The sequence below is a fragment of the Danio aesculapii genome, chromosome 5 (genome assembly GCF_903798145.1).
Source record: "Danio aesculapii chromosome 5, fDanAes4.1, whole genome shotgun sequence".
Classification (NCBI taxonomy): Eukaryota; Metazoa; Chordata; class Actinopteri; order Cypriniformes; family Danionidae; genus Danio; species Danio aesculapii.
In genome coordinates, this window is record NC_079439.1 from 69,245,981 (window position 1) to 69,318,069 (window position 72,089).

The window sequence follows — 72,089 nt, forward strand, 5'->3', positions numbered from 1 at the left end:
ATTAATTTATTTATTTATTAATTCATTCTCTTTTCGGCTTAGTCCCTTTATTAATCTAGGGTCGCCACAGCAGAATGAACCGCCAACTTAACCAGCATATGTTATATGCAGCGGATGCCCTTCCAGCTGCAACCCATCACTGGGAAAGTTTGACTACATTAACCCATGAGTTCTAAATTTGAATATAATATGAAATACTGTGAGAAATGCCCTTCCTCTGTTAAACATTTTTTGAAAAAGACTTGCAACATCATAGGACGGCTAATATTTTTTAACTATATACAGTCACACTCTGTATTAAAGCAATCATTATAAGTGTTTTCTACGAGCGAATTCATCACATCACTTCAATCGCCAGTATTTATTGTTGGTTTAAACGTATACACAGTTATTTCTGCCAGACGAATGTAAGATGTCTTACTAAGGCTGCTGAGCTGGCGTATGATGGCCGAGAGGGTGTTGTTGGTCACACACTCCAGCTCATTGCTGATGCTCTCAGGTAAAGCTCCTCTGCTCAGGTGTTTGGGCTCGATGCTCCTCTTCACCAGTGGCATGACTTTATCCACAGACACGACCTTCAGCTCCTGCTAATGCAGAGAAACAGTCACAGCAAACACCATCCATCACATACCAGAGACATCACAGGTCCATGTGAATAAATTATGAATATGACAGAGTTGATTAATTATGCATTTTAGTACAGGTTAATAACTTAAGTCTTTAAGGTCCGCGTGAACTGGATATTGATGAACTTCCAGCTAAACCGGAATATTGAGTAGGGGGCGGGGCTTTCATTTTACGCATCTTTCCCTCATAGCAAACAAACAGTAAGAGGGGCGTGGCTAAGAATGTTGTGACTGAATCATCAAACTGACATCAAAAGAGGACGACCACTCCAAACACTGAAGCAAATGCTCAGACTTTCATTCATTCAATCATTTGTCAGAGGTCGCCACAGCGGAATGAACCACCAACTATTGCAGTATTTGTTTTTACGCAGTGGATGCCCTTCCAACCGCAACCCAGTACCAAGAAAACACCCATACACACTCATTCACAAGGGACAATTCAGTTTATTCAACTGATGTGTTTGTACTGCTGGGGAAACGGGAGCAAACCCACGCCAACATGAGGAGAACATGCAAACTTCACACTGAAATGCCAACTGGCCCAACCGGGACTCGAACCAGCGACCTTCTTGCTGTGAGGCTAACCACTGAGCTACCGTGCCGCCCTGCTCAGATTTTGGATGACAATTGTTTTTCAGTGGATTAACTTGCACAGATTAATTGTTCACCTAAAAAACAAAAAAAGTGCGCTAGCAAAATAAGATTTCATAAAAAATGTATTTATATAGCACCTTTCACAGAACAAAGAGTCGCAAAGTGCTTTACAGTGAAAAGAAATACAGATCAAAACAAGGTAAAATCCATGAAATGTACAAAAAATGTAATTACCAGCCAACCATATTGTTAAATATGTTCAACAGAGCCCAAAATCTTCAATTTTAAGGCTCGTACACACTGGGACGCTTTTCGTTTGCGTTTTTATAGACGTTTTTCCGCATTGAAACCCAAGCGATTTTCACTGGCATCGAGTAGAAGAATATGCAAAATCACTCCTTGACGTTAGATGGCGCTACACAACTATAAGCTTCTGACACCTGCTTGTAGCACAGAAGCCTTCTTCATCAGCATGCCTTCTTCATCTCAGAAGGCTTTTTCAGTTTATTCATGACAATCTGCATTAGTATAATGCTATTATTATTAGCAGTATTATTTATTATATGCAGATATATATTCGTTTTAATAGAAACAAGTTTAGATTAGTCCACCTGTCTGGTTTTACCCATATGGGACAACAGGACGCGTGTTTGGATATAACTCAGTGTTTTGAACACACTCGTTATTATTGTTCATTTATTCGTTTGCTGTAAATTAGAACTGACTATAGAAATAGTTTTGAAACAAATCTTTGCGCTCAACAAACGAAATGAAACATGTAGGCTGATGGATGTCTTCAGTGGAGCGAGTTTTCACAGTTTCCCTACTCCATGAAAGTAAAGTAAAGAGTAAAAGCAAAGAGCTTAGCATGATCAAGAGGTGATACTCACTAGAACGTTCCATTGCAACATCAGTGCCCAGGAACAGCCCCGTGATTCCGCCATTTTGGAGTGAAAGCGGTCGGCTGTCCATTGGATCTTATTGCTGTTGCGATTGCAAGCAGCTGCTTTGTTTTTTATTTATTTATTTAAAAAGCGCATTAAAGCTGAAATACAACCTGAAAGACGACAATACAACACTTACAATCACAATCATCAGCACTTTTAATAGTTTAATTTACAGACTTATAATATGCTGTTGCTCTATTGGAATTTTCACTCCAAAATGGCCACCGCGCCACCTAGTGTCTGTTTCCTAAATCATACTAGACTGTCTCCTCTTAGTGATTCAATGCTCTTTGGTAAAAAGTTAAAAGAAAGTAAAGAGGCCGATTGGAGGAGGCTCGTTCTTTATCCTCTCGCTGCAGAACTGTTTTCTCACTAGTGAAGCGTTCAGTTTTTCCTCTTACAAAGTCCGCCATGTTAATAGCAAATGCACGCAACGCAACTGACTCTTAAAGGGAATGGGAGACGAGACTCTGATTGGTTTAATGAATGTTATGCTAAAAACACACACAAAACTTAATAAGAGAATAAGCACAACCCTGTTAGACCATGCGCCGGGGCGCAAAACGAATTTTTCCATCCTTTAAAGAGCAAAAGTGGATTTGGACACGCCATTGTTGCTTTTGTGCTATGCACTTTAGACCAGGGGTAATCCACTATATTTGTCAGAGGGCCACGGTATTACCAGACAGTCTCCTTGGGGGCCGGACCCCCAAAAAGAAAATCAAATAAAAATCTAATTTTGGCTTAACATTTTGTTAAGTTTCAAACTAGTATCAAGCATGTTGTTGAGACTTAGAAATAAAAAACAAATGTTAAGTAAGGGCATGAGGAAAAGTTATGCATTCGTTCGTGTTTTTTTAACCCTTTTTGAAACAAATGCTTAACACCGCATAGTCTGTCTGAGTCTGTCCTCATTTCGGAGTGTAGCCTAAATATAGTCATAAATGCTGTTTATTCGGACAAGAGACTCAGTTGTTGTTATTTTTAGTTGCTTTAATAGTGTGGACCACTATTTTTATTTTGATTCTCACAATTTTGGAATCCAGTCGCGGGCCGGATTGAACGGCTCTGTGGGCCGGATTCGGCCCGTGGGCCGCCAGTTGATGATCAGTGCTTTAGACTTTGTGCATAGACCATTCAAATAGAGCCTATTGTGTTTTGTTGTGAAATTACAGGGAAAAAAATCTTGTGTTTTTTGATCACAGCATCCACTGGATGTGCAAAGTCCTGTGTCCAACATTTTTGTACACTATATTTTCCTCATCAAAATCGTCTATGCTTACTTGATCTATTGAGTTGTATCTAACCTAATTAGTAACACATCATCATTCATTCATGACTTGTAAAAAGAAAGTACACTGTGATTAAAGGTTAAAGAGTATCTATGAAGATGGACTTTAAAAATACTAAATAGTGAAACGTGAATGTAGTAAACTTTTGGGACACTTAATTGCTTATTAACGGCAAATAACTTAAGATGTGGGCATCATGGTGGCACAGTGGGTAGCACGATCACCTCACAGCAAGAAGGTCGCTGGTTCGAGCCTTGCCGGGGTCAGTTGGCATTTTTGTGTGGAGTTTGCATGTTCTCCCCGTGTTCACGTGGGTTGCTCCGGTTTCCCCCACAGTTCAAAGACATGCAGGTGAACTGAATAAACTAAATTGTCCGTGATGTATGAGTGTGTGAATGAGTGTGTTTGGATATTTCCCAGACATGGGTTGCACCTGGAAGGGCATCCGCTGCTTAAAACATATGCTGGATAAGTTGGCGGTTCATTCAGCTGTGGCGTCCCCAGATTAATAAAGGGACTAAGTTGAAAAGAAAACGAATGAACTTAAAATGCATTTTAGTTTCACTTTACATTTGTCTCAATTAATTTCAGGGTGCTTTTTTACCCATTTAAGTAAGACCTTAAAACAGTTAAAAGTAGAGATTTAGACATTTGTAAAGATATTATATGCAAATATAATGTATTGGAAACAGCATCAAGTACTTTAAATGTGTTCTATAACTTGTATTTAGATGCCCACACGTCTAATTAATCGTTAGATATTTAAATTGTACTCTAAAATGCAACAAATGTGTTTTGTTGGTACACTAGTATGTAAAGTTTTGAAGTACACTACAAATAACTACTCAATACAGTTAAGCATACTTATTTTCCTTATGGGATGTCTTACCCCATTAATAAGTATTAAACAAATTTCCATCTCACAGGAAACCATTAAATCCTCCACATGTTAGACTCATTCTGTGGCCTACTATCCAGAAAGGAGTAAGGTAACTGTATGTCACCAGAAGATTATACAGGGGGAGGTTGCTGCTCCCAGCCTCCCTGGATTAAAGGATTGCACACACACACACATGCACTGCGCTCTGGATTACACCCGCTCTCTCAGTCACATTAACTCTCATGACACATTTGAAAGAAATTGCTGCTAGATGCAAAGGATTTGGCACATTCAGATTCACGAGGTTACACTTCAACAGATGAACTAAGAATGTGTGTAAAATTCCAGCTACATTTTCAGCTAAAACCATTAAAACAGCATGTCTAGACTCGTCTTCCTGCAAAACATATCTATATTGAGACTTATGATTGAAGGTTTCTATTACTAGGCATGCTTAATTTTATATTTAACGCAGATTTTAAGTCTCATTCCATGTCGAATAATGGTTAAATTTAGGTTTCATGTTTCAGAAGAAGGCAATTGGTCAGCATCTCTCTGTTAGCTACCAATCATGCAGGCAGGGTTGTGGAAATGTCCATTAACTCAAATGGAAATCAATGGATCACTACTCAATGCTCCATTTTAGTAGCATAGACCATCACGCTGTACTCTGGCAATGTCTGCACAAATGGAAAACATATTATTATACTGCAAAATTGATAGCTGAAAGTTATTGAAGACCATACAATAGACTAGATCATATAGAAATACGACAAAAAAGTATATAGTCAAGGTATAATGGAGTTATGTTGCACTTTATGCATGTCATAACCAGAGGCAAGCTAAATAATCTCATTATTATTATGATTATTTGGAAAAGCTGCCATGGTTGTACTAGAATTAAATTATAATCCAATAAATCAGGCCTATACATAACTTACTTTAAAGGAAAATACCATTACTGTTCAATAATATCGACTCTCTGTGAGAACCAGTGACGATAAAGCACTCTAAAACGAATAAAAACGGTTTCAAGGCATAACAATTGACTATAAATATACTTAATAAATATTAATTTGACCATAAATGTCGCGCTGTTACTGAACACTACAGGAGTGGCGCTGTTCTTTCGATGCAGAAAACTGCATGAGAGTTTATTATAAGACCTTTAATCTAATAAATATGCCTTAAATACACCACATCTACAGTCTTCTGTAACTATACGGTTAATTATATTGTAATAATGAAGTTCTGAAAGTTTTAACTACGTGTTTTAAATCGTTTCTCTTACCTGAGGTGACTTGACTGCAGATACACGTAAACGGAGCGTCTGCCTCCTCTGCCGTCAAACAGTTGTATTGGGGCGGGATTAATGCGTTGATTGACAGTTCTGTAGACCAATCGGATTCCAGGATTTGGAAAAATCTTCTGAGATTAAAATTGAGAGCCAATAAAATTACAGCACATGTGTGGATGAGGAGAAGCCAGTCTATGGGAGAAGCGCCTGCTGACAGTTTCAGGAAAGGCACCGAAATGTTTATTAATTACTTATTATAAAACTTTTCTATTATGGGGATACATCTTAAACTTCATAATCTTTATTAATTGTGCATTTTAACCAATTACTTTAGTCAGTAAGAACAAATAAAAACAGTAGATACTCGATGTATTGGAATGCCATGTTAACAATACTCTATAATTGTCTGTCTGTCTGTCTCTCTCCATCCACCTCTCCATCCATCCACCTCTCCATCCATCCATCCATCCATCTATCTATCTATCTATCTATCTATCTATCTATCTATCTATCTATCTATCTATCTATCTATCTATCTATCTATCTATCTATCTATCTATCTATCTATCTATCTATCTATCTATCTATCTATCTATCTATCTATCTATCTATCTATCTATCTATCTATCTATCCCCTCTAGTAAAATTTGTATTATTCAATTACTTCCCAAATTATGTTTAGCGGTTAGTTTTAATTAGTAATGTTTAATAAACTAAATAATTCATAAGAGTGCTAATAATACTGATACTAGCATTTTTAAGCCAAATTTAGAAAAACTATGAGAGGAATCATTGTGAAAGATTTTTTTTACTCTAAAATTAACTTAAATAACTAAATAATAATAATAATTTAATTTATATTTAAATAATTAAATTAATAGATAAATAAAGTTCACAGGGGAGTGAATAATGTTTTTAAAACAACCTTTTAAAACAAGGAACTCATCAAACAGTAGGACTGGAATCACAATTGTCTATTATTGATAATATATTCATGTATATTAATAGAGTATGAAAACATTTTAAGGACATTTAAAAAAAATATTAAATGCTGCATGGGTTACTTTATTAAATTATAATCTTAACCCAGTTCTTTGTCCACATTTGACCAACATTTGGTTTGAAACATCCCAGCATTTTAGAAAAAAACATGACATTTGTCAAGAACAGCTTTTCCCAAAACTCAAAATAATAATAATAATAATATGAATTGTTTATGATGAAATAATATGTGAGCTTGCTGAAATTTGTGAGTTTGCAGAACTTGTAGTGAGCGCATTTTATTTTATTTCCTCCAAATGCACATAATATTACTAATTTGAGTTTGGAGCACATGTATGCAGTAATTTTTATAGTGCTGATCCAGGATCTGTATGTTGCTCCGTATTAATATCTTTTGCACACACAGGATCTCTGAAGGCCAGATCAATACGTCAATGTCACTCTCATGTAGGGCAGAACTAATTGTTGACATGTTAACATCCAGGGTATTTGTAGAAAACAAGACAATTCGATATAATAATCCTTTGTTTTTAACATGTACCGCAGAATAAAAACTGAAGCGTCTGCTGCATTTTTATTTCGTGATTGAGATCTAATTGGGATTGAAAACTTTACTGTTATTAGCTTAGATTATTTTATATTCAGAAAAACAAAATGTTTCTTTGTGATTTTGGCTTACTTAATTTTTTTACCAAATCAAATCAGACAGTGCTAGTAAATAACTTAATTATAAATCAGAATTAAATTATTTAATTTAGTAATTGATTTATTTATGATACAATTGCTTGATATGACAAATAAAGGGGCGTACTATTTTTATATGTCTTTGTTGTCTTCATATGGGGTCTTGGGTTATTGACAATTTGACATGATCCAGGATCGTTTCGTTCTTCAAAACTGATCTGAGAGTCATAGCAACAGGTCTGGTAGCTCAAACCTGCTAGGGAGCAGGCTCATTTCATATAAACAGGATTAGCCTATAGATTATATACACTTGGGAAAAAAGTAGAATAGTTAAATAGTTAATAATTAATCATATTTAATATTATATAATTAATAATATTTATATTTACATACATATAAGTTTAAAAAATATATATAAAAATAACTTAGTAAATAAAAGTACAAAAACGGGGTGGTTCCCCCCAAGGGGATCAAACAGAACATTTATTAATATGGATTTTTTTAGATACAAATGTGCACTATTTAAAGGTACCGATCCAGCTTTACTACAATTTCTGTAAGATAATAGACATGCACAATATTCAACTGTTTTTTGTTTGTTTTTTCTAAAGAAATGATAATTTATGCAGTCATGCACGTTTTGACAGCTAATATGACGGATTTGATGTTTTGCAAAAGCTGCAGACACTTTTATCAATATCAAAATGCTTTTTTTGATGCAAAACTAATTTAAATTCCTTATGCCGATTAAGAAAGTAAAATAGGCCTAGGCTATAGTAAAGAAAAATCTGAGCTAAAATGTAAAAATAAATAAATTGATAAATACTCTTGACACGTGAAAGTGTAAAGCCTGCAGCCCACAACAGAAGTGGAAAGTTATATCATATTTACCAAACCGTTTCCTATGAATTTTATATAATTTTGCTTACATGGATATTTGAAAATAATCAGATGATGTCATTACGCTGCTGTGCCATCAGCCAATCGTTGCATTGCTGATCATGATTTCGAGGATCGATAGATCAGTCTTTCACAACACATGCACAGATCTCAGATCAGTTCATCCAGACATTTTAATCTGATTTGCGAACTTGTTTGAAGAACCAAATTAGCCAGAGATCAGTTATCAAGATTAAAAGATCCAGGATCTGCCAAATCATCTTAGATCATTTAAGTGAGGTACGAAGAACGGACCCCTGGTTGACATTACTACAATAATAACATTGTGGTTTAAAAATATATATATATATATATATATATATATATATATATATATATATATATATATATATATATATATATATATATATATATATATATATATATATATATATATATATATATATATATATATATATATATATATATATATATATATATATATATATATATATATATATATATATATATATGTACTCTGCCTTGTGTTTTAGGTATTCATTCAATTTCTTTTCAGATTAGTCCCTTTATTAATCTGGGGTCACCACAGCGGAATGAACAACCAACTTATCCAGCATATGTTTTACACAGCGGATGCCCTTCCAGCTGCAACCCATCACTGGGAAACACCCATACACACTCAATCATACACTATGGCCAATTTGGCTTACCCAATTCACCTACAGCACATGTGTTTTGGACTTGTGGTTGAAACCGGAGAACCTGGAGGAAACCCACGCCAACAAGGGAAGAACATGAAAATTCCACACAGAAATGCCAACTGACCCATTCGAAACTCGAACCAGCATCGCCCTGTTTTAGATATCATAACGTTAAAAAGGTGGTATTTACTGTAATTAAATTCTGCAAGACATGTTTTTTAAGCTAAATATTTGACAAATAAATAAATACATATTATAATATCATAATTAGAGTGTTCGTTAGGATGTCTAATTATTTATAAACTATTCCTATGATGTCTCTTCAAGGCCAAAATTGGAAAAATTGATTTTCTACACTAATGTTTTTTTTACATTAAAAAAAAAATTGTGCCTGAACAATGTCCCAACACAAATTGATTAGGTCAAAGTAACAACTTTAAGTGGACTGAACATAAAACAATTAAGTTGTCTGAAAAAAAAAACTCAAGAATTGATGTTTAAGTCCTATTTAAACGTTTGAAATACATTTTTGAGTACAGATTTGTGTTGAGTGAAACTTGACGAAAATCTAAATGGCTGATGAATTGATTTATTTGGGTCAACTGTGACATGGAGCACCATTTTGGCTCGGCTCCAGGCACAAACCACTTTTAAATGAAGTATTGACTATTAAAACACTGATGGAGCCACATTGACATGGAGCAGTGACCTTTATATGTCAGAAACAGCTGAAGAACACGTGTATAAATACATGAAATTAAATCTGCATCCTTTTTAAACCTTTCAACGACACAGAAAACAGTTGACTCAGAATATAGGAAAACTGCTTTTATGGCACAAAAATAAAACAATAACGCAGTCCTAATAAATAGCCAGTTAGATCATTAAAATTCAACGATTAAAGAAAGACGCAGATCCTGAATGTGACCCTGGATCACAAACAACACAGGCTAATTCTGAAAACGTAGCCCTATATACATTTCTGGAGAGCGCGAATTATGTAGCCAGAGATATGTATGGCTGCCTTTCATATTTAAAACGAATGTCACGGGCTGGTATTACGCCGTTTCTTTTCGTGCTTACCAGCTGACCGCTTACCTCCGTATGGACGGCTTTTTTGCGGTTACCAGTTTGTCCAGTGGCTCGTCGCGTACGTCAAGTATTTGAGACGCAGAGCTGAGTTGAGCATGACAACGGGGTTTAAGTCCAGCGAAGAACGGTTCCAGAAAGCAGGTATGACAAAAACAAAAGCCAAAAAATAAAACAAACAAACAAGTAAATAACAGGATGAAAATCTGATAAAATCTGAAAACGTGGTAAAAATCAGACGAGGGCTTTTCTTTTTCTGGATTTCTTTTGAAAACACTATTGGTTGGTTTTGGGAAGCGGGATGGGTGCATTGGTTGGTCAATCAGTCAGTCAGTAGACAGCGACCTCTGGTGGATTTACATGAGAACAGCAGACGCGAATGGCACTCGTGAGAGAAATTTAAGATCTGAAAAAGCATACACAGCGGCCTCTAGTGGATTCTCGAAAACAAAAACTGCAAAAAAAAAAAAAAAAAAACTTACCTCCTGGTATGTATTTGGCGCTCTCCAGAAATGTATACAGGGGAATGTAATCAGAATGAGCCTGGGTTGACCACAAAACTAAATGTTTTGAAAAAATTAAAATGTTAAGCTTTCCATATGGTTTGTTAGTATAATCAATAGACAATAGAGTACACGTGAAGAGTAACTCCTATAGTTTTAAATGGGCAAAAGTGTAACAGTCTCTATGGTGAACGAAGTCCCGCCTTCTAGTCCAATCAGTGATCGGTATGGACACTGTAGGATTCTTCAGGGAGGAGCTTGGACTAGACGTGGGTTTCTGCAAATTTTGTGTGATTCGAATGTTTAGAAATTTAACTAAAGAGACAGTCGTTGTTTAAATTTATTGGTAAATAGTCCCCATTCAAATAGAATACCAAGCATACTGCCTAAGAGGTGTTTCAAAGATGGCCGCTGAGTGAAATGACTTGCCTTAAAGGGAATTGATATAGTGCAATATTTAGCCAAAATACATCTATTTGAAAATCTGTTAATAAAAACAACAATTAAACAAATCTAAATACTAAGAAAATGACCTATAAAGTTGTTTAAATGAAGCTCTTAGCAATACATATTTTTAATTACAAATTGAGGTTTGATGTATTTATTGTGTGAAATTTTCAAAAATCTTCACTAAACATGATCTTTACTTTATCCTAATGATTTTAAAAGAAAAATCCATCATTTACCTGGACAGTACCTTGTATAAAGAGTCCACAGTGGTTTATTAATGGTACATATTAATACCCAACTGTACCTAAAACAAACCTATGGTACTAATTATGGTACTAATATCAATATAGGCTCATTTATGTACCCCTTTATACATTTCTGGAGATAATGCAGACAGATGTACGTATGGCGGCATTTCATCTTTAAAACGAACGCTACGAGGCGGTTTGATGCCGTTCCTTTTCGCGCTTAGAAGCTGACCGCTTACTTCCATATGGACGGCTTTTCTGCTGTTACCAGTTTGCTCGTAGTATACGTTGGCGGATTTGACATGCAGAGTGGAGTTGACCATGATGATGAGGTTTGGTTCTGGGGAAGAACGGTTCCAGAAAGCAGGTAAGACAAAAACAAAACGCTGGTCAGTCTGTGCTTTTTAAAACACTATTGGTTGGGCTTAGGGAATGGCACTCGCGAGAGAAATTTGAGATCTCAAAAAGCGTGAACAGCAACCCCTGCTGGATTCGCAAAAAACCAAAACTGCAAATAAACGTAGCTCCTGGGACGTATTTGGCGCTCTCTAGAAATCTATATGGGGGTACGTAATCAGAATGAACCTGTGTTGACTAATATGGACCCTTCAGGTACAAATATCTTTCAAAAGGGAACTGTCCCAGTGACAGCTTCTGAACATCTATTTCTGAGATGCACTGTATTTTTGCACATTCCCGCTATTATATTCCTGGGGGTTTCGTAATCCAGGGTCACTAATTATATACTATTCTAAACAGGAATAAAAGCTATTGACCTTATTCTTCGATGCGGAAGTGCGCTCGTTTTTGCGATTGTTTTAGAACTTCCGACTCAACTGCCTATGGGAGAAATGACTAGGAATAATAAACGGCAGAAAACGGTCAAACTACTGGCTCTACACGCAAGTGTTTTCATGACTATACAGACAAAGTAGAATAATATAATAAGAAAATATCAGTTTGCAACATCAAGCTGTTTTTAACGTCTAAAAATGAATGGACATGAATGAGACCGGAAGTCTCGAGCCAAAAAGATTCCAATGGCTGCGCCCACTCATACGTGAAGAATAAGGTGAATAGGTCCCAGTCTTACACCACAGAAAACCAAAAATCAAATCGTAATTCTTTACAGTGTTATTTCATTACTTCTTATATTAAAAATGACCAATCATTCTGAATGCTTAGGCTAATTTGAACTTTAAACTGAACCTAAAATCCTCAATGATAAAACAGACAGAGAATTTTCATTTAACTGTTAAAAGAGACTTAGAGGAAAAGACTGAGGTTTTTACATCCACAAATGAAAATGAGTAGGCACAGGTTTATTTAGTATGGACAACACAGATTCTTATTCATTCAAGATGAAGGGTGTACTCTAACAGGACAGTAAATGGTTATAAACATTGTCATAAATCCTACACAGCGTCAGCTATGATCAAAGTAAATTAAACCTGAAACAGCAGCTATCATTTAAATGGTGAATATCTAAATTAAACAAATATCGTGTCTGTTTACTGTAAAATAAAAGAAAAGAAAGTTGACTAAGCTGAAAATTGTAATGCAACTTGGTGCAGAGCTTGGGTTATAAGTGGAGTCAACTCAAAACAAACGCTGTGCAGCAATTTGCCTTACAATTTTAAGTTGAGTGAACTTTTATTTTGTTTTTACAGTGTTTAGTGTTACGGCTTGCATAACAATAAAACTCTTTCAACTGCAGCCTTTGAATAGAATTCAGAAAAACAAAATAATAATGCCATTATCTAGAGAGATCTGCAGGGTTCAAAAGGTCAGTTTATGCATTAAAACAACAACAAAAAAAGAGACAAATCATAAAGGATTATCTGTCGTAATAACCCACCAATCATATTTTAAATCACCAGGCTATAAATGTAAATCCTGTAAGAACAGTATTATTTCATCACTTGAAGATGTTGATCAATAAAGGGGTTAACAACAAATGACATTAAAGTAGTTCGTTTTCAAAGACAATTATTCAGAATCCACCATGATATCCGAGTGGCCTCTGCGTGTATAAATAAAAGGACAGTATCGGTTTACAAACTGGCGATGTGTCCGCATTGCACATAAACGGTGACCAGGGAAGAACCACCAACTTATAATTCACCCAAAAACGCAAGTTCACTATTTGCTTTGACTGTTTACTCACCCTCATGTCGAGTTTCTGAATAACAAATGGAGAAATTTGCCAAATAAGACAACTAACAGTATCCATATGCTGACCGAACTCTCAAAAGGACGATAAGAAATGATTAAAATGATAATAAAATAAAAAATAAACATTAAACTTGTGTTGTGCTGTATCTCCTTTGAGGCCATACAGCAGCTCTGAGCGAGAAACACACAGAATTTAAAGAGAAAGTTCACCCAAAACTGATATTTTTAACAAAAGCCAAAACATTTCTGACCCTCTACAATATTCACGCTTCAAAAAGATCATAAACGTAATCAAATTAAGAAGTTTATATCTTACAAAACCACTTTATATGAATTTAATAATGCTTTTATCTACATTTGAACATTAATCAATGCACGAACATGAAGCACATTGAAATATAAAACTCAACCATGCTTGCTTGACATGAGAGAACAAATCTCATTGGCTTTCAAGCATCAAGCAAGTACTGTCAAGCTTCTGTTTACCATATTTGATGTGCTCTGTGTATGTGTTCAGCGATGTCTATGTTTATTATTAAAGCCTTAATTAAATTGATCATATAAAGCGAGTGTGGATCACTTTTATGATGTTTTAATGTGTGAAGGTTTTGAGATTAGCAAAATAAAAATCGTTGTTTATGTTCAAAGAATAACCCAAGCGTGCGTGATGGGAGATTTTTCTTTTTTCAGGGCCTGAACCATCCCTTTAAATAAGTCACTGCTCTGAAATCACATTTGCGCTTAAATTAGTTCCATATATCCAGGCTTAACCCATTTGAGATATAATTAATTATGAGATATATCTATATCTTGTACACTGTAAAAAGCATGTTGCCTTAAAAGTAACAAGTGAAATGTTTAGACGCAAAAACCTCAATGCCGTCTGAAATTTCCATTGAAAACGAACATTTTTCTAAGCCTCCTTTGTTTATGTTGAGTTATTTTACTTTAAAGACAATAAAATGACTTATTCATTGCCATAAAAGTGATATTAGTGAACCTACACACAGGAGCTTGATGAAAACGCTCACGTTAGAAGAAAATCTCAGATGGCATTTAGAGGTTTTTGCATCTAAACTCTTCAAGTAGACTTTACATAAAGTCTATGGTTATGATGATTTAATTTTAATGGGGTTACTCACAATTTTTACAGTGTAGTGTTTTGAATGTCTCCCTATTGAAAGACATCTAATCAGCTCATCGGTAGAAAATAATAATGAAAAAAAAGTATTGTCATATGGACTACTGCCAAACATTTTAGTACATTTCTTTTTGTGTACTAAAGCTAGTAAAAGAGTAAAAAATATATATATATACGGGTTTGGAAATATTTTAAGGGTGAGTAAATGATTTGTTTTTTATTTATGCATGTATAGATGGACTACTTTAAAGGGTCAGTTCACCCAAAGAAATTAAAATTTTGTCATCATTTACTCACAATCAACTTATTCCTCAGTTTTTTTCTTCTGTTCACCACAAAAAGACGATATTTCTTAAGAAATGAGACCACTGACTTCCACAAAATTAGTTTTTCCGACTTTAGAAAGTCAATAGTTACAGCTTTCTTCAAAATATCTTCTCTTGTGTTCGACAGAAGTAAGAGACTCAACAGTTTGGAAACACTTTAGTTTGATATTTATTGAAGAATGCTAGCACAATTGACTTTCATAGATTATTTTGTTCCTACACTTGATGTCAATGGCAGCTTTTTTCCAGCATTCTTCCAATATATGGTGTTCAACAGAATAAAAAACTCCTTCAAACCCCCTTTAGACTAAGTAAACAGTGAGTAAATGTCTATTTCTTGGGTGAACTACCCCTTTAATGTAACATAACAACAACAAAAATGCTATAAATGTAAATCCTGTAAGAACAGTATTATTCCATCACTTGAAGATGTTGATCAATAAACGGGTTAAAAATGAATGACATTAAAGAAATTACAATTATTCAGAATCTACCATGATTTCTAAGAGGCCTCTGCGAGTATAAACATAATGACAGTATTGGTTTAACAACTGGTGATGTGTCCGTATTGCGCATAAACGGTGACCAAGGAAGAACCACCGACTTACATTTACAGATTAAAATATTCAAATTCTGTCATCATTTACACACAATCAACTTATTCCTGAGTTTTTGTCTTCTGTTCACCACAAAAAGACGATATTTCTTAAGAAATGAGACCAATGACTTCCACAGTATTAGTTTTTCCGACTTTGGAAGTCAATAGTTACAGCTTTCTTCCAAATATCTTCTCTTGTGTTCGACAGAAGTAAGACACTCAACAATTTGGAAACACTTTAGTTTGATATATTGAAGAATGCAAGCACAATTGACTTTCATAGATTATTTTGTTCCTACACTTGATGTCAATAGCAGCTTCTTTTCCCAGCATTCTTCCAAAAAAAAAAAAAAAAAAAAAAAAAAATTATATATATATATATATATATATATATATTGTGTTCAACAGAATTAAAAAAACTCCCTAAAGATCCCATTTTGGGTGAGTAAACAGTGAGCAAATGTACATTTCTTGGGTGAACTACCCCTTTAATGAACTTCACATAGCATTTATGCTCTAGGGCAGTGTTTCCCAACCCTGTTCCTGAAGGCACACCAACAGTACATGTTTTGGATGTCTCCCTTATCTGAACCATTTATTTCAGGTTTTCAAGTCTCTTCTAATGTTCTGATCATTTAATTCAGGTGTATTTGAATAGGGAGAGATTGAAAATGTGTACTGTAGGTGTGCCTTCAGGAACAGTGTTGGGAAACACAGCTCTAGGGAACAAATCAAACTCAGTTCCTAGGAGGGCCGCAGCTCTGCACTAATTAGGGTTGGAACTAATCTAACACACCCGCGTAAACTAATTGAGTCCTTTAGGCTTGTTTCAAACCTCCAGGTATGTTGAAGCAGGGTTGGAACTAAACTGTGCAGGGTTGCGGCTCTCCAGGAACTGAGTTTGACACCACTGTTCTAGGGGAAAACAATAATAATATAAACCACACACTGAAAAAAATGATTCCTTGGATTTGACTCTATTTTTTTTATGTATGTGCTTGCAAACGATTTATATGGGCTGAATTTAATCAAACAAATCAAGTTGAACATTACTTAATTTAATTTAAAGTTCAGCCCATATAAATTATTTGGAAACACTTACCTAAAGTAAATAATTGAGTAAATCCAGTGAGTCATTTCTTTCAGTGCATCAATCTTGTGTGATTAAAAGGCGTCAGAATATGTTGTAGTGTTGATCGCACTAGCTAGAAGCAGGATGGATGTGCGTGTGTGTATCAGAAAGCCTGGAATGTGTCTTAAATCAAGGCTGCAAAACCTCAAAAACAAACTAAAGAGCACTGAAAAAAATTATTTATGCTAAATTGCTGCAAATAATTTATATGGGCTGAATTTAAACAAACAAATTAAGTTTAGTATTGTTCAAATTCAGCCCAAATAAAATGTCTGCAACCACTTACCTTAAAAAAAAAAATTAGTAAATCCAACTAATCATTTTTTTCAGTGTGCTTTTCGCTCAAACTCGTACGGCGGCGCCTCCAATCAGCTCTGTGCTGTCGCTATCTGAGGTGTGACGTTCCTCCTCATCCTCACTACCTTCATCATCCGAGTCCTCTATGGGCGAGTAATACTCGTCGTTGGCCAGCAGGGGCGCGCCATGCTGCGGTGTGTGTGGCAGACACTGTGCTGCGGTTGTGACGGTGGCTGGCTCTGATGCAACTGTGGATGAATAAGAAGGAGGCGGGCTGGAGGAGGCCGGAGAGCCGGGATTGGACGGCCGGAGGAGAGGAGTGCGCTCGTCTTCCTCTTCAGCCTCGTGAGGTCCTGCCTCTTCGTCTGAATCTGAAGACTCTGAGTATTCTGGGTTGGGACGAGTCACGCGCTGCTTGCACACCGGGCAGGTTTTCTTGGTCTGGGTGAGCCAGGGGTCCACACACCTGGAGTGGTAGGCTGAACAAGGGGAGTTAAAATGATGTTGTGTTACTCTGTTTTGCTCTATGGTGCTGTATGTACACTTTTACTCTTCTGGGACCGGTTGCACCAGCAGTGCGCAAGTTAAAACGTAACCTAGTTGTGACTTAAAGGGACACTATGTTACAACCATAGACTGTAAAATATATTTACGTAGTATCCGTGACGTCACCCACAGGTTTCTGAACACTGCAAAAGAAGCTACAAGTAGGCGCGGCCAACCGTCGGCATTTTGTTCGCGTGTCATCGCACCCACGGCGGGATACCAAACAAGGGCAAAGAGGCGGAGAGTGAGCGGAGCTACAGACACCTGCTGGCACTTTGCTTAGACCTGGCAGACAGACTTTACTTTGGGAGAAACGCTTGATACTTTATTACCTGCGACCCGTTTGTGTTCTGACCACATGTGCTTGGCTGTATACTATATCAATAAGTGTTTAGACTTTTAAAAACACTGTAGTAATACAGTGACCCACTAAGCAGTGCTCTTATGACGTTTTTCTACAGGAGAAAAACGTGAATTACTTCCAAACACTTCAAATATAGTGTGTGTTAGTAAATGCAAGACCATGAACTCCAGCATAACACTGTATGATAACGCTTCAGATGACTGATCTAGAGCCTACAGCTAATCAATCTGTCAGATTCTGGAGTGCTTTACGGATCTAAAGAAAAATATGAATGATAAATGATCTTAAATAAAGCAAATACATTTATAGAGATGGTGTACAAGTATATAACATTACTCACATGGGAATTGGAGGCCACGTGAATGGTTTGTGAGCACAATTAAGTGCACACAGCATGCCATATCATCTGATAATTGTAAGAAATAAGTCCAAAAGGCAGCTGACTGTGTAACACCACATAAAACAACACAAAAATAGGATGAATATGCCGAGATCAGTGGCTAATCTGCCGGATTCAGCTGAGGTGAAGTGACGGCGAGCAGCGAGACCTAGCTGTCACTCAAGTGGCCACGCCCTTAATTATGCAAACTTAATATAACCTAATATAAAGGAAATGGATGAGTTATAAAAAAATTCACCCTCCTCACAGTTGTCATGGGGGGTAAAAATAGCTATATGAACCAAAATCGTTCTTTGTACCAGGCTGTAAACACCTTTTTTTCCTGCTGTAAAGTTGGCCATTCTAACAGTGGGCTCAATTGCAATTTGCTCTATTATGGAGCCAGGACTAGCGGAATTTTGATGAATTGCAGTTTCAGTTACTTCCGTATTGGCCTTCTGAGGGAGAGCGGGAGGTTGCCGCTTGGTTACAACTTATGCACTACTAAATATTACGCTTAATAAATTCAATTCAATTCACCTTTATTTGTATAGCGCTTTTACAATGTAGATTGTGTCAAAGCAGCTTCACATAAAAGATCAAAGTAGACATGATTATTTAAATGATGTGCGCGCTTTCGGTTTCATTTTACTGCTAAGTGCAGTTAATACTTCCCACACCGCTCCCAAACGATCACTCTGTGCTACAAGCTGAATGTTATTTACAACTTTATTTCCCGTTATTCACAGCCTAAGCAGGCTCTGTTAACTAAAGTAGACGCGCGCGCGTCTATCATTAAGTAGGGTGCGCGCCAGCCCTCTCTGTAGTAACAGCTCACGGTCAATATATCATTACATGAAGATAGAAATGACATTTTTGAGTGAATTATACCTTATAAATACAGTATGTGACTCTTTCAACACCATTTGGAGGTGTCCATCACGCTAAGCAACGTATGTAAATCAAGGTGAAGACTTATGCAGCCGCATTTGCTTCTCCCCTGAACTTGAAAATATGATTGGCAGAATCGTAGAAATGCTGGATTAAGATCGTCTAGGGCAGTGTTTCCCAACCCTGTTCCTGAAGGCACACCAACAGTACACATTTTCAACCTCTCCCTAATCAAACACACCTGAATCAACTTATCATTACATCAGTAGAGACTCCAACACCTGAAGTTAATGGGTCAGAAAAGGGAGGCATCCAAAATATGTACTGTTGGTGTGCCTCCAGGAACAGGGTTGGGAAACACTGGTCTAGGGGGTCAAATCGAGATCGCGATCTTTTTTCGAATAATCATGCAGCTCTAATAGACCTTTTAAAAGTACTCAAGAGTAGTGAGTATTACGCTGTAAAAAGCTGATGCGTTTACATGTCATTTGTGGATGTGTGTAAACGTAATATTCTGTAGTGCGTTTATGTAATGTAAATGTAACGCTACGTAAAAGAGATGACAGCAAGATTAGTTTGAACTGAGCAGCTCGAGATATAATGAAGAATGATCTCCCTCTACTCACAGCCTCATTTTCCTCCCAAATCTCCTCTTTTTTCGGTTTCTGAAAGAGTTTTTCAACAAGTGTTTCGAGTTAATTGCATCCATTAATTAAAATGAGAATTTCTTCATGACGGAGTTCTTCTCCCTGCGCTTTTCTCTTTTATGTGTAGGATATACAATGTTTAATGCTTTGATAACTTCATGTGTATTTTGCGTGCATTCACGGCTCGAGATGCAGGTATGTGCGTCTGGTATAGCGACTGACTGTAATGCACTATAAAAATGTCATTTATCATAATCATTTTGATAGGAGAGATATATATATAGATGCAGAATTTTAAAGCAGTTTAACGATTTAAATGCTTTTTAATGGATATTACATCATTCAGTGTTATTACACATGACTTTACGGAGAGTTTACGACCTACTTACTATGCTTTGCCTTAAGAACATGTGGTGCAACCGAAGTAAGAACTAATTTATTTATAAACTAGCTAGTGGTTACGAAGCCTCTAGTGTGGACTTTACATTCCAGTTGAAGTAAAAACTTGCAGGTGCAACCGTACCCAGGAGCATAAAAATGCCATGTTTGCAGATATTTAAGAATCATGCCAAGTGAACATACAGTTGAAGTCAGAATTATTAGCCACCCTGAATTATCCGCTCTGTATATTTTTTTTCTAATTTCTGTTTAATAGAGAGATTATCACATTTCTAAACATAACAGTTTTAATAACTCATTTCTAATAACTGATTTCTTTTATCTTTGCCATGATGACAGTGCATGTTATTATATATTTTTCAAGATACTAGTATTCAGCTTAAAGTGACATTTAAAGGCTCAATATGGTTAATTTGGTTATCTAGGCAAGTTAGGTTAATTAGGCAAGTCACCATATATTGATCATTTCTTCTGTAGACTATCTGAAGAAAAACATTAAACCTTAAAATGTTTTTGGTTTTTTAAATAAAAACTACTTTATTTCCTATGATGTTTTTTCTTCTGGAGAAAGTCTTATTTGTTTTTTATTTCGGCAAGAATACTGTAATTTCCTTGCTCTGATGAACATTATTTGAGAAATATTTGAAAAAGAAACCGGAAGGTGAATAATTCTGACTTCAACTGTACTTGTGTATCTAAAAAAGCGATGCACAAATGTGTGTTCTGTATCAGAATGTGTTTGTTTCGGTCTCTATAACCAGCCCACTGCCAGTTTAACCAACTATATTTTAGGGTGCACAGGTGGAAAACACAGCGTATTTCTTTTCAGTCATGAAGGCTAAAAATGTGACCTCTGACAGAGAGTAGTAGTCCCAAAAATGAGACGCAGTTTCATACAATCCACACAAGAGGCACAAGAGGCTTTTTAAACAACAAACAGTAAATAATACAAATATTACAAATGTAAACATTAGATTGTTGTTGTCAATCTGGCAACCAGCGTGTGCATCGAGTCATTTTCAGAGTGAAAAAAACCCTCTCAGATATTTTGAATTTGGACTGCAACGCTTCAGTCACGTGAAAAAGTAAGGACACACTATTGAATTATATGGTTTTCTGCATTAGGACATAATAAAAAAACAACAACTATATTGCAGGTCTTAAAATTTGGAAGATAAAACCTCAGATGAACGTCACATGACATCTCACAGCCATACTTAGGACATCCTATGATGCCCGAAGATACATTTTTAGCAGTAATTATTTAAATAAATCACTTTCTGGATGAGCTTCTCAGCCTCTCAGATAATTCTGGAGGATTTTCTGGAGTATTTCAGTCAGGATGAGCTCCTGAGACTGTTTCATCTGGACATTGTTTTTTTTCTTCAGTTGTTGTGTTGTAGATTTGCTGGGATCATCATCTTGTTTTACGATCCAGTTTTGACTCAGCTTTAGCTTTTATTGTCTTCACACACACCTGAAGTTCCAGACTAACACACTGATCAAACTTCTGTTTATCATCAGTTCAGGTATTTGATTAGCCTGACTTATTTTTAAAAAACGCTGTACGTTGCTGTTCATCTGAAGTAATATTATTTCCAAATTTTAAGACAAGATAATTTGGAAATAGATTTTTGGAAAAGTATTTAGATAGTTTTGAAACCCCTGGCTTTCTTTATCATTTGAGTTACTGATTATTATTTGTCATATACATTGCTAATGTAAAGACAAGGTTATTGAGCAGCTCTTACCATGTGAACACGGCAGCACTCTCAGCTTATCTCCCTCTTCATACTCATCAAGGCAAATCGCACACACATCATACGAATCACCTGAGGAGAATATTGAGTCCATAATATATAAGATATCACATCGGAAACTGTCAGTAAAAAATTGCATGTCTTGAAATTCTAAGAGGAGATTACTGTGGTAAATGAAACCACTCTATAAATGCATTCTAGACTGCTTATGCCACATTTAAAGGAATAGTTCACCCCAAAATAAAAATGTTGTCATCAATTACTCACTCCTAACTTTGAGTTTGAGTTTCTTTTCTGTTGAACACATAAGAAGATCTATCTATCTATCTATCTATCTATCTATCTATCTATCTATCTATCTATCCATCTATCCATCTATCTACATCCATCCACCAACAAAACAATCTATCCATCCTTCTATCTATCTATCTATCTATCTATCTATCTATCTATCTATCTATCTATCTATCTATCTATCTATCTATCTATCTATCTATCTATCTATCTATCTATCTATCTATCTATCTATCTATCCATCCATCTATCTATCTATCTATCTATCTATCTATCTATCTATCTATCTATCTATCTATCTATCTATCTATCTATCTATCTATCTATCCATCTATCCATCTATCTATCCATCTATCCATCTATCTAAAATATTCTGTATTCAGTTCGTTTTCTGTCAAATCATACAAGGAACATTCAAGGAACATGATTCAAAAGTAGCATTGTACTGTCGAGGATATAGGTCCCGCACATATAAGCATATAAATAATACTAATATTTATTTATTTTATTTGTGTTTTAGGGCAACATGGTGGCACAGTGGGTGGCGCTGTCGCCTCCCTGCAGGAAGGTCGCTGGTTCGAGTCCCAGCTGGGTCAGTTGGCATTTTTTTGTGGAGTTTGCATGTTCTCCCAGTGTTGGTGTGGGTTTCCTCCGGGTGCACCGGTTTCCCCCACAGTACAAACACATGCGCTATAGGTGAATTGGGTAAGCTAAATTGTCTGTAGTGTCTGTGTGTATGTCCTGGTTCCCCAGGTTGGGGGTTGAGCATTGAGTTAACAACCCACCTCATAAAAACTAGATGTTACGAAACGCTAATATGGTGCGGCTAAAATATCAACTTCGATATAAATGGCCCTGGGAGTAAGTATTTGTGTTTTAATGCCACATCAGCAGCATTGGTTATATTTCTGGCAAGACCTTTACTAAATATACAGTCTATAACAAGCAACCATACATGGTTTCTTAATAAACATTCATTGTACAAAAAAACAACAACATACAAATAACAACACTGAAAGAGTCATATACAATCTTTTAGTTTTATTACTAATACATATTTTAAAATCCCTCCAGAAGACGCCTTTTTAAACATTTCCCTTAAAATATTTCCTGATTAAAGATGTTCTCTATTATCATTTAAAACAAAAATACACATTCTATTAAATATATATATATATATATAAAAAATACTAATAACCAGTAAGATAAAGATAAAACAAATAAATAAATAAATAAAAGCATTACAGTGTCTTTTGAAGGTAAATAAATATATAATAATACACAGGGTTAGTATGCGTGATCATATTCCCAATTGGTCTAGTATAGGTTTCCAAGTTTTTCTTATTATTTATATTTAATCGCAATCTCTCTATTTAGATTGTACTTAGCAGTTCTTTAAGCCATTCCTTAAATGTTGGTGCCATATCTTTTTTCTATAGCTGTAAAATAATTTCTTTAGAATTTTTGCAAGAGCCATGTTAAGGAAGATATTTTGAAGAATGTTGGAAACTGGTAACCATTGACTTCCATAGTATTTTTTGATCAAGTTTTCCAACATTTTTCAGTATGTTTTTTTATTGTATTAAACAGAACAACAACGACAACAACAGCAACAACGAAGACGACGACAACAACAACAATGACGACAACAACCTCAAACAGGTTTGGCACAAGTCAAGGGCGAGTAAATGATGATGACTTTTCATTTTTGTGTGAACTATCCCTTTAACAAGAACAATCCAGTGATTAATTCTCTCATCCTCACCTTTATTAAACTTGTGAATGGGGATTTTCTTCAGCTGTTCCTTGGAGAGTCTGTTTTTACGAAGTCTCTTTCGGTGTTGTACACATCGCACAATCTGGACCAATCAGAATAGAGAACATACATCATCACCGACCATAATAAACGTACCACTGTCAGTTCCAAATCCTACACATTTGTCAAGCTAAACCATATTTATTGTAAACTTCTGATGTAACAGCTACTTCAGACTGTTGAAAGCATTCTCTTTATATATCTGTAGATCTTTATAAAGCATTCTCTTTACTTATCTGTGGATTTAGATACTTCTGAGTCCATTGTAAAGCTTAAAATCCACATTATATAAAAAAGAACACATAAATCATCCATTAGACTAACAAAGGTTTCATTCTGTGGAATAAATAAATAAATAAATAAATAAATAAATAAATAAATAAATAAATAATTAGGAAAGGTTGCTTTTTTGATGCGAATACATACAGTTGAGGGCAAAATTATCAGCCCTGCTGTGAAATTTGTATTCTTTTTCAGATATTTCTTAAGGAATGTTTAATGAAGAAAAGACATTTTCACAGTATTTCCTACTATATTTAAGTCTTATTTTATTTATTTTGGCAGAATAAAAGCAGTTTTTAATATTTATAGTATTTATATAATATTATTATATAATTTATATTTATAATATTGACAGTTTTATTAGCTCTTAAGAAATTATGTTTTTTTTTTCCAGTTGGCTACAGAACAAACCACTGTTATATATTATATATAATAAATATAGCATATTATATACTATAAATAACAGTTGAGCTAATAACTCTGACTTCAACTGTATTATCATATTATTGTTATCTATAGCTATGTTTCCACATGTTTCCGAATGAACTTTATGCGCATAACTGGATTATCGCATAAAAGACGTGCGAATAAAGCAGCGTTTCCATCCAACCAGTCAAAGCGAACAAAATCGTCACTTCCTGATCAACTGGCACCAAATATCAACAGTAAAAACTGAATTTATTGCGTTAGGAGAAGCTGCAATAATCTTTTCTTCATCTAATAAATGACTTGTGCCTCAGAAGGCAATCCTGACACGCAGTGAACACCCGGTGGCATTTGAAGGTGTCAGACGCGGCAGCTCAGACATCTGAATGTTCTAGACATTTGAAACTTTATGCATGACTCTTTCATAAAATCACATTTAAAGGGTTTATAATGGCAGCACTGACCATTATGATGACCATGACAATGATGATCATGCAGACGACTCCAGTGAAGGGGATGAGATAGTAGGACAGAGGGAAGGAGAACTCAGGCTTCAGAACCACATACGCCCTGCAGGGAGGTGGGTCAGCAAGTTATAAACACACACAAAAAAACCTGACCTGCCTTTTATTTTCTTTCTGGGATCCACAAGAGCAAATAATTAAACAAAAGAAAAGCCCTTTTTACTGAAATTAATCTTATACTTTAAAGCATGCAAATGAATGGCAACTTTGACAATATGAAATCATAGTTTTGGTTCTTTTATGTTTTCAGCTAACTATATACTGTAATTACCACACATTTGTGGTTGTCATTTAAATCAATTTGATTCCTTACTAAAATAATAATACAAACATGATAAAAAAAGGTCAAATTATTATCATTATTACATTTATACGACAAAATTGTAACGATAAAAATAATTTTGTCCAAACACCTGCTTCTGTTTACATACACTGAGGGTAAAAAATAGTGGTGGGCCGTTATCGACATTAACGTGCTGCGTTAACGCGAGACTTTTATATGTAGCCGTTAATCTATTCTCAAAGTTGGTTGGGAGCTGGGTCTATTAAACGCAAGCTATGATGACTTTCACCTTGATATTTTTGATTGGATGTATACCTGACCGGTGAGCCGTCTGACAAAAAAGTGCCCTTCTGAATCAAATCAGCAGATGCCCTTCTGGATCTTTCACTTACTTCGAAGCACTACTGACTGCCCTTACATGGACATCTGTAATCTAGTTATTTGCCTTAATAGACAATAATATAATTAAGGTGTTTACGTGAAGTGTTTTTATGTAAGAGTTTCCTGTAGTTTTGGGTGACTTTAACTGCAGTTCGGCAGTTTTACATTCACTCATGAACATTTCATTCATGCCCCCATGACAAACTGGGATATTAGATGCAAATAAGGAGTAAGGACTGGTGAGTGTGTTATGGAATTTAATAACGCATAGCGAATAGAAAAAAAAAAAACTTCTGCATTTCGCGATGTGTTAGCACTCCTTTACTGACAGTGTGGATCTTGTCGGAAAATATGGCTAAAAGTCCTACATGACAGTAATAGTTTGATTGCGGTGTTTACTTCAATAATGCCACTAATATATGCATATTCCACGTCTTAATTCCATTTCTGTTTCATTCAGTTATGACTTTAGTCAGATTAAGGTAAAAAAAAAAAAATTAAATAATAATAATAATAATAATTCGCTGTTTGGAGCTTATGTAGGCCTCCAGTTCTAAATTCATGTTTAACTAAATAAACAGTTAGTAAACACAGGTACATCTTATTGAACATCATTTATTTTCATCACCAATTATCATAGTAGAACAGTTTCTCAAGCAGTTTGTGATTCATTTTACAAACAGGAGATGAACCCCTGGTCTGATGCGCCACCTGGCTTGAGAAACCCGTTCTCAAAGACTTACTTTTAGCCATTATATTACATATATTACATTGGGTGGAATATTACATATTCTGAATGCCTTCGGCAGAATTCAAATGAGCCATTTTAATCTAGATTAATTCCAAGATTACAGTGAGAATAATCTAGATTAATCTAGATATGCCCACCTATATTAAAAAATTATATTTGTAAGTAAGTGTTTCTGGATTTTTTTTTCTTTGAATTCAGCATTTATTTGATCAAAAACACAGTAAAACATCACTAAATCAGCATATTTCAAAACTATCATGTGATAAGACTAGTGTTTGTTTGCTTGATTATGTTTAACGCCATGCCAGTTTCTGTGCCACATTCATGGCGAGAAATACATAAAATAAACAGAAAAAACAGATATAAAAAGCGTTCACAATTAAATTTTGGCGATAGAACTAGTGTGATGATCACGATATTCACAAAATTACAATATTAGTTTTTGATCTATTTATAACTTAGCTTTGTTTAGTTTAAAAGCATGATAAAACCTGGATTATTTCAAACTTTTGACTGCCGGTGCATCTACAGTGCATTCTATTCAGTGTTTAATGTGTGAATAACCGGTATTATTCTCACCCTTTCTCAGGTATGATAAATTTGTGCAATATCTGAGAGGCGTAGAAGCTTGTAAACACAGAAGGAATTGTAATCTCCTCTGCGATGGTCTCTGAAAAGGAAAACAAATGGACAGCAGATTGAAAGAAAGATAAAGCATGATCCTTGCAAACACAGTTGAGGGCAAAATTATTAGCGCTCCTGTGAATTTTTTCTTTTTCAAATATTCCCCAAATGATGTTTAACAGAGCAAAGAATTTTTCACAGTGTTTCCTATAATATTTTTTCTTCTGGAGAAAGTCTTATTTGTTTAATTTCGGCTAGAATAAAAGCAGTTTTTAATTTTTTAAAAAACATTTTGTGGTTAATATTAGTAGCCCCCTTAAGTAATTTTTTTTTCGATAGTCTAAAGAACAAACCATCATCATCATACAATGATTTGCCGAATTACTCTAACTTGCATAATTAACCAATTTACGCCGTTAAATGTCACTTTAAGCTGCAAACTAGCATCTTAAAAAATGTTTTCATAGCAAAGATAAAATAAATCAGTTATTAGAAATAAATTAATCAAACGATTATGTTTAGAAATGTGAAGAAATTAGGGGAAAAAAATAATACTGACTTCAACTGTACATGAAACACCTGTAATTCAGTATATTCATCACTTATTCAGTTTTTTTTTAGTGTGCATAATTTGATTGTTTCAGCCATCAATAAGAGTGTACTCAAAATAGCCTTTTTAAATATTACAAACAAGAAAGTGCACAGATTTTGCTGGCTTACTCGTGATTACCATTGTAAACGAATGAGAACAAATCACTGGCACTACTCTTCCTACACTTCAAGAACTGTACTCTTCCAGAGTGAGTAAAAGGGCTCGCAAAATCACTCTGGATGCCTCGCACCCAGCACACTACCTGTTCGAACTGTTACCGTCTGGTCGGCGCTTCAGAGCACCAAGCACAAAAACAGCCAGACACAGGAAAAGTTTCTTTCCTCAGGCTGTCTACCTTATGAACAGTTAAATATTCCCCTACTGTGCAATAAATATATGCAATACTTTCTCATACGCACTTGTACACAGCACCTTATATCAATATACAATGTAATACCTTCTCCATTCGTATTTGTACACAACACCTTATAACCTGTATATTTATAACAATCTGTACACACAATTCAACATCCAGATTTTTTGACTAACTGCATCTGTTTAATGCTTATCGTCTCTTTTATTTTTCATATTTATTTATTTTGTGTTGGTCACTTGTCACTTTATGTACACTGGAAGCTTCTGTAGCCAAAACAAATACCTTGTGTGTGTGTGTGAAGCACACTTGGCATCAAAACTGATTCTGATTCTGATTCTAAAACAAACGTTAACATATACACACACATTTATTACTGACACAAGAGTCAATTTAATCAAAAATAATGTGGAAATCTCACCATTGCTGTAGCCCATATTGAGTAGTGAATTGGAGTACATGTTGTGCACTATGGCTGCGCTGAAACCAGCCTGCTGTGCATGATGCACCTAAAAAAAACAACAACACTGTTCACTGAATCTTCTATTCATTATACACTAAAAATAGAGCCATTTACGTGTGTTTTTATTTTTAAAAAAGCAACAAAATTAGCAATAAAATAGCATTCTAGAATGAAAGCGCTCCTCGTCCAGACTGCTGTTTTTATTGCATTTCAGAGTAACAATCTTTGTCCACATTATACACCCTAAAACTCATGACACACGTCAAAATAAAAATGAGAAAAAAACTCTCCCTTTGTTTGTAGAGTGGTCCTGAAAAACCCCTTCCCTATACCCCTACACCTTCAAGCTAAAGAGAATTGGGACACCCCTACCCTGTCATTTGAATGTGTGAAATGAGGAGAAGGGGTAAGAGGAAGGACTATAGGGTAGAATTGGGGATTAGGCCTAAGAATTTTGTGCTCTTAATGAAATGCCTTGCCTCAGGGATACACTAAAGTCAACTTACTTAAAGAAACACTCAACTGTTTTTTGAAATAGGCTCATTTGACAGCTCTCCTAGAGTTTAACAGTTGAGTATTAGCATTTTTTAATCCATTCAGCCATTCCGCAGGTCTGAGTGTATTAAAGATGTTAAAGACTGGATGATTAACAAGTTTCTTTTCTTAAACTTAGACAAAATCGAATTATTACTCATTGGGCCTAAATCCTGTACACAGCAGATCTCACAACTCGTCCTGCAATTAGAGGGATACAAAGTTAGCGTTAGCTGTACTATAAAAGATCTGGGTGTCATATTAGACAGCAATTTAACTTTTGAAAATCATATAACCCATGTCACAAAAACTGCTTTCTTTCATCTGAGAAATATCGCTAAGTTACGAAATATGCTATCCATCACAGATGCAGAAGAGCTAGTCTATGCATTTATGACTTCTAGGCTGGATTACTGTAATGCTCTATTCACTGGTTGCCCAGCATCCTCTATTAACAAACTTCAGCTAGTACAAAATGCAGCTGCCAGAGTTCTTACCAGGTCTAGAAAATATGATCATACCACCCCAATTTTGATTGATTATACAATATTGCTTCTTACCTATAAAGCTTTAAATAATCTAGCTCCTGTTTATCTAACCAACCTTCTGTCTCGCTACAATCCAACTCGCTCTTTAAGATCTCAAAACTCAGGCCTGCTGGTAGTACCTAGAATGGCAAAGTCAAGCAAAGGAGGCCGAGTCTTCTCATTTATGGCTCCTTAACTCTGGAATAGCCTTTCTGATAATGTCCGAGGCTCAGACACACTCTCGCAGTTCAAAACTAGATTAAAAACCTTTCTTTTTAGTAAAGCATACATTTAATGCATCACATAACAGTATGACGTATAAATGTGCTCCACGCAGGTTTTTGCATCTCATTTCTTTACACTATGAACAGCAGCTATGCTAATTATTCTCTATTTCCACCTGAGGATACTCATCCCGAGGGCCTCAGAGATTATGCAGTGCCATTAATGCGATCCTAGACCTGCGTAGAGATGATCCCAAGTAGTTTATCAACGACAGGAGAGTCCTCACTACATTGCTGCATACCTCAGTGCACTAACTTGCTTTCATTCTTTCCCTGTTGATGGTGAAGTTCGTGCTCAGTGGTTACTCAAATTCTATTGGGATCACTTCAGTCCTACAAAAACTACTAGCCTGCAGAGTAAATTCTAAAGATAATTTTGTTTTGATACCTGGTGGACTAAGAAAACTTAAAAAAGGAGTTGTTCCTGGAGTTTTTGCGTGGAACAACTGTTCTCCTCCCACACCGAGAGCTTGGGATCATCAACCTAGATGATCCATACCAGTGACATCTCCGTCTGACTACGACATGAGCGAACCACAAATGGCACCTGATCATGTTTATATATCATGACTACATGTACACGTATATAAGTGTAAATATATATTTTGTAGGGCGTCATGGTGGCGCAGTGGGTAGCACAATTGCCTCACAGCAAGTAAGTCGCTGGTTCGAGCCTCAGCTGGGTTAGTTGGCATTTCTGTGTGGAGTTTGCATGTTCTCCCCGTGTTCACGTGGGTTTCCTCCGGGTGCTATGGTTTCCCCCACAGTCCAAACACATGCGCTATAGGTGAATTGAATAAGCTAAATTGTCCTTTGTGTATGTGTGAGTGTGTGTGTGTGAGAGAATGAGAGCGTATGGGTGTTTCCCAGTGGTGGGTTGCAGCTGGAAGGGCATCCGCTGCGTAAAACCTTTGCTGGATAAGTTGGCGGTTCATTCCGCTGTGGCGACCCCTGATTAATAAAGGCACTAAGCCGAAAAGAAAATGAATGAATGATATATTTTGTAAATACACTAAAGACGCATTGTATTTTATTAATAGGATGTACACTGCAGCATTGTGCTTTATAATTGAGTATCTGTGTATTCAAACGTATCTTGTGGTTAACAGGATAAAGAGAGACTGAGAGTTTGCCTAATTGTGTGTGTTATGCAGATATGTTGATTAATATCTAAGAAACACTAATGCTGTAGTGAATAATTATTATATTTCTATTTAAGGAAGATTATTTATTGTATTATTACTACTACATTACTATTATTTCTATTTACAATCTGTGATATTATACATCTCATATGCATGTATGTTGTAAGGTGTGAGTGTATATTGAGAGCTTGTGCTCTTGACTGCTATGTCTGTTGAGAGGAGAGATCGCCTAATTGTGCGTTGTGCAGGAGCGGAAAAAAAAAAACATCTCTGCATGACCGTATTTGTGTGGAGCTTCTTTTTAATAATAAAAATAATAATAACTATAACATAACGCAGAGAAATGACCGCTACAAAAAAGACATGATCCCAACGGAATTTGAGTAACCACAGAGCACGAACTTTAGCATCAAGAGGGAAAGAATGAAAGCAAGTTAGTGCACTGAGGTATGCAGCAATGCAGTGAGGATATCCTGTCGCTGATAAACTACTTTGTTTTTTTAATTAATTAATTAATTTTTTTTTAAACATGCTTATTTTTGATAACGAAAATGCCAAATCTTCACCTCTTGCTTCATAATTCTATACGACCGGAAGTAAACATGCATCTCGGAAGCTCACGGGTGCCAACTTGTGCAACTAGCCCATTAGCCCTTGTAAAACCCGCCTGTAATTTGCACCCTGCTTGAAGCTAAACTCTGGCCTTTCAGGAACAAGTTTGGAGACGCCTGCTTTAAGGACTTTCATGCAACGGGACCCAAATCACTATTAGAAAAGCCCAGCTGTGCAGAAATATTAACCTTGACATCGAAGTTACAGTCATAGCGTCGAATGAGGACGATGTATTTTGTAGTGCTGTTGGGATCGGCGGGTGTGGGAGAAGCTGGAGGAGGATCTATAGGTGTGCAGGCGTTCTGAGGACGGGCTTCAATCAGAACACCCTAAAAAAACAGAGAAAATTCAGTCACTCTCAGGCACTTCATTTCATGGACAAAAACTACAAATCCAACAGCACTGATTGGATTACCATGAGTCCATCTTTGGGCAGAGCGGAGCCAAAGAGAGCAGGCAGATCCTCAAACAGCATGGAGGTCATGTTACTGTAATGCTGCATGGACAGAAAAGAGCCCATTAGAAAGTGAATAAAGCCATTATAAAGCAATCAAACAAGCCATGCCATTACATTAATATTGATTGCTGAAAGGTGAAGTGTTTTGTGCAACCAAATACTCAACAAACGTACTGTAGCATATTATAAAGCTTAGTTATGTCTAGCCACTTTTGCTGTTTGTGACTACTACAAATTATGAATTGTGCGTCCGGTTTGGAGAACTCTCATTCAAAATAACTGAAATTCTCATCACACGTCGACAAAAGATCTTAAGCATTATTTTTAATCAGAAATAATATTTCTGAATTTCTGGTTAGGATAAACCTGACAAGTTGCAGAACTCTTGGGGATGTTTTATAGACTATTAGGCCGATATAACATTAGTTGATATAACGATAATATAATTAGGCCTTGATGTAGGTCTAATGATTTACTGTACAAACAATAGCTCTATTTTTTTTAATCTCCTATCCTATACAGCCCACACAGAATTTATATATACAGTTGAAGTCAGAATCATATAAATAAAATCACCAAGGCTGCATTTATTTAATCAAAAATACAGTACAATTTTTGAAATGTTATTGACTATAAAAACTGTTCAAAAGTAGTTTATAAATTAATCATTTATTCCAGTGATTTTAAAGATGAATTTTCAGCTTCATTACTCCAGTCTTCAGTCACACGATCCTTCAGAAATCACTTTATTATTATTAGTGGTAATAGTAATAAAAGCAATAATGACTGGAGTAATCATTTCATTTGAAACTACATACAATAAAAACTTAATAAATATTTTTTTAAAAAATTCATTTAATACATGCCATCTTGATGAACAGAACAATTTTCTTTAAAAACATAACATGGCTGGTGCAATAGCCTAGTGGTTAGTGCGCCGACATATGGTGCAGTAGCACATCAGGGCGCCCTGAGTTCGAATCCCGGCTCGAGGACTTTTCCTTACCCTACCCCCCCCCCCCCTCTCTCTCTCTCTGCAACTTCGCTTCCTGTCTCATTACTGTCTATCTAATATTGGCAAAAAAACAAAAATAAACCTTTTAAAAAAAAATAATAATAAAATAATAACAATGAAAAAAAAAAACGGTATAAATCACTACAGGTCAAAAGTTGAGGGAGTTTTTTTCATGTTTTTTTAAGAAAGTTATTTTGTTCATCAAGGCGGCATTTATTAAATTACCATTAATTTATTAAATTACCATTAATAATAATAATAATAATAATAACAATAATAATTAATATTAGAGTGATTTCTGAAGGATCATGTGACTGAAGACTGTAGTAATGAAGCTGAAAATTTATTTTTAAAATCACTAGAATAAATGAGCAAATTAAATGATAAACTACTTTTGAACAGTTATTATACAGTGCAATAACATTTCAATTTTAACATTTTTACTTTGCCTCAGCCTTGGTGAGCAGGAAAAGCTTATTTTAAAGCATTTAAAAATCCTACTGACCCCAAACTTTTGACCCGTAGTGTATGTATAAATTTATTTCTAAAAACACAGTTTAATATGTTTAAGAATTTTGGTTTATCAAGATACAGGCAACATTTAGTATGTTTGTGTTGAGTCATGTGACACTGGAATAACATTAAATGTGGCTAATTTAACAATTAAATAAATAATAATAATAATAATAATAAAGCATAATTGTATTAAGCTTGTTAAAATATATACACATTTATTTATTAAAACTGACCCGATTCTCCTCAGCTCTTTTATTGGATGATGCGGTTGTAGGACATTGCATCAAAGCAGTGATCATCCAAATTTAAAGTCCTGAATAGCCTATCAAACATGTTTAATATAATTCGAGAGGCTCTATTTTGTCCACAAAAAGATCATCATTTTAATATGTTTTTATTTGACATATTACTAATATATAAGCACAACAACAGCCTGTTCACATTCATTAGATATAATGGAAATTAAGCTTTTTAGTTTGCAAACTTAACATTTGGCTTGGAACCCTGGGCGTTCTGTTCTCTGTTTGCCATACTCCGTTCGCTCAGAGCTCTCATGTGTTTAGCTTAAAGGTACGAGTGACCTGATGCTGCCAGGAAAGACTCAAATACACACAATTCATAAGATTCATACATGAAAGAGGATTTGCACATTCTCATTCAGGATGAACTCGCAGAATTTTAGTTTGTACACTGTAATACGTTTGTAAATGGTGTTTTGCATTTCAACACGTATTTGATGAATTCATATTTGTATTTTATTTTGTGCAAGTTAATTATTTTTGTGAAATATTTATATATATATATATATATATATATATATATATATATATATATATATATATATATATATATATATATATATATATATATATATATATATATATTGCACTTATTCATTTGTTTTTCAGTTTTATGCATGCAAATTTGGCTATGCATGTGTACATTGTGTCTTTTTCATGAATTATTATTGAAATCCTTATGAAAGGACATATAAAACAGACACTTACAGCATATATATATGCCTGACCAGGAGAAGGCGCCAGAGTGCAGAAGAAGATGAGGAGGACTGATACAGCCAGCGGCGACCCCAAACACACCATCCTGAATTAGGCTGAGCCCTGATGAGGGGCGACCAACACCTGCATGCACACACAAACACCACACACACACACGCACGCACACGCACGCACGCACACACACACACACACACACACAAACCAACAAAAGAACACACAAACCAACAAAAGAACACACAAACAAACAAAAACACATGCAGACAAACAAACAGACACACACACACACACACACACACACACACACACACATACACACAAATGTACAAACAAACAAAAACAAATAAACACACACACAAATACACAATTAAACACACAAAAACAATTGAACACGCAAACACAAACAAACAAATAAAAATACAATAAAAAACAAACACACACACAAAACAAGTGAACACAAACAAACACACAAATCCACAAAAACAAATAAACAAAACAGACACACACGCACAAACACACAAAACAAATGAGCAAACAAACAAACACACAAAAATAAACAAATACACACACACACACACACGCACAGACACACAAAACAAATAAACAAAACGAACACACAAACAAATGAAAACAAACAAACACACAAATGCACAACACACACAAGCAAAAACACAAACAAAAACACAGACAAACACAAAATTACACACAAAAAAGTCAAATGAAAACAAACAAACAAAAACACAAACAAAACAGACACACACACAAATGCACAAATGAACAAAACAGACACACACACAAATGCACAAACAAACAAAACAGACACATACACAAATGCACAAACAAAAACAAATTAACAAAACAGATACACACACGCACAAACAAAAACAAACAAAAAACAAATGAACACGGACACACACAGACACACACACACGCACACACACACACACACACACACTTGTCAGTGTGACAAAAGAAACATAACAGATCCTATATATGGCAGTTCTTGTTCAAAGTAAATGATTCACCCTTTATAACTTTAAATAATATTTTGACTCTACAGATCTTAAGAAATCACATGTCGGCTCATTACGAAACACTTCTGCCTCAGGATGAACTCAACATTATGACAGCATTCATGCAGTTGTGTAAGTATCCCACTGACTGCTAGGAAATGGTTCATCTTTGACATTCCATCAAACCTAGAATTTTGACTGATTACATCTGAGGATCATATCACTGCAGAGACGCTGTAATGAGCTTAAAGTTCAACGCTGAAATGGAAAACGTATCGTATATTTTAGGAATCCAACAGATTATCAGACAAAATGTACAGCAGGAACCTTATTCAATCTCTTGGTTGTTTTTTTTTTTTAATGTGGGCATGAGCTAAAAAATGAACACGAGTTTGCCTTGCAGTTTATTATTCATTCATTCATTCATTTTCCTTTGGCTTAGTCACTTATTTATCAAGGGTTGCCACAGTGGAATGAACCGCCAACTATTCCGGCATATGTTTTACGCAGCGAGTGCTCTTCCACAGTTTATTATGAAAGTGCAAATTTAGGAACTAAATGGGTTTCAGTTTCATGTTTAATCAAAATGCAATGTCCTGTATTGTCTTAAAATGACAATGTCTTAATTTTGATTATTCCTATAAATAGCTATATTGATATACAGTGATCAGTATAACGGAGTACACCCCATTTTGAAAATGAATATTTTTATTCATTTCTCAGTGAATATAGGCAATGTATTTTGGTACATTAAAACAAACAGATTGATTAAACAGGTATATTTATTAAAAGAATATTTTAGTCACCAAACATATTTAGAAATTGAAAGATAATAAATTAAATTCAAGCAAATTATTGCAAAAATAAATTACAAACCTACAAAAATTTCAACAAAATTTTTCCTTTTTTTTTTTTTTGCTTCTCTTGATTTTTTCTCGTTTTTAAATTTGTATTTTATATATTTTTTATTTTAATATTTAAATTTGGGTGTAGTTTTTTAATTTGGACTGTTATCGCAAGTTATTTTGTTTGATAAGCTCCATATTTGGCTTCAGTACTGACTAATCTAATGTATATGCACAAATATCCATATTATGAATCTAAAAGATAGATTTGTGAGGGGTGTATGTATATATGCTGAGCACTCTATAAGCACAATAACAAAATCTATAAAAATGTATAAAAATTAAGATTAACACAAAATACATTTATTACAATTGTTAATTTATTAACATTTATTAAAAATGTTATTAAATTAAAACAATATATAAAAATTAAGATTAATACAAAATGCATTTACAAACTACTAATACTAAAATATATACTTTATAAATTTTAATGAATAAAAATATTAACTATTATATATTATTAATATTCCACAATAAATAAAATTATTATTTATTATTATTTAGCATTTGAACATTATTAGTAGCAGCATCCCTTCTTTTGGCCAAAAAAATACAGTCCTGCGAACACAACAAACCTGATATTTACGATAAGAATTTTATCGTAAATACCCCCCCCCCCCCCCCCCCCACATCAGCATCTGCATTTTTAATCAATACATTTATGCGAAAGAAAATGGATTTGGTTTTTAGTATGGGACTTGTATCCTCAGCTAATTGCACAAGTATATATCACACGCAGATCAATGATCTTAATATCTTAACATGAACACTTTCAGTCATTTTCAGAACTCCACTTATCTTTCCAATTAATAATTAACCCTGCCTGTAAAATGCAATGTGTACATTCATTTACTATACTGCTAGAAACCTGCATAAAGATAGCCACTATGTTAAGACTTGGGCTGCGTCTGAAATCGCATACTTCCCTACTATATAGTTAGTACATTAAAAACAGTATGAGAGCCAAGTAATACGTCTGAATTCATAGTATTGGAAAATCAGTAGGCAAAAAGTATCCAGATGACCTATTACTTCTGGCGAGATTCTGAAGATGCAGCCTAGATATCAAGTACAAGTTTCACCAACAGTTAATCAAGGGATAATAAATCTTGATTTCCAAATTAAAGTTGGTCCAATTCACCTTTTGGTAACACACTTTTAAAGTTGATGAGCAGTCTAAATTTTTAAGACTACACAAAACACTTACTATGCAACTTGGTCACTGCTTTAAGGAAGTGAAACCTAACCGACCACAAGAATTAACCAGTTCCTTAAGGGATAAATAAAGATAAAACATGTTTTAAGACTAGTTTCTCTAACCCAAACCCTTATGAGAAACACAACACATATCAAATTCCAGACCGTTCAACAAATGGGTTTAATTGATAAACACTTCTCGCAGTGTGTTGTTGCTGGTGAAATGGCAATGCTGCATTCATTTCAATGATATATTCACATATTAAAAAAAGAATCGACAGATAAGACGAGGTGTGTCAGAGTCATCAAACGTGTTTTTGTAGCTGGAATGAAAAGACGTCTTTCTAGATCTGCAAAAAGCCAGGTCAAACCATCTTGTTTTATGAATTGTTGATCGCTAAAAGCACTACATTTATCTACTGAATTCTGTTGTGTTCAGCGGTTTATTCAAGAAAGAATTTTAAAAAAAGATGCATAACCTTTTGAATGATTCTGCTACTGTAAACAGGCAGTTTGCTAATGTTGTCAGTGAATGCATATGGACCATATACCTGTATAAATGTCTAGTATTTAGTCGTTAATTAAGCGCACGCAGACAGTTAAAGTAGATCTATTTCAGTTACATGTCATTTCTTCCACATTGTTTTGCTGTCACATGTTTCAGATTTCATAATCGTGACAATTTGAAGTCTGAATTTCTTAATGCTTACAATGACAGGGTATTTCAAATGTAGTTTTACTATTTCAAAATAGCACAAGTAAGAAAAACATGGTACATTTTACTTGTTGACTCATGCCTTTAAGATCTAGTAGGATGTTTGGCTCATTGTTCAATACTGTGGTCAAAAAATAGATGATAAATGATTTGTTTCATTATCAACTTTCTCTTGTGTGTGTGTGTGTGTGTGTGTGTGTGTGTGTATATATAAATAAATGAAGGGCAAATGACGTGAATTGACACTACTTAATTGTCAGTATATAAAAGTCCTATATAAATACAAGGTTCTATTGGTTAAATGGATTGTTCACCGAAAGAATTAAAATGTACTCCTCCTCAACTGATTCCAAACCTTTATTTTTATTTTCTGATGAACACAAAATGAGATATTTTTAGAGAAAACTGAAATCTTTAACTACTAACTTCATTTGTAGGAAAAACAAATACTATGGATGGAACAAATACTATGGATTATTTTGTGTTTAAAAACAGATTAAAGAAAGACTAGCAGGTTTAAAACAAGTAATGGGTGAGTAAATGACAGAATTTTCAGTTTTGGGTGAATTATATTCCCTTTAATGTTATTTAATGCAGTATTTATTCATCTTTGTTAACGTTAGTAAAAAGAAAGACGTTCATTATTAGATCTTGTTAACTAACAGTGCATTATTAACTAATGTTAACAAGCATAACTTTGGATTTTAACAATGTTTTAGTACTTGTTGAATTATAATCAAATAATAATTTTATTACAATTTTTGTTAATTCTTAGTACATGTTTTTATGCAGCACATTCTGACTTTCTTCTTAATAATATCATTTCAACGTATCATTTGCCAATTCTAAATAGGGAACTAATTTCAAAGTACAACATTGCTCACAGTCAAATAAATAGTGCTAATGTTGTTTTGAAGTCAATATTTATTTAAATTAACGTGTTACAAGTTGTCACTATTAAAAAAATGCGAATATCAATTATCAATTAATATAAACTGTACAATTATTGTTAATTCTTAATACAGGTTAGTAAAATTTAGGAAATGTTGGTTTTATATTCGCACATTTTGAATTTCTTCTTGCAATTTCAGAAAAGTATTTCCTTGCAAATTCTAAATAGGGAAATCATATCAAAGTACAACATCATTCACAATCAATTAAATAGTGTTAAAGGCTGTTCGGAGGTCAGTAATATGTATTTAGAACACAAAAAAATATATTTTCAAAGAAAACTGAAATCTTTAACCATTGACTTCCCTTGTAGGAAAAACAAATACTATGGGTGGAACTCAATGGTTTCAGTTTTCTTCAAACTTTAACAACAGAAGAAAGTCTAGCAGGTTCAAAACACATGAAGGGTCAGTAAATGACAGAATTTTCAGTTTTGGGTCAACTATATTCTTTTTAATGCTATTTAATGCAGTATTTATTAATCTTCGTTAACGTTAAAGAAATGATGACGTTCATTGTTAGATCTTGTCAACTTACAGTGCATTATTAACTAATGTTAACAAGCATAACTTTGAATTTTAACAATGTATTAGTACTTGTTGAACTATAATCAAATAATAAAAATTTTTACAATTGTGTTTATTCTTAGTACATGTTTTTATGCAGCACATTCTGACTTTCTTCTTAATAATATAATTTCAACGTATCATTTGCCAATTCTAAATAGGGAACTCATTGATGACTGAAGTCATTATTTATTTAAATTAACTTGTTACAAGTTGTCACTATTAAAAAAAAATGCGAATATAAAAACAACTTTGCCTAAATTATAAAAAATATGTGAACTAATGAAGCCTTATTTTAAATTTGGACCCAAATGGTAAACCAAAACAGCAGTTTTGTCATTATTGAAACAGCACACAAACTTTTGTTGTGAATTCTTCTTTGGAAAATACGTTAATACCCAAGACAACTGCCGAAACACAACCGTGAATCTGTCCTCCACGGATTCCCGAACATTGCAGTCCCATATAATCTGTATTATTGCTTCAGAAACGCCAAATTACATCCGAAAGAACATTGTAAAACAACTATGTAACTTATAATACTACAATGGCAAGTTGTCAGTTAAAATGTAACGTTAGCTTTAGAGGTTTGTAATGGTTTACTTACGGTAAGCGACCGCCAGCTAACTGGCTTATCACTAGTTTTCCTTTGCGGACGGCTGGCGTTAAGGTCTCCCACTCGCGCCGTCGCTTTAATCCAGCTATAATTGCTGTAACACGGCGATTACTTTTAATACAGTTCCTTCTGAAAGCTCACAACTCATTGATCCGTCTCAGTTTGTCGATCAGCTCGGCTCTTCGGGGACCTGCGATCACGCGTTTGTTTACAATTTTGCAAGGCCAACGGGAAGTACGTAAGAAACAAGTCTCGCGAGATCACAATCAAAAGCTAGAAGGGATACAGCTGCGGCCGTAAGTTAACGAGAATAATTCATATAATTTAATAAAATACCCACTGGTTGTATTTTATTGACGTCTATCCCTACCCAAACCCTCACAGTAATGTTAAACACCAATTATACCAAATATTATTTACTAAATTACCCATTAAACTGTGTTGTTTAACGTCTACCTCTACCCAAACCCTCACAGTAATGTAAAACAGTAATTATACCGAATATTATTCATATTATTTACTAAATTACCCATTAAACTGTATTGTTTAACGTCTACCTCTACCCAAACCCTCACAGTAATGTAAAACAGTAATTATACCGAATATTATTCATATTATTTACTAAATTACCCATTAAACTGTATTGTTTAACGTCTACCTCTACCCAAACCCTCACAGTAATGTAAAACAGTAATTATACCGAATATTATTCATATTATTTACTAAATTACCCATTAAACTGTATTGTTTAACGTCTACCCCGACCCAAACCCTCACAGTAATGTAAAACAGTAATTATACAGAATATTATTCATATTATTTACTAAATTACCCATTAAACTGTATTGTTTAACGTCTACCTCTACCCAAACCCTCACAGTAATGTAAAACAGTAATTATACCGAATATTATTCATATTATTTACTAAATTACCCATTAAACTGTATTGTTTAACGTCTACCCCGACCCAAACCCTCACAGTAATGTAAAACAGTAATTATACAGAATATTATTCATATTGTTTACTAAATTACCCATTAAATTGTATTGTTTAACGTCTACCTCTACCCAACCCTCACAGTTATGTAAAACAGTAATTATACCGAATATTATTCATATTATTTACTAAATTACCCATTAAACTGTATTTTTTAACGTCTACCCCAACCCAAACTCTCACAGTAATGTAAAACTGTAGTTATACCGAATATTATTCATATTATTTACTAAATTACCCATTAAACTGTATTGTTTAACGTTTACCTCTACCCAAACCCTCACAGTAATGTAAAACAGTAATTATCCGAATATTATTCATATCATTTACTAAATTACCCATTAAACTGTATTGTTTAAAGTCTACCTCTACCCAACCCTCACAGTAATGTAAAACAGTAATTATACCGAATATTATTCATATTATTTACTAAATTACCCATTAAACTGTATTGTTTAAAGTCTACCTCTACCCAACCCTCACAGTAATGTAAAACAGTAATTATACCGAATATTATTCATATTATTTACTAAATTACCCATTAAATTGTATTTTATTAACGCCTACCCCACCGAAACCCTTAACCTACCTCTCACAGTCAATGTCAATGGTCCCAAGTTTCCAACATTCTTCAAGATATCTTCTTTTATGTTCAACAGAAGAAAATAAAAGTTTAGATTCACCTCAGGATGAGATTGAAGTTGGTTTTATATTCGCACATTTGGACTTTCTCCTTAATTAAATGATTTCAGACATGTATTCTGTGCTAATTCTAAACAGGGAAATCATTTAGCAGCAAATGACTATCAAAGTACATTGTTCAGTCAATTAAATAGTGCTAATGTTGTTTTGAAGACATACTTGCATACTCTCAGGATGAGTATATTTTATTTTTTTGTGTGAACAATCCCTTTAATTAAGAACAAACTAAATAGATATTTAAAAATGGAGAGGTTTCGAAATAATATAACTTAAGGTAACTATAAAAAACTAAATAGTTAAGAAATGGTAAAATGATTAATAAATCATTAATAATTTGATTATCTTAACATATAGTTATCAATACATGCCCTTCATAAGCTACTATTAACATTAATATGTATTTAATTAATTAAAATTCATAAAATATGAGTATAAAAACTGAAAAGCAATAAGACAACACATATCTAAGACACCCGTGTTGGTGTGGGTTTCCTCCAGGTGCTCTGGTTTCCCCCACAGTTCAAAGACATGCGCTGTAGGTGAATTGAATAAACTAAATTTTCCGTAGTGTATGTGTGTAAATGAGCGTGTATGGATGTTTCCCAGTACTGGGTTGCTGCTGGAAGGGAATCTGCTGTGTAAAACATATGCTGGATTAATTGGCGGTTCATTCCGCTGTGGTGACCCCTGATGAAAAAGCCGAAGGGAAATGAATGACTGAATATTTAAGACATCACACAATTTTTATTTCTCCAAATTGTCTTGAAAAACAACTCTGTGAAGCAAGAGAATAATAAATGTAATCCATTAATAAGCATTCAGTCAATACAGTGTCTTTAACACAACTGATTCTGAAGCTTTATTTTGAAATAGATGTTCGTTTTGTTTTTACAACAGGCTTAAATATCAAATAACATCATGTTTGATCCATCTAGTCCATATACACCATAGATGTATATATCTATGAATATACACGAGGACATAATAATGATCCACGACCCAGAATGATGGTAAGCCAGTGTAAATTGACAAAATATATTTGACACACATGTGATGAGATACAGGATTATCAGAACCCAATAAAAACACACTGCATACAACAACTGCGTACAAAAAAAAAACAAGACTAGTCCTTACATTTATTTTAAAACAAACCAAATTAACAATGTTACAAGAATCTGCTCATTTAAAGGGATAGTTCACACAAAAATGAAAGTACTTCACCATCTACATGTTCAAAACCAGTTGAGTTTCTTTCTTTTCTTCAACACAAATGAAGAAATACTGAAAAAGGATGAAAAAATAAACCAGCCATTGACTAAAGAGTTTTTATTGTTCCTACTATAGAGGTCAATGGCTGCTGCTCTCCGAAATTCTCCAGAGTATCTTGAAGAAAGACGCTCATTAAACTGTTGAACCACTTGAAGGTGATGAAATGTTTATTTTTGGGGGTGAACTATCCCTTTTTATAACATACTCTCACATAACTACAAATAAACGTGATTAAAATGACCATGGAGTCAGACAAACAGCTATGAAGGCAATAAATATGACCGATGAAATTGCACCCTAATCTAAAACCAAATGCTTTAAATGAAGAACGCCTTTTAAACAGAGCTATTAGAAATGCACATGCCAAAATAATACACAATTATCAATTTTACACGCCGTGTTTGGGTTTACGCTAAGAACACTCTCTAAAAACACAGTAATATATGGTTTAAAGCATGGTTGAACAGTGCATTTATACTAGGGTAGTTCTGGACCACCTTTATGTGCATGACAGTTCATCTTTGCCACATCCTGGCTGCTCATGTAAAACATTGTTATAGGAGTTAAATACTGTTCCATCACCTTTATATTGTGCATAACGACTGATCACACACATATACGCACACTCGATTCTCTCACACACTGCTGCCGCTGCCAGCAGCTTCTTCGTCGCCCTTCTTCTGCCTCTTTTTGGCTCTGATCTCGTTCATGGCTTCCTCAATGGAGCGAGTGTCTCTTTTATTAGCCACAGGAACTGTAACCAAATATGATTAAAAAAAATCATTAAATTAAATGAAATTAAAGGCAAAAAGCATGTAGTACAGAAATCATTTTGAGCTACTGTACTTCCAGACATAAAAAGGTTGTCCTTTATTACATGACGGTCTGGAATACTTGATTCTGATTGGTCAGTCCCAATAATTCCAAGGAACGCTATTCTTCAATAACAGCTGCTGTAATTTATAACACAGGTTCATTTGGGTACTGTGAATAATCTTAATTTGAATATTTTTTATTGATTTTCCAAGTATACACAGTAGGCTTGGGCGGTATGCAAATTTTGATACCGTCAAACCTCCTCCCTATTTTACCTCGGTATCCGGTATTTCCGTGCATAGTAAAAAAAGATGATGTAAGGCTCAGACAGCGTCGCCAAACTGTTGTCTTGTGCCCAAACCATTCAGAAACTGAATACCGTATATGCGACCTTAGGTTCGCGGTCACCTGTTTGTCTTGTTCGTATTAGAGATCTGCGCGGGACGCTCTCTCTCATTCACACATATACACACTGTACCTGTCAACCTTCCCGTGTTTCCCGGGATTCTCCCATATTTTACAATTCTATCCCGCTATCATCCTGTAAAGGTATTTTCCCGGATTTCTACTGTATTTTCAGTCTTACTCTGAAGAGTGGCAAATAAACATTAAAGAGCCGAGCCTCCCTATACGCAACCCATACCGCCGAACCACCAGGGGCCGCCCCTTCAAAGTCAAAGTCAGCTTTATTGTCAATTCAGCCACATGTACAGGACATATAGACAATCGAAATTACTTTACTCTCTGACCCTAGGTGCCTAACATATAATATTAATATAAAAAGTAAAGTTTTAAGGAAAAGAACATTTAAAATTTACAATATATACAATTGTACATAAAATGTAGTCTAAAAATATACACAAGGAATAAAAAAAACTCTTACTCTTAAATGTGAGTCTATTCTGTGCTTTCGCTTTGTTTAGGCATGGAAACACTTTGAAATAAATATAAATTAGGAGGGATTCCCTTTCCTATTCATTACAGGTGCCGTCTCCCCTTCATATGCAATCCTCAAAACAGTCATATAGCGGTTCGTGACTGTCAGCTGACGCACTCCATAGGGATAAATAGACGCTGTTTCCCAAATGGATTCTGTACACACGATTTGAAGCGCAGTGAAAGTCTGGGTTTTGGGTGCGTGTTTAAACAGACATATATGCATAATTAATAATAATAATAATAATAATATCTAAAGATGGCGATCTTGGTGGGTTTTTTTTTTTTCAAACACAACTAATTTCGTCCTAAATGAGCATAAAAGTTAGGAAAGCAATCGAATGCTTTTATTATAACATTAAATGTGTGCATTTTTAAAGTGACCCGTTATTTAATGTAATCAACGGGAAAAAGAAATCTAAATAAATAAGAGTTTCATTCGTTGCTCTTTAATCAGAATGTGTAAGTTATACAGTGAAGAAGCGGCTAATGAGATTTGATGGCTTGATTCTATTTCTTTATAATAGCTATTAATTTTAATAAGCTAAACTGTTTGCTAATGTATTTGCTGCTAATGTTTACTATTTATTTTTCTTTTGTAAATAATAATAATAAAACATATTACTGACTTATTTACAATAAAACAGCTCCAAATGAACATACTTAGTAATTAGTTTTTTTTAAATGGGAGGAAGGGGGGGCTCTCTTATTCACACACACACATATAAATGCGCGCGTGCTCGCTCACTCGGGAGCGATATTGTTAGACCGCGCGCCCGCTCTAGTTCAAATTACACCAGAGTTACCGACCGCTCCCGCGATTTATTCGGAAATTTATTCCTGCACCGCAAGAAATCTGGTCGGCTCCCGCGGTACAGCAGCGGGAATGCAGACCTCTAGTTCGTATTCACCACGTCTCCCTTCTCGCTCGGTCGAAACCCGAAATACTGCCAAACTGCAGAGGTTGTGTTCTTTTTTAAGACCAGGTCACTTGGTGCGCGACTCACCATTTTACCTCACCTCTCTCTCTTTCCTCCACACTGTCCCATGATGACAATCATGCATAGCATTTTTAGGCATTAAATAAATAATATTTATTATTTAATACTTGTCTCCTATACAAGTGCATTGTTATGGCGGTATAACGGTATTGAAACTGACACCGTTGTTATTTTTAGATCCCGCGGTATACCATATTACCGCCCAAGCCTAATATACACTCACAAACCCCACAGCCCTTACCAAAAACAGAACATACAATAGTTAAATAGCTGTAAGTTACTTCAGTCTGAAATTACATGTGTTTGGTGAGACATAATAATAATAATAATAATATTAATAATAAATACATAAATAAAAAGAGAAAGACTAAACAAAAAATTAAGTATATTTAAATACATGTAGACACTATCCAACGGTGCAAAGATAAATATTAATTGTAATAATAAATATGTACAAATAAAGATTAGAGAGAAAATACTATGAATAATCTTGAGCTTTACATTTATATGCTTGACTGTCTTCCCGCGGTTTTTGACAGTTTAATGCCATCTTGTGACTGAATAATACACAGCCATTTTTTGTTTCTGTCAGCTTGTTTTTAATTAAAGAGTTAATAATCTATTATGGCTTAGAAAAAATGTGTCGTCTAATTATTACGTTTTATCGAAAGTATCCATGTAATAAGCAGGATACATCCAGGTGGTTGTTTCTGGAGAAATATAACAATTCAGTCTTATACAACAAGCTGATAAGCCTGTAAGGCTTTATTCTGCGAGAACAACCACCTGGATGCATTTTATACCCAACTTATTAGACGGCTGTCTGGAATACTCACTTCTGATTGGTCAGTTGCAATATTCCTAGGTATGTTATTCCAAGATAACAACCTCTAAGTAACACAGACTCATTCGGGAACTTCGAATCACCTTGACCGTCAGTGAAAACATTCAAATCCATGTACTTACATCCACATTCATAACATATATGTACCTGCTTGTCTGTTACGCCATGGTTTTTGACTGGTTGGCACCGCTTTGTAAATGAACATGTGTGTAATCTATACTTAATTTAGCCAGTTTTGTTTCTGTCAGCTTTGCTTTTTTGACTGTTTGGCGCCATCTTGTGATTGGATAATGAGCAGGCTAGTGCAATGTTATACTCCATCAGCTGTTTGTTTGTCAGTTTTGCGTTTAGAAAGTGCCTTTAGATATTTGCTTTAAAGTGTAGGTAAACTTATAAAGTAGTGGGTCAGTATACATATTTGTTACCTTTTGTAGAAATAATTCATACTCATGGCAAATTCTGACTTAAAGTTTTAGTTCAAATGCAAATAAAACCTGAGAATTAATTTTCCCACAATGGTGCCTCTTGTCTTTTTATCATTTGGGAGAAGCCGGTGTCATTTCTGCTAAATAAAAAATCTAATTGCTGGTAGAATTAAACTAACTCCAAGTCAAAATTTGCCAGAGGTATGATTAATTCAGGCTTAACTCTATATTTATCATCTTATTTTCCTTGGGTGTTTTTTCTTTCCATGTGACTCTGTAACATTAATCTGACATCCACACTCACCGCAGCCATATGCCCGGTTGGCTTGAAGTGTGTGGGCGGCGTCTTTAGCAGCAGATGTTCCAATCAGATGGCTGTATTTGTCTCTGTAGTTTGAATTGGGCGACGCAGGCCTCTTCTGAGTGTGACTGGCCGCTTCCTCCTCCCGTGCTGCCTTTTCCTGAGGAGATTTTAGAGACAGCATGACTCAACTTAAAGTAACCCTCCACTTTTTAGGGAAATAGGCTCAATTTACAACTCCCTTAGAGTTCAACCATTGAGTTTTACCATTTTTGAAACCATTCAGCCGATCTCTGGGTTTAGCGGTTTTTTGCAGTTACATAGTAGGGGATTATTTTCAGGTGCTGCATAATATCATTGTACCTGCTACAGCCATGGTACAGCAGCAAAGTTCCTTGATTATTACGCCAGAATGAGAGTGTAGTTCCTAGCCATTTCAACCTAGAAAAAAGCTACTTTTAATTTTTTGTTGATCTTAGTACATGATGTAACTACAGAAGTGTCAAGCATTAAATAGCAAAATGATCAAAACTCTGTTCGTTTTTTGGATTTTAAGGACTTTTTTAAAAAGCACCATTCATTTTAAATCAAGCACCTTTTTAATTCATACCCCAGTATATGTAGCACCATGAAAGTCCTTACTGTACTTAACATTTCATTCATTCATTTTCCTCCGACGTAGTCCCTTTATTTGTCAGGGGTCGCCACAGTGGAATGAACCGCCAACTTATGTTTTACACAGCAGATGCCCTTCTAGCTGCAACACAGTACTGGGAAACACCAAAACACTCTCACATTCACACTCATACACTACGGACAATTTAGTTTACTCAATTCACCTCTAGTAAAGGTGTTTGGACTGTGGGGGAAACCGGAGCATCCTAAGGAAACACGGGGAGAACATGCAAACTCCACACAGAAATGCCAACTGACCCAGCCTGGACTTGAACCAGCGACCTTCTTCTTAACATTTCATTTTCACTTAATATAAACATTTTAAAACGGTCATTTTTAAAAAAAATATTAAGTGTATGTGATTTTAAATCTGTCAATGTTTATCTAAATATTAAGTGTATGTGATTTTAAATCTGTCAATGTTTATCTAAATATTAAGTGTATGTGATTTTAAATCTGTCAATGTTTATCTAAATATTAAGTGTATGTGATTTTAAATCTGTCAATGTTTATGTAAATATTAAGTGTATGTGATTTTAAATCTGTCAATGTTTATGTAAATATTAGGTGTATGTGATTTTAAAGCTGTCAATGTTTATCTAAATATTAAGTGTATGTGATTTTAAATCAGTCAATGTTTATCTAAATATTAAGTGTATGTGATTTTAAATCTGTCAATGTTTATCTAAATATTAAGTGTATGTGATTTTAAATCTGTCAATGTTTATCTAAATATTAAGTGTATGTGATTTTAAAGCTGTCAATGTTTATCTAAATATTAAGTGTATGTGATTTTAAATCTGTCAATGTTTATCTAAATATTAAGTGTATGTGATTTTAAATCAGTCAATGTTTATCTAAATATTAAGTGTATGTGATTTTAAAGCTGTCAATGTTTATCTAAATATTAAGTGTATGTGATTTTAAAGCTGTCAATGTTTATCTAAATATTAAGTGTATGTGATTTTAAATCTGTCAATGTTTATCTAAATATTAAGTGTATGTGATTTTAAAGCTGTCAATGTTTATCTAAATATTAAGTGTATGTGATTTAAATCTGTCAATGTTTATCTAAATATTAAGTGTATGTGATTTTAAAGCTGTCAATGTTTATCTAAATATTAAGTGTATGTGATTTTAAAGCTGTCAATGTTTATCTAAATATTAAGTGTATGTGATTTTAAATCTGTCAATGTTTATGTAAATATTAAGTGTATGTGATTTTAAATCTGTCAATGTTTATGTAAATATTAAGTGTATGTGATTTTAAAGCTGTCAATGTTTATGTAAATATTAAGTGTATGTGCATTTTAAAACAGGTCAATTTTTTATGTAAATATTGAGTGTATGTGACTTTAAAACGGTAAATTTTTAGTCATATACACTCAATATTTACATTTAAAAAATTGCCCATTTTTAAAAGTCACATACACTTAATATTTAAATAAACATTGACAGTTTTAAAGTCACATACACATGTTCATAGAACTTCAGTAAAATTAGTTGAATTTAATACTGGTGATATTCAAATGCGGTGTCTGAAATATTAGTAAAACGTGCATTATTTATCAGTGTAATTGAACATGAATTAAAATGCAAGACTTTTAAGCATTTCTCATTTCTTTTGGCTTTTTTGACAATTCAGCATAGCTGTTGAAATAAATTTAATTTCAAATTTAATTCAATTCTTTGTTCGTTTTTTTAAATGTGAGATGCTAATGGTCTAATCCGATTAAATGATCTATGCTAAGCTAACCTAAACGTGCTCCATAGATCGGCTGAATGGATTCAAAAATGGTAAAACTCAACTATTAAACTGTAGAGGAGTTGTAAAATTAAATGTAAAGTGCTCCTTTAAAGGTATAGTTCACTCAAAAATGAAGATTTCCTCATCATTTGCTGAAACTCACATGGTTTTGAACTTTTATGAATGTATTTCTTCTATTGAATACACAAAAAAGATAAGAAAGGATGATGATGTTTAGGATGGATCTCATTGTACCTTTAGCCTGCGTCTCTCCTCAGCTTTCTGCGGGTCCCACTCTTCTCCTTTACGATAAGCTTCCAGTTCTTCATCTGATGGTGCAAACTCCTTCATACCAAAGCACAAACAATAAAACAAACTAACCAACCAACGATACAGCCATATTTTACGAAGCTGAAAAAAACATAGAGCCTAGATCTACAACAACAGATGGCACTCTAGGCTGGTTTTCAACAGCAGATGGCGTTCTAGGCTAGATTTTAATCAGCAAACAGCACTCTAAGCTAATTTTTTAAGCAACAGACAGCGTTCTAGGCTGGTTTTATCAGCAAACGGCACTCTAGGCTAGTTTTTAGCAGCATACGATGTTCTAGGCTAGTTTTCAACAGCAGACGGCGCTCCAGGCTAGTTTTTAGCAGTATATGATGCTCTAGGCTAGTTTTACAAGCAGATGGCACTCTACACTAGTTTTCAATAGCAGACCGTGCTCTAGGCTTATTTTGAGCAGCAAACAGCGCTCTAGGCTAGTTTTTAGCAGCAGACGGCACTCTAGGCTAGTTTCCAAGAGCAGACAGCGCTCTAGGCTAGTTTTTAACAGCAGACAGCGCTCTAGGCCAGTTTTTAACAACATATGGTGCTTTACGCTATTTTTAAGCAGAAAACGGCGCTCTAGGCTAGTTTTTAACAGCAGACAGTGCTCTAAGCTTGTTTTTAGCAGCAGACGGCACTCTAGGCTAGTTTTAGCAGCAGACGGCACTCTAGGCTAGTTTTTAGCCGCAGACGGCGTTCTACGCTAGTTTTCAAAAGCAGACTGCTCTAGGCTAATTTTAAGCACCGAACGGCGCTCTAGGCTAGTTTTTAACAACAGACAGTGCTCTAGGCTAGTTTTGAGCAGCAGACGGCGCTCTACGCTAGTTTTTAGCAGCAGATGGCACTCTAGGCTAGTTTCGTAGAGCAGATGGCATTCTAGGCTAAATTTTAACAACAGATGGCACTCTAGGCTACTTTTAAGCAGTAAAAGGTGCTCTCGGCTAATTTTTAGCAAAAGGTGGCCCTCTAGGCTAAGTTTTAACAGCAGACGGCGCTCTAGGCTAGATTTTTGCAGCAAACGGCACTCTAGACTAGTTTTTTACAGCACACAGTGCTCTAGGCTAGTTTTTAACAACAGGCAGAGCTCTAGGCTAGTTTTTAGCAGCAGATGGCACTGTAGACTAGTTTTTAACAGCAAACAGCACTATATGCTAGTTTTTAACGACGCTCTAGGCTAGTTTTTAACAACAGATAGCGCTCTTGGCTAGTTTTTAGCAGCAGACAGCATCTAGGCTAGTTTTTAGTAGCAGATGACGCTTTAGGCTAGTTCTTAACAACAGATAGCGCTCTAGGCTAATTTTAAGCAGCAAATGGCACTCTAGACTAGTTTTCAACAACAGATGACTCACCAGACTGTTTTTTGTCAGCAGACAAAGCTCTAGGCTAGTTTTTAGCAGAAGACGGCACTCTAGGCTAGTTTTTAAAGGTGCTCTAGGCTAGTTTTTAACAACAGACAGCCCTCTAGGATAGTTTTTAGTAGCAGACGGCGCTCTGGGCTAGTTTTTAGTAGCAGATGACACTTTAAGCTAGTTCTTAACAACAGACAATGGATGAATTGTGTAATTCACTTAAACCTTTCCTAATTTAATAATGATTATTTCAGGTTAAAGTAATATTGTAAGGAATTTGCAAGCAGCCTGTGGCTGTTAGTAAAGTATGCAGCACCATCTGCTGTTTAAAGCTAAGCTCAGAATAATTCAAGAAAAAATAATGATGCATTTAAATGTAGATTTAAAGATCAAATACATACCTTTTTAAACAGCATCACATATCTACTTTCTTCATCCTCGCCAAAAGAAAATGATGTCAGTCCAGCTACCTCAGCTACATCATGCCTAAAGGCAGAGAAGACAATAACATGAACTGAAAACTTCTGCTAACAGTTCAATCAGTAGTAAACATATTCAGTCTAAAAAAAACAACTCTGGCAAGTATATGTAAAGGAACTGGAGTGAAACAGGACCATTATTGGGTAAAACAATTAATATATTTAAATCTTAAGCCTTAATCTTAAAAAAAGTCAAGCATATATAGAAAGTACATTACATTAGCATAATAAATTAGTAATGTAAGTGTTGTTATTTTTGCATTTTTGGATTTTGGCCATAAGACTTTTAGATTATTTAGACTTTTTGGTTTTAAAGATTAAAATAGGCTCAAGAATGTAATAGGTTACTTTTTCCTAACACTGCAAAAGACAAAAGTCAATGTCACAGGTCTGTATTACCTAAAAATACTTACAGGAACAGAAAAACAGATGGTGTGTGTGTGTGTGTGTGTGTGTGCGCATGTGTGTATGTATATGTATATATATATATATATATATGTATATATATATATATATATATATATATATATATATATATATATATATATATATATATATATATATATATATATATATATATATATATATATATATATATATATATATATATAGCAGCTTGTATTTAAAATACATTTAACATTGAATTAACATATGTACAAATAATGAGCAAAACAGTGGCTCAGTGGTCAGCACTGTGGCCTCACAGCAAGTTGGCGTTTCTGTGTGGAGTTTGCATGTTCTCCTCGTGTTTGCGTGGGTTTCCACCAGGTGCTCCGGTTTCCCCCACAGTCCAAACACATGCACTATAGGGGAATTGAATAAACTAAATTGGCCATGTATGTGTGCGAATAAGTGTGTATGGATATTTCCCAGTACAGGGCTACAGCTAGAAGGGCATTCACTGTGTAAAACATAAGCTGGATAAGTTGGCGGTTCAATCAGCTGTGGTGACCCCTAATGAATAAAGGGACTAAGCCGAAAGAAAATGAACGAATGAATACCATTAACTTTTAATCGGACCCTGGATGATATGGGAATTAACTAAAACAACTTATAAATGCTGCCTTTGAAACTACCTAAATATTTTTTACATTTTCAATTAATTTAACAAGATTTCACTACTAAATACAAATCACATACATAACAAATAGTAATAAAAAGATAAAAAGAACATACACAACAAAACAATTAAAATTCTAATCATAATAGTTTAAATATTAATAATAGTTTCTCAGGGATACTAAAGTATCACTTACAAAATGCTTCTCTCGATCTTCCCCATTGGGTTATATTTCTTCTTCTGCAGTGTGCTGTCCTTAATGAAGTCTGACACTTCCTTCTCCATCTAAAGCAAAAACATATTCATAAACAAAAACTAAATATGTCAAAGGCAAATATGAGAAAGACAACAAAGACAGAGAGACCGAGCTTTACCTTCTTCCTGAACTCTGCTTTTTTCCTCCTCTCATCTTCCTCAAGCTTCTTCAGTCTGGCAGCTTGTTCTGCACAAGCATACAATATACCACAAAAAATAGTTAACGCGCCATCTCAGACTGGTTTCTTGACCATGACAATGAGTTCACTGTACTCAAATGGCCTCCACAGTCACCAGATCCCAATCCAATAGAGCACCTTTGGGATGTGGTGGAATGGGACATTCACATCATGGATGTGCAGCCGACAAATCTGCAGCAACTGCATGATGCTATCATGTCAATATGGAGCAAAATCTCTGAGGAATATTTCCAGTACCTTGTTGAATCTCTGTCACGATGGATTAAGGCAGTTCTGAAGGCAAAAGGGGGTCCAACCCAGTACTAGTAAAGTGTACCTAATAAAGTGGCCGGTGAGTGTATAGTTCGAGTTTGTTTATGAATGTTAAAGTATACTGCAGTATTAACTATAGTGAACTGATGAATCTTAATAAATACTGTAGTATATTTTAGCTTAGTATACTACAGTGGCTTTAAGCTGTGGTGTAATGTAGTATAATACACCCTATAGTTTAAGAAAACTACAGCACTTGGTTTGCTATACTAATTATTTATGACTATAATTGTTCTGTTAGCACGGCAAATACAGAATTACCATAACATTCTTTATGGTTCAACAACATTATAGTAAGTTACTACAATATTGTTTAATGCTGGCTGCCATCTTGTAGATTCCTCGTTTCTACAAAAAATGACATTTTACATAATGAAATGTGTGTGTGTTTAAGATTAATTAAATTATTATGTTATTAAGTCAATTTAATGCATTTAACACGCAAAATATATAAACAAACCACCTATGACAGAGGACTGTCAACGTCAAATGACGTAAGCACGTACATATATTATTTCTCAGGCGCTGATTGGCTCTTATTTATTACATTGTTTAACGTCGTAGAGGACACTCGGGTCTGTATCAAGTTTCACTTGGTTATCAACAAGCATGCTCAGTTTCGTCTTCTACGCAAAGAGGACGTCTGTTTGTAGGATTAAAACTTTATACCTCTGGCTTTCCGTCGGCTTTCTTGATCGTGAACGGTTGGAGGTTTTTCCATGGAGCTCAAGATCGAGCCCAGAAGGTCCGCCATCTTTGGACGATATGATTCTAACCGGAAGCGTTTGCGGCGTGTTCTTGAAGTTGCATTCTGGGAAACGTCGTCCAACCAGAGGACTTCAGCATGACGTCATTAAGAAGCTATATTTAGCTGCGTTTTCATTAATAAATATAAATAATTATCAATAAAATACACAGTAAAAATGCTGGGTTCCACACAATCGATTTGTATTCGGACAACATGAAGGAATTAAGTTAATTTATTCGTTTTGACAATTTTAAGTGGATTGAACATAAAACAATTAAGTTGTCCCTCCTAAAAAAAAAAAGAGTTGTGTTGTTTCAGCTCATTTTGAATAAGTAGCTTGAACAAACAGCAACGCCATTTTTTTTTATTGTGTAGTGGCTTTCCAATTGTCCGCTACACAGATTAAGCATTATATTATTCTCTGCCAACATTTCTCAATTTTAAAAGGCATATCAAAACACCTACTGAAATTACACGTTCTGTTGTGAGCTTGATTTCGTGCTTTCTAAATTTAATAACGGTATTAAAAGTTCAAGTTTATGTTGTAACCCGATATTTAATCATAATATAATAATAATTTAAACTGAATAACAGCTCTAAACATTGAAGTTAGTTGTACACTGACATTTAATCATAATATAATAATAATTTAAATGTAATAACGATTTTAAAAGTTCATGTTGTACACTGACATTTAATCATAATATCATTTAAATTTAATAACCATTTTAAACGTTTAAGTTTGTTGAACACTAACATTTAATCCAAAATGTATTAAGTTTTAAAAGTTCAAGTTTATGTTGTACAATGACAAATATTCATAATAATAATTTAATTTTTATAAGTTTTTAAACATTTAAGTTTAACATTTAATCATAATATAATAATTTACATTTATTAACGGTTTTAAACGTTTAAGTTTAAAATGAAATTGAACTTTTAAAATGTTATTAAATTTAAATTATATGTTGTACAATGACATTTAATCACAACATAATAATAATTTCAATTTAATAACCATTTTAAACGTTTAAGTTTGTTGAACATTGACATTTAGTCACAATATAATATTAATTTAAATGTAATAACCATTTTAAAAGTTTGAGTTTGTTATACACTGACATTTCACCGTAATGTATAACAATAATAATTTAAACTTCAGTTTTAAAAGTTTAAGGTTGTTGTACACTGACATTTAATCATAGTATAATAATTTAAATATAATAACGATTTTAAAAGTTCATGTTGTACAGTGACATTTAATCATAATATTATTTAAATGTAATAACTATTTTAAACGTTTAAGTTTGTTGAACACTAACATTTAATCCAAAATGTATTAAGTTTTAAAAGTTTGTTTATGTTGCACAATGACAAATATTCATAATAATAATTAAATTTTTATACGTTTTTAAACATTTAAGTTTAACATTTAATCATAATATAATAATTTACATTTATTAACGGTTTTAAACGTTTAAGTTTAAAATGAAATTGAACTTTTAAAATGTTATTAAATTTAAATTATATGTTGTACAATGACATTTAAACATAATATAATAATAATTTCAATTTTATAACCATTTTAAACGTTTAAGTTTGTTGAACATTGACATTTAGTCACAATATATTATTAATTTAAATGTAATAACCATTTTAAAAGTTTGAGTTTGTTATACACTGACATTTCACCGTAATGTATAACAATAATAATTTAAACTTAAGTTTTAAGTTTAAGGTTGTTGTACACTCACATTTAATTCTAATATAATAATAATTTACATTAAAAAATAACCGTTTCAAGTTTAAATTGTAGACTTAAACTTAATAACAACCATTTTAAAAGTTTAAACCTGAAACTCAACAGTACTAAAAACATTGTACAATAATTTTTAAATATATATATATATATATATATATATATATATATATATATATATATATATATATATATTATATTATTATATATATTTAAAGTGTCCTAATTTAGTTTAACTGTCCTAATTTAAAACTAAATTAAGTTCCCTTATTTTACTAAATTATATAAGCCTAATATATTATATTTATATGTCTAAACCTAATATAGTACCCTTAAATGAACAAGCTGTATTCAGATTGCATAGTAATTATTATTATAAAATTGCATAATAGTCAGGGTGGCACAGTGGCTCAGTGTTTACCACTGTCGCCTCACAGCAAGAAGGTCGCTGGTTTGAGTCCCGGCTGGGTCAGTTGGCATTTCTGTGTGAAGTTTGCATGTTCTCCCCGTGTTCACGTGAGTTTCCTCCGGGTGCTCCCCACCACAGTCCAAACACATGCGCTATAGGTGAATTGAATAAGCTAAATTGTCCGTAGTGCATGTGTGTGAATGAGAGTGTATGGGTGTTTCCCAGTGCTGGGTTGCAGCTGGAAGGGCATCCGCTGTGTGAAACACATGCCGGATGAGTTGGCGGTTCATTCCGCTGTGGCCACCCCTGATGAATAAAGAGACTAAGCAGAAAGAAAATGAATGAATGAACATTTCTACAAAGCACGCACACGAAAAACAACACAATAGATAATGTTTTTAAATAGTTTCTTTACATGATAAAAGTCACAATAGCAGGACTTTTTAAGTTGGACTCTTGGTTTAATACTGCTCTCGATTAATTAAAAATAAAAATGTAATGCCTCACACACTATGAAGAAAATAATCAAATTCTTCAAACTCTAACACCAGTATTTTCACTCTCGTCTCAATACCTTTCATTAAGTTCCTAACATAACACAACAAACTATCTAGTGCAGGGATGGGCAAACTCGATCCTGGAGGGCCGGTGTCCCAGCATAGTTTTGCTCCAACCCCAATTCAAACACACCTGCTTGTAGCTTTCTAGTGATCTTAAAGACACTAATTAGGGTGTTCAGGTGTGTTTGATTAGTGCTGGAGCAAAACTGTGCAGGGACACCGGCCCTCGAGGTAGTGGTGGGCAAAGCGAGGCTTCGTGAAACACTGAAACAGTTGAAGCAAATGTGTCGAAGCTTCGAAACGTTTCGAAACCCCACTCTACAGTGACGCCTAGTGGTCATTTTTATGTATTGCACTGGAACAGTTTCAGCAAAGAATAGTTGAGCAAATTGAGGTATTAAACCCCACTTTGGAAAATCAACTACTCAAGTGATATAGTGCAGTGGTTTGGGTTCCTGACTTCCATGTGGGGATTGTTGGTTCGAAACCAGGCAGATACAGCTATTTTGAAATGATTTAATATCAGTTTAAGATGCTTTGTTTGTGTATTGTTTTGTTTCAACATTGGTCTGACATCCGAATAAACACTTTGTGAATAAATATAGCTTGTTTCGGTCAGTCATAAAACAGGGTTGTTGCTAGATCAGATACAGTTGTGGACAGAAGTTAACAAGAATTATTTATATTATTCATGAAATTTCCCATTTATTGTATTTTATTAACATCTACCTCAACTCTAAACCCAACCATCACAGTACTGTAAAATATTAATTATTGTTTTACAGTTACAAAAATTATGCTGATTTGATGGCGTATCAGCAGCTGTATCCTATCTAGACTACACCATAAACAGTAACATGATTAAAATACATAAAATCACGATTTTGGAGTATTTGTACAAGTCGGGATTCGAACCCAAAAGTCATATGAAGTCTGCAACAACATGCACACACACAGTCCACTAGGCCATACGTGACAAAAGCAGTAGTTGGACCCTGTCAGTCAAATGCAGATTCTCCAAGTCTCGAAACGCTTCTGAACTGATCGATGCTTTGAATCGCTTTAGTCACGTGACCAGGTGTTTCGAAACACTTTAGTCACGTGACCTCGGTGTTTCGGATCATGCTTCGGTACAGTGTTTCGAAACACTTGCGCTTCGGGATCTCGACACTGTGTCGAAACGTCAGTTTTACGTCAGCCATCCCTACCTCGAGGATCAAGTTTGCCCATGCCTGATCTAGTGTGTATCGACCTATACACACACACCTCATCTTTATTAAAACAAATCTTCCACTTAATTGTGCACAAACACCACCATATGTTCACTTTAAAGCAGTCTTTTATGGTAGTAATCCAAGATTTGCACTCAGATCCTAACTGTTTTTCTTACTACTGTATGTGTGTGCTGATAGGAATCAAAAGAATTAAGAAATAGGAGAAAAATCTTTTATGATTCACGTTCGGCATCTGTCTGTTCTCAGGTCAGTACACTTGTTGACCTTTATATATGAGGGGGAAAAAATGGGCATTACATAAATATGATTTAAAAGTAAAACAGGGCTTCGACTGGTGTAAACAATCAATGTCTGCATTCAAATTCAGTTTAGCATTAGGTTGCTCAGCCTCTGTGTTTATGTGTCTGTGTGTGGGTAATTTAAGAGTCCGAATAGTCTTCTCAGTTACCACCACAGCAAGGGGTCAAAGTCCGGTTATATATGCGTCGTGACAAACCGTCTAAACTATACTGGGAAAGAAAGTGGGAGAGAAATACAGGTAGGTCACAGTTTACAATATTAGCTGTATTAATGTGAGTTAATGCATTTACTAACATGAACAAACAATAAACAATACATGTATTACAGTATTCATTCATCTTTGTTAACATTAATGCAAATAAAGTTAACTCACGGTGCTTTAACTAATGTTAACAGCCATGAATTTGGATAATGCATCAGTATATGTTTAATACATGTTATGAGTTCATGTTGGTAAATGCATTAACTAATGAAAGCTCATTGTAAAGTGTGACTAAGTGGAAGTACGGCCTGTGCTCTGTAATCTACGAGTCGAGAAAATAGATCTTGTAAAACTTGTTCATCTGCTCCAGGAAGATGAAGGTGAGAACCGTGTGCGGGCCGAGACGAGCGTAATATGGAGTAAAACCCTTCCACAGACTGAAGAATCCTTCATTCCTTATGACCTTCACCAATACATCCTACAGAGACAGAGAGAGAGGAGAGAAAAATGAGGGAAGTTGGATGGTTTTTAGTAGTATGGAGTCTTTTCACAAGACTTATGACACCTTTAACGGTCATCAGCATCTTAAATCCTTCAAAGTTTATAATATCCAGATAATATGTGAACATTTGTATGTATTTATATTTGTATTAAGTCATCTTTGCATGAAAATATATAAAAATTAATCACTGCTTGTGTGAGGCGTTTGTAATGCAGCGTCTATTGGGGCAGGATAGTATATTTGACGTTGTTCTGTCTTCTAGCTGCCGTTATTTGTCTCGCACTATTTTTTTCCTAGTTCTGAAAGTCTTGATAACACCATCGTGGAGTTTTTAGGTTATTAGTTCATCAAATAGGATTGTTAATTTTTGTTGTTGTTGTTGTATTCTTTTATCCAAACAAACAGCTGAGATTCAAATAGACAAACTCATGCAAAACATTGAGGAAAAAACTATTTAATTAGGTGCGTCGCAAATCACATACTTATGCACTATTCTCCACCATTTTGTAGTATAAATAGTGTAAGCAGTGTGTTCACATTGCAAACTCTAATAATAAGTGCACTTTATTTACCTGAATGATGCACTTATTCGACTGGTAAAATGAAGTGTGTAATGATGGACACTTCACGCACTCAACGCCCGCTGCTTTGCTCATGTAGCGGAGCTTTCGGGCGCACATGTTGGATAACTTTATTTATTTTGGATTGTGAAAGCGAAATTCTCCTACGAGAGTGATTATAGCGCCTCCCGATGGTGAATGCGGTTAAACTCACGGCAGGTATTATTTGATGGTTTGGTCATTTATTTCACTGATTTGGCAACTGTCAAACGTCAGCAGGGAAATGGGTCGAATTTCCGCTTAGTAAAAAACATTAGTGTTACATTTGAGACGACACTACATTCATATACTATGCTGTTGAGTGTGTAAGTGCATAGTGTGCCATTTGCCTATTGAAAATGTAAACCGAAGTTTGTCAGAATGACAGATGCTTTTATGTGTTATGATTACGGCCAGACAGAATCTGCTGACATTTTTTGCCATTTTATATTAAATAAATAAATCTATATTTTGGATTTATGCAGAATGATTTTGGGAGTATCGTAACTAAAAACGTAATATATAAAATACAAAATAATCCCTTTTTAACTTGTATTTAATGTTTACAATGCAAATCCAATTAGATCCACTTATTTGGAAAACAAAGCAAGTCTCTCATAAAATATTTGGAGCTCAGCATATATAAGTACACCCCTCACAAATATATCTTTTGAATTCATATTTTAATAGGAAGCTATGCAATATTATATTTGTGCATATACATTAGATTAGTCAGCACTGAAGCCAAATCTGGAGCTTATCAAACAAAATAACTTACGATAACGGTACAAAAACTAGCACAGCCAAATTGATATGTTACAGAAAAATATTAAATACTAATTTAAAAATGAGGAAAAAATAAAACAGAAATAATAAAAAATAAATAAAAATCAACAGAAATTTTTTTTAAAAAACTTAAAGGGCACCTATGATAAAAAAATCTACTTTTCAAGCTGTTTGGACAGACATATGTGCATGTATGGTGTATAGACCGTCATATTGGGGTGATATAAGCACACCCAGTGCTTTTTTTTTTCAATTTAACAACATAAAAACGGTGGACCAATTGGAGCGGTTTTCAGATCGACCGCAACTTTACGTAGGAGAGCGGTCCCCCCGCCCACCAATATTGATTGACAGGCGCGTCATCATATCCTCAGTTTGTTGATTCACGTACGCCATTTTCAGCGTGAGTCGAAGCGATATCACTAAAGGAACACGCTAGCTCTATTTTTAGATGCAAGGCTCATTGGGCTCAACACAAGAGCAATATTCTCCACATTATTGCTCTAATCAGAATTATTGGTTGTATCTTTAGGTAGGTTTGCAAACATGTGTACTTCTCATTGAGTCTACCTTATACTTCAGCCGTTTGCATTTCTCGCGATCCCAGAAGCTCCCTGTGATCTTAACTAGCATGCGTTTTAGAATTCTAAACATAGGTTTCTATCAGGGTACACTCAAGTCGATGGCTGGGCGCTGCGGTCCGCTGCAGAAACCTATGTTTAGAATTTAAAAATGCGTGGCGCGACGATTCTCGCAGTCTGCCTGTCAGACTCCGTTGCAAATGCAGAGCGGGTGAGCTCATAGCCCCGCCCCCTTGTTATGTTGGGCGGGAAGCCGAAACTAATTTACATGTGAAGCAACACACCCCTAAATCAGCAAACTGTGGACACGCCCCCAACATGACACTTTTTAACACATTATAATAAAAAATCTTAATTGTGTTTTGAACTGAACCTAAACTGGCACACTCAGAAGAACCATAATATTAATATTAAATCATAAAAAAGAAGTAAACTATGTGCCCTTTAAGTTGAAATTTTGTTGGTTGTAAGTTTTTTTTGCAATATTTTGCTTGAATTTAACTGTATTATCTTTCAATTTCCAAATATGTTTGGTGACTAAAGTAATTTAATAAATATACCGGTTTAAAAAATCTGTTTTGTTTAAATGCACCAAGAAGATTTCCTAAATTCACTGAGGAATGGATACACATATAAATTTTCAAAATGGGGTGTACTCAATTACGCTGAGCACTGTATCTCTACTAAAAGACAGAAAATATTACTTTATAAACTCGGTTGTAAATCAATCATATGAACATTTTTCTATTTGTCAATAATATTACTGTAATTAATTAAAAAAATTACCCACATTTACACAAGTAAATAAATAAGACTCAATGACGGGCTAAAAAATTTGCGGATTTCTATGCGTGCAGATTCCATGTGGGCCTAGTTATGATTAAAACGATTTCAAAACTCTTCTGAATTTAAAATATCATTGTGTAAAATGAATAGAAACGTCTCTGAAAACAGGACCTTTTTGTTAATTTAGGCCAAAAAAATAAGAATTTATTACAATTTACAATTCATACATTAAAGTAAGAGGGAGTTGAGGACTTACCAAACCATTCTTGTACTCCGGCTTCCCATCAATCATTCTCATGTTCTGGATTCTTTTGGAAAGAATGAGACAAATATAAACATTCGACACAAAACCTGCTGCACAGAATACTGTCAGAATCAATACTTTTTTTGCAATATTTTCTTTCTGATTGTCTACAGAACAAACCACTGTTATACAATGACTTGCCTAATTACTCTAACTTGCTTAATTACCCTAGTTAAGCCTTTAAATGTCACTTTAAGCTGAATACTAGTATCTTAAAAAATATCTTGTTACATTCCTGTGTGGCGTGATTATTATTATTATTTTTTTGTCTTGCTAGTAGTCTCTCTCTCCATCTCTCTCTCTGTGCTCGCTCCCTCTCTCCCACTTCCACCCATACAATGGCTCCGATTGGCTACTCTTGCCCAAGCGGCAACCTCCCGCTCTCCCTCGGGAAGCCAATATGGAAGTAACTGAAACTGCAATTCATCAAAATTCTGCTAGTCCTGGCTCCATAATAGAGTAAGTTGCAATTGAGCCCACTGTTAGAATGGCCAACTTTACAGCAGAAAAAAAGGTGTTTACAGCCTGGTACAAAGAACGATTTTGGTTCATATAGCTATTATTACCCTCCATGACAACTGTGAGGGGGGTGAATTTTTTTATAACTCATCCATTTGCTTTATATTAAGTTTGCATAATTAAGGGCGTGGCCACTTGAGTGACAGCTAGGTCTCGCTGGTCGCCGTCACTTCACCTCAGCTGAATCCGGCAGATTAGCCACTGATCTCGGCATATTCATCGTATTTTTCTTTAGTTTTATGTGGCTTTACACAGTCAGCTGCCTTTTGGACTTATTTCTTACAATTATCAGATGATATGGGATGTTGTGTGCACTTAATTGTGCTCACAAACCATTCACGTGGCCTCCGTTTCCCATGTGAGTAAAGTTAAATACTTGTATACCATCTCTATTATGTATTTGTTTTATTTAAGATCATTTATCATTTATATGTTTCTTTAGACCCGTAAAGCACTCCAGAATGTGACAGATTGATTAGCTGTAGGCTCTAGATCAGTCATCTGAAGCGTTATCATACAGTGTTATGCTGGAGTTCATTAATAGTCTTGCATTTACTAACACATACTATAATTGAAGTGTTTGGAAGTAATTTGCGTTTTCCTCCTGTAGAAAAACGTCATAAGAGCAATGTTTAGTGGCTCAATGTATTACTACAGTGTTTTTAAAAGTCTAAACACTTTATTGATATAGTGTACAGCCAAGCACATGTGGTCAGAACACAAACAAGTCACAGGTAATAAAGTATCAAGCGTTTCTCCTAAAGTAAAGTCTGTCTGCCAGGTCTAAGCAAAGTGCCAGCAGGTGTCTGTTACTCCGCTCACTCTCCCCCTCTTTGCCCTTGTTTGGTATCCCGCCGTGGGTGCGATGACGCGCGAACAAAATGGCGACGGTTGGCCGCGCCTACTAGTAGCTTCTTTTGCGCTCTTCAGAAACCTATGGGTGACGTCACAGGTACTACGTCCATATATTTTACAGTCTATGCTCTTGCCCAGCTGTTTGTGATGAGGTTTCTGACTTTTCTCTTAATGAATCAACCTCAGACTGGGGTTATGAATATCAGAAGAATATACTTTATTGCAATATTTCCCAAAAAAGCAGAGACAGCCTGGAGCAGACCCATCTCAGTCTCTCCCCAGGACAAATCCAGTGTCCCTCAAATCTGCTATCCCCTTTATCCTTGCTTCCTCCCACCTTTGTGTTTTCACAGCTGTTTACTGGTTCAACAGGCCTCTCCCAGCTCCTAGTCTTTTACGACCACTATTTAAAGACCCCTCTTCTTGTTGGCCCTTATAATGTACAGATCTAATATAATCATCACTGTTTTTCCCCATACAGTTCACATTTGGTAATCATGACTAGTATCTATGTTTCAAACATCCAAACTGGACTCTTCTTTCCCATTCAGTATGTGTCTTTTCAAATATACATGACAGTTTCAACATGTGTTGTATACATTTCATGCCTTTCTGACACAGATGGTTCTCAATGCATCCCCAAGTCCTCTCTCATGCTCTTTTATGACCCCTTTGCCTTAACCTATCACCTGTTTTCAAAGATATATAATGGCAGATACGTATGGCCCTCCACTCACCCAATCAAATGTGTCTTCATATAGGTTTAGTAAATAAAAATCTTCTTCAATTGCTGTGTCCCCCCCTGACGCCACCGACGGTCTCCAATCCAGCCGCTGCCACCGTAGCATAAAAGTGGTGGCAGGACGCTACTCGAGAGGCCCTGAATTTCTGTGTTATGTTGTGTGTCAGTGAAAATTGCAATCCGTTTTCTGTGTGTTACAATTTGGTATACGTCCGTTGTTATTTGTCTGTTGTTATTTGTCTGTGTTATGCGCATCTGAGGTTGGAGAGTGGGACAGGTAAGGATGTCACGCGACATACATTGTGCACATGTACTTTTGAATATCACTGTTGTTAGACACACTAGGTAAGGGGCGTGATCCACCCACTGTACTTTGGTTTTCTCATTGTATATATTAAAGTAGGTTAGGTAGTGCGTAATAGACGTGAAGATTTATTTTCAATAACTGCTGTATTTTATAGATAGGATAGTTAGGGTAGATGTTGGGCCAATAGATTGTTTTGTTTACTTTATTTCTATTGTTTGGACGCCGCCCAGGTCTCATCTCTCCAACTCTCCCATCTATCTGTTCAAACATCTTGTGTTCCAGTTGTTTTCTGTAAATTTCAATATATTCTTGTAAATATTTAATGTTCTTTCTATATATATATATATATATATTTGCATTTATTATTATCACTATCTTTGTAAATAAACTTGCATTTAGTTAGTCTTGGTTTTTTGTTCCTCACTTGTTGATTTTGTGTGTTTGCTTATGTGTTTCACCCAAAATTAATGTTACTCTCCCTCCCCTTTACTCACCATCTTTAAAAACGTAACTATCTAGTCAAATATTATTTACTGTCATTATGGTAAAGATAAAATAAATCATTAGAAATGAGTTATTAAAACTATTCTGTTTAGAAATGTGTTGAAAACAATCTTCTCTCCGTTAAACAGAAAATGGAGAAAAAAATAATGCAGGGGGGCTAATAATTCTGACTTCAGCTGTATATTTCTCCTTAATAAAGACATTATTAAAACTGGCAGTGTGCTCTGTTATATTATGATGTTATATGAAATGATACCATTAACACTGTCTGTCATACCACCTTCAATGTCAGTTAAAATAGCCAGTGTTTATTTTGCAGCCACTTTGTCATCTATAAATGAGTAGCAATAAAAAAAACTTGTCTCTTGAACATTTCTTAAGATAAGACACAAGATAAGAAATAATTGTGTTTCCTTACAGCAGTTAGCTTACTGATTAGCTTCACAATTTACAACCCTAACCAGCATAAAACCTAACAAAACACCCTGCAGTCATTCTTTAAGCCACCGCGAGACCAACTGTGTATTTAAAGTATACGTGAAATCAAAACGAACTATAATGATTTTGTTAGCTCACATTGCTAGTATTCATTCATTCATATATTCATTCATTCATTTTCCTTCGGCTTAGTCCCTTTATTTATCAAGGTTTGCCACAGTGGAATGAACCGCCAACTTATCCAGCATGTGTTTTACACAGTGGATGCTCTTCCAGCTGCAACCCAGTACAGGGAAACACCCATACACACTCGCATAAATACACGCACTCATACACTACGGCCAATTTAGCTTATTCAATTCCCCTATAGCGCATGTGTTTGGACTGTGGGGGAAACCGGAGCACCCGGAGGAAACCCACACCAACACGGTGAAAACATGCAAGCTCTACACAGAAATGCCAACTGGCCCAGCTGGGACTTGAACCAGCGACGTTCTTGCTGTGAGGTGACCGTGCTAACCGCTGAGCCACTGTGTCGCCCATTTTTGTGTACTGTCACACAAATAGTAATAATCCACAGGAAGTGAAACTATACCTGGTCTTAACAATGTCTACAGGCATGGAGGCGGCAGTGGTGACCAGTCCACTGATCATACTGGCACAGAAGTGACACAGGATATCATCTCTGAAATATCCTGCAAAACAAAGAGAGAGAGATTTTAATGTATATTAAGGAGGAACTAAAACAGGCTTTTTTTCAAGATGTAAAATAAGTCTCTGATGTCTCTAGAGTGTGTGTGTTCAGTTTCAGCTCAAAATACCACACTAATAATGTCTTATATCTCTTTGAAATTGCCCCTTTTAGGCTTTGATTTTAATTGTGGCATTTTGGTGACTGTCGCTTTAAATTCAAATGAGATTGTGCTCTTTCCAAAACAGGGCGGAGCTTCAAATGCCTATGCGTCAGCATAGTGGCAGATTCAAAAACAAGACTAGCGTTCTGTGCTAATGAGTAGGGCCAGACAGAATCTGCGGACGTTTTTTGCTATTACTGTAGAGAATTTTGGTAAAAATCTGTGGATTTCTGCAGAATTATTTTGGGAGTATCATAATTAAAACCTTAATATGTGAAATAAAAAATAATAACTTTTTGCCTTTTATTTAATGTTTAAAATGCAAATCCAATTAGATCCACTTTATTTGGTAAACAAAGCAAGTCTCTCATATAATATATCTACTAAAAGACTGAAAATCTTACTTTACAAACTGCATTTTACATAAATCAGATTAACATTTTCATATTGGTCAATAATATTACTGTAATTAATTAAAAAACTGAACAAATTTAGGATTTACACACATTTACTCAAGTAAATAAACAGAATTAATGATAGGCTAAAAATCTGCGGAAATCTGCGGAATTCTGAGCGCGCAGATTCCATTTGGGCCTACTCATGAGGGGGAGATGGGGACTAGTGGGCGGGGCTTTCCCCCTCTGATGACACGTACAAAGGGAGAATGTCAATCAAAGTGTTTCTGCAGACTGTTTTTATCAAGTGTGATGATAAAAAATACAAATAATTCATTTTAACATTAGAAGCTGGTTATATTCACACATTGTTGCAACACAAATGTATTTAAACCCCTTATAAAAGTGAATTTTGCATAATAGGTCCCCTTTCATTTCAATTTGACCTCTGAGCTAACTTCTGCAATTAACAGGATAAATAAATCACAGTGACTGCTGTCAGCAGTTCACAATCTGTATATAATGTTCAGATTGTAAACTGACTCTTCTCACAGTGTGCGATCGTCTTTGTGCTTTGTTTTACTTATGTTTGAGACTCCTATTAGAGAGAGTCCTCTGATAGCGATTACATAAGATGTGATTGAAAATTATTTTATTTTTCACTTGCCAGAACGGCTAGTGTTTTGAAATGTGTCACACGCAACGCTTGATTTTTCGCTTGCAGTTTGTGGGTTGGCACTTGGCAGGTGTTCACTTTAACACACAATAACCTTCATTTAACACTGCTTACTTTGCTTTGTTTTGACCACAAACAGAACACAAAACTAAAAGAAACTAAGCCCAGCTTGCAGTGGATCTAATCAAGCACATATATACTGAACACAAATACATTCTATTTCAAATATTTCCCAAGTAATGTTTAACAGAGCAAGAAAATTGACAGTATTTCCCAAAAAATTTTTAGGTAACACTTTAAAATAATGGTCCATTAGTTCATGTATTTACTAACATGAACAAACTATTAGTAATACATTTATTACTGTATTCACTCCTCTTTTTTAATGTTAGTTAATGTTATTTAAGTTAAACTGCGTTAGTTCATGTTAACTCATGATGCATTAACTAATGTTAACAAGCACAACTTTGGATTTTAATAATGCATTAGTTAATAACGTTAAACTATGATTAATAAATGCTTTACAAGATTATTCATGCTTAGTTAATGTTGGTGAATATATCAACTAGCATTAACTAATGGACCATTATTCTTAGGGCTGCTCGATTATGGGAAAAATCATAATCACGATTATTCAAAACGATTATCAATTGAAGTCAAAATTATTCGCCCTCCTGTGATTTTTTTAAATATAAATATTTCCCAAATGATGTTTAACAGAGTAAGGAATTTTACACAGTATTTCCTATAATATTTTTTCTTCTGGAGAGTTTTATTTTGGCTAGAATAAAAGCAGGTTTAAATATTTTGAAACCTATTTTATCAGCTCAATATTATTAGCCCCCTTCAGCAATATATATTTTGATTGTCTGCAGAAGAAACTACTGTTATACAATCACTTGCCTAATTACACTTAAGCCTTTGAATGTCACTTTAAGCTGAATACTAGTGTCTTGAAAAATATCTAGTAAAATATTATGTACTGTCATCATAGCAAAGATAAAAAATCAGTTATTAGAAATGAGTTATTAAATCTGTTATGTTTAAAAATGGGTTGAAAATAAATCTTTTTATTAAACAGAAATTGGGGGAAAGGATTGCTAATAATTCAGGAGGGTTAATAATTCTGTTTTTAACTGTATATATGCACAGTTATTTTCCTCCTTGTAAATAAGGAAAGGTAAATAAATACAGTGAAATAAAAATATAAAGCAAACTGTGCTTTAAGCATCTTTACTGAAAGAAAAAAACTTAAGCTACAAAAGTCCTTCAGTCAAGAGCAGTGTGTGATTTTGTCCTTGTTGTTTGATTAATAATATAAACAGGCGGCAGCTGGAATATTGCGCTGTCACTTTAAGAATAGTGCGGCTCTGCTATGGTTTCTCTTTCACATGTCTTTTAATTCTCAACTTGTTTGTTTATTACACAATTGAGGGTTAATATAATCACTAAACGCCGCGCTCTGTCACAAATGCGCATATATTTGACCATTAAAGCGCTCATATTAAGATGGCGTTAGATGTGTGTGCTCTGCTCGTCTCCGAGGCTAAGCGCGCACACACACAACAGCCTGCGCTCTTTCACGCTTTTAAAAAACATGAATGATGCGCATCCCGTGCTGCAAACGTTACATTACAGTACATGCTTTTAGTCATTTTCACGTGGAACTGAGCTTTGCAGAGCAACAGATGTGTACAACTGGAAAGTGGCGGTATATGACGCAATAATCGTTTATCTCGATTAATGTTTTTTCATAATCATTAGAAGCCAAAATTGAAATCGGATTTTCGATTAATTGCACAGCCCTAATTATTCTAAAGTGTTACCATCTTTTGTGGAAACTATTATTTCTTTTAGATTGGCTGGAATAAAAGCAGTTTCTACATTTTTAAAAATGACATTTATGGTCAATATTAAGAAATATTTTTTATTCAGTTGGCTAAAGATATCCACTGTTATCCAATGATTGCTTAATTAACCTGACTTTAACCTAATTAACCCTTGTGTGCTGTTGGGATGTTTTCATCCACTTTGGGGTGATTTTGCGTTTTAATTTTGGCCAAATGCAAATTACAAATGCAATAATTTCTGACAAATAAAGATAAGATTTAAGACAAATCTCATTTTGAAACATATTTTGGGCAAATGCTTTGAAATTTTACGAAATTCCATACACGATACACTCTGGGCAAATCAACTACCCTTTTGTTATGTTCGGGGCTGTTTTTACCCTATTGATTTCCATTATAATGGCATTTTTTGATTGCAAAGCTACAACATATTATCATGCATTCTTGATTGTTGAGGTAAATTTTTTACTGATCATCAGCTACAATGCAATAAAAGCTTATTTTCTGGCTTTTATATGGAGCATAGTATGTACGTGTGTCTGTGACAGAGACCTTTGCACACTTGCCTTGATATGTTTGAGAAAATCAAAATAAGCAGAACATAGTTAGCATACTAAGTGTATTATTGCACTCACACACACACACACACACACACGCACAACACTATAATCTGCTGTTTTACTCCTAATAAAAGTCAGAAACGTTTTTGCACAGGCCTATCTAAAGGGTTAATGCTGCCAACTAATGATCAACAGTAAATACTACACATTTGACCTCTTCCCATGGTCTTTAAATTTAATTTAAGCTGAATACTAGTATCTTAAAATATCTAGTTTAATAATTATGTACTGTCATAAGCCCCTTTCACACATACAGACCTTTCCGGAAAATTACCGGTAATTTTTTTAGCCCTTTTTGGAAATATCGGTAAATTCGTTCCGGCTACTCCGGAAAGAGAAGTTGTAACATTATCGGTTATTTACCAGAATGCTGCGCTGTGTGAACGCAGAAAGAAGATTGCCGAAAAGAGCACGTACCTGTCTAGAACGTGCTGACGTGAGACGTCTGATTTAGCCAATCAGAACACTCAGACGCATTCACCTCCGCGCGGTTTATGGAAATAAAAGCCTTTGAATATTTTCCCAGACACATTTAACTGCTAGAAGTTAGTCAGATAACGTTTATATGTTCATCTTAATGCCAACAGTGTAAATAATTAGCGATAGATGCCTATGATAAGCCGTTGTTTGTTTACCTTCAAGCTCTGCTTCCTTCAGCAGCTTGACGAGTCAAGTGTGCACGTGAAGCAGCTGGTGAGCGCCAGCACACACACACATATCATCTACATCTCGACGTGCGAAAGTGTTGCTCTATGTTTTCATCGAAGTTGTTCACTATACTGATCCATCCACAGAGTTTGTAATGTAGTCAAATGTTTACAAATACAGGCCCAGCCGTTTAGAGGTCATTTCTGATTGATGTCAGAATTTACCGGTATGTTGGAATGGATGTGTGAATGGTCTTTTCCGGAGAAATTCAGTAACGACCTCGCCTGTGTGAACATCGCTTTTTTAATTTACCGGTAAAGTCATGCCATAAATTTTCCAGATATTTACCGGTATCACTGTGTGAAAGGGGCTATTGTGGCAAAGACAAAATAAATTCGTTATTAAAACTATTATACTTACAATGCTATTACACATATATACTGTAAATGACCAATGACAATGA

General features: G+C 34.8%; 4 protein-coding genes across 4 annotated transcripts in view; all 4 read right to left on the minus strand.

Moving 5' to 3' along the window:
- Positions 1 to 554, minus strand: part of wasf3a (WASP family member 3a) — a 19,614-nt gene extending 19,060 nt beyond the window's left edge. Inside the window, exon 1 of the mRNA XM_056457112.1 lies at positions 422 to 554. Coding sequence (XP_056313087.1) covers positions 422 to 554 — 133 coding nt within the window. The remainder of the gene's footprint in view (positions 1 to 421) is intronic.
- Positions 555 to 15,832: 15,278 nt separating this feature from the next.
- On the minus strand, positions 15,833 to 40,971 carry rnf167 (ring finger protein 167). The gene is made up of 10 exons (XM_056458802.1): positions 40,741 to 40,971; positions 34,778 to 34,909; positions 32,198 to 32,278; positions 31,971 to 32,111; positions 28,639 to 28,726; positions 27,208 to 27,298; positions 25,154 to 25,259; positions 23,931 to 24,024; positions 21,863 to 21,943; positions 15,833 to 17,364 (listed from the first exon to the last, which is right to left on the minus strand). Exons 2-10 carry the CDS (start codon positions 34,868 to 34,870, stop codon positions 16,931 to 16,933), a joined length of 1,209 nt encoding a protein of 402 aa, XP_056314777.1. The 5' UTR covers positions 34,871 to 34,909; positions 40,741 to 40,971; the 3' UTR covers positions 15,833 to 16,930.
- Positions 40,972 to 43,172: 2,201 nt separating this feature from the next.
- Positions 43,173 to 55,239, minus strand: spag7 (sperm associated antigen 7). The gene is made up of 7 exons (XM_056458803.1): positions 55,117 to 55,239; positions 54,055 to 54,122; positions 53,877 to 53,965; positions 52,543 to 52,627; positions 50,721 to 50,810; positions 48,047 to 48,203; positions 43,173 to 44,474 (listed from the first exon to the last, which is right to left on the minus strand). The coding sequence occupies exons 1-7, from the start codon at positions 55,199 to 55,201 to the stop codon at positions 44,356 to 44,358; spliced, it is 693 nt and encodes a 230-aa protein (XP_056314778.1). The 5' UTR covers positions 55,202 to 55,239; the 3' UTR covers positions 43,173 to 44,355.
- Positions 55,240 to 59,355: 4,116 nt separating this feature from the next.
- Positions 59,356 to 72,089, minus strand: part of slc25a11 (solute carrier family 25 member 11) — a 23,571-nt gene continuing 10,837 nt past the window's right edge. The window contains exons 6-8 of the mRNA XM_056458804.1: positions 67,179 to 67,278; positions 63,171 to 63,222; positions 59,356 to 60,138 (exon numbers count right to left, since the gene is read on the minus strand). Coding sequence (XP_056314779.1) covers positions 59,983 to 60,138; positions 63,171 to 63,222; positions 67,179 to 67,278 — 308 coding nt within the window. The 3' untranslated portion in view covers positions 59,356 to 59,982. The remainder of the gene's footprint in view (positions 60,139 to 63,170; positions 63,223 to 67,178; positions 67,279 to 72,089) is intronic.

What these genes read in the sequence shown, in the direction of transcription:
- rnf167 (XM_056458802.1), bottom strand. Translation starts at nt 34,870, where the DNA reads ATGGTGTGTTTGGGGTCGCCGCTGGCTGTATCAGTCCTCCTCATCTTC. An exon ending in CAATATGGGCTACAGCAATG is followed by an intron (nt 27,299 to 28,638) that starts GTGAGATTTCCA and finishes TTTCCTTTTCAG; the next exon opens with AGACCATCGCAGAGGAGATT. An exon ending in AGTGCTGCCGTGTTCACATG is followed by an intron (nt 17,365 to 21,862) that starts GTAAGAGCTGCT and finishes CCCCTTGTTCAG; the next exon opens with CCTACCACTCCAGGTGTGTG.
- spag7 (XM_056458803.1), bottom strand. Translation starts at nt 55,201, where the DNA reads ATGGCGGACCTTCTGGGCTCGATCTTGAGCTCCATGGAAAAACCTCCA. An exon ending in AAGCCGACGGAAAGCCAGAG is followed by an intron (nt 54,123 to 55,116) that starts GTATAAAGTTTT and finishes ATGCTTGTGCAG; the next exon opens with AACAAGCTGCCAGACTGAAG. An exon ending in CAACCGGGCATATGGCTGCG is followed by an intron (nt 44,475 to 48,046) that starts GTGAGTGTGGAT and finishes ATTTGGTTACAG; the next exon opens with TTCCTGTGGCTAATAAAAGA.